Here is a 71,646-nt window from a genome sequence, read left to right on the forward strand (position 1 = left end):
TTTCCTTGAGTACATGGCAAAAGTATAAGTTTGGGGGGAGAGACGAGGGTGGCAACAAAGTGGTAAAAGGCACAAAAATGAAGAAAAGGAAAGGCAATGAAAAAGAAAGAAAAGCAAAAGACAAAAAAGAATGCTCAATGTGAAAAATAATAAAAAGGGATTCAAGAAAAGCAAAAGAATGAAAGGTAAGGAAAGTTGAAAAAGAGAAATGGCTTGAATTGCATAAGAAAGAGTGACAACGTGTCCCTCTAACCCCTTAGAAAGAGGTGAGATGACTCAAAGAGTCAAAAGAATGTATGCCGAATGAATTAAAAGAAGTGTTTAAGGGAAGATAGAACCCACTTAGATCAAAACATTCCCTGCGATGAACCAAAAGCCTTCACAATGACTCCACAAAAGCCCTATATGATCTTGAGTTGAACGATGCTTACATTAGTGGATACTCACATGAGGAGCAAACATATGGTACTTAGAGCCGGACTTATGACTTTTTCTTGATAGAGATGAGTGGATTTCCATTAACCTCAGTTTGTATGCCAATATTCAAAAAGGTGAGGTTTGCTTAAGGAGAGTTGAAGATGTGTGAGTTTGGGTTCCACAATAACCAAAGTAATTGAGAGAGTTCTTTGATGTGTTGAGTCAACTCTTGATACTTTCGTGTCGCACTTGATCCATGGTTTTTCAAAGGTTAAACGTTGTTAATGATTCATTTATATCGAGGGCAATTGTTAGTCACAATTGATGCTAGTTGAGGTTATTTTAGGACAGCTGAAAATTCTTGATTTTCCCTTTAGGGGTGGGTCCTATTTTGTTTGCTTGAGGACAAGCAAAAGCTTAAGTTTGGGGGAGTTGATAACTAGGGATTTTGCCGCATTTCATGCTCCTTCTTGCTTACGCTTTGATTATAAATTCATATAAAATAGTCCCAAAAGGCTCATAAGTTGTGCTTGATTGCAGGGTTGATCAACAAAGTGACGAGATGTCAAAGATCGGCTCAAAAGGAGTGAAAACTGCACAAGTACCAAAGACAAGACAAACTCAGGACAAACAGGCCTAGTGCGGCCGCAGTACACTTTATGCGGTCCGCACTAGGGAGATTCAGAGACCTGGATTTGAAGGCAACAAAGCAGTGCGACCGCAGTATATATTGTGCGACCTGCACTGAAGACACCGCGACCGCACCACCATTTCATGCGGTCCGCAGAAGCAATGTTCAGAGAGATGTCAAGTGCCAGGGTTCAAGCCTATGCGGTCCGCAGCCCATTCTGCGTGGACCGCATTGGAAGCCTCCGCGACCGCGGTCAATTCTGCGCGGTCCGCGGAGCCTAGGTTCAGAGAGTTGAAATTGTAGAGTCAAGAGCCTAGTGCGGCCGCACACCATTTTGTGCGGTCCGCACTGACCCCGTAGGGGCATTTTTGTCCAGTTTTTCCAGCTTAGTATAAATTGAACCTTTTTCCATTTTTAGGGTATCAGATATTATCAGACGTTAGCTGTGCTCGTGAGAAGACTTTTCTTAGCCATTTTTGTATTTACCTTAGCAATTAATTAATATGTCTTTATCTTCATCTATTTCTCTATTTTTCTCATCAAGCATGAGTAGCTAGACCCATTAGTTAGAGTTGTGACTCAACTCTAGTGTGGGTGATTGATGAGTATTGTGATTTAGGGCTAGATTGACTATGGGTGTTTGTTATTTGGGTCAACTTTATGGTTTAGTTGATGAATTGGTGGTTGCAAACACTGGTTTGTGCTAAGTTGACTTGGGTTCTTCTTGAGAAAGAGAGCCTAAGTCTCCGAAATGGACCCAACAAGGACTTGGGATGGACTCAAGAGAATTAATAGTCCCAATTAAAGGGTTAAACCTCGAGAGAGTAATACCCGACTTGAACCCCAGTTGCTTGAGCAAATTTGCCTACCCTATTGGTCTTGAGAAAGCCAATTGGGCAAAATCACTCTCTCTACCGAGAGGTGTGAGAGTGGGTAAAATTGTGCAACATTTATAGAATATTCCCCAATCATGTCAATCGTGCCTTAGGTTCAATTACCCGTCAATTGGCCACCTAGGAGGATGCCACTACCCTAGTGCCTTTTTATCTATTAAATACAACTTATAGCAATTCTCGCTTAGCATAATCTAGTTGCAATTATAATTAGTAGTTGATAATAGTAGATTATTAAAGAAAAATCCAAAATTGATTGGAAGTGATATTTGGAACAATTACACAATCCCAATCTAAATAGATACTCGACTCCATTCCTATCTCCCTGTGGAAATCGATCCCGACCCACAAATCGAGTAAAAGCTATTGCAGCCCTCTCTTCCTACTTTTTAGTAGTGCGGAGTAGGCTGCGATCACCACTTTGTTTTAGAGTGCATACAATATTGTAGTGAGACTGTTGTTACAAGATCATTTCCTTTTTAGGTCACTATGATTATGTTAAAGCCTTCTTCCTTATTTCCTCAGCTAGTCTTTCGTTGTAGAACTTAGGGAAGACCCTCTGACTCATGTAAATCTGGGAGTGTTTGGTAAGGAGCCCTAAGGCGTGAATATTTATCCACCCATATGGTAAAAGAAACTAGAGAATCAGAAAGTAGATACAAGTTTCAATAAGTAAAAGAAGCAAGGTGGAGAAGGGTACGAGGTACCAGTTAGTGAAGGTTATCAGTATCTAAAATTCAAGCAGAGAAATATAAGTATTTGAGTTACCGTCAACAATAATAGAGGCATGTACAATTGGCCACACCCATCTTAGTTATGTCTGATCATGCCCAACTATGCCTTATAAAAAGGATAAAGTGGTCGCTGCAAATATATTCCAGTTAACAGGTTCAGAGTCGAGTCCCATATGGAATTAACCTATCAATTACAGCTATCAGACCCACACAATTCCATGTAATCAACTTCCCAAGATATTTAGATAACAGAATGGTTGTTTTCTAACTAACTATTACTTAACGTGAATGCTGTAAATAAGAACTAATTAAGAACGAGTTGTAAACAATAATGGGAATGATCTAAGGTTATGATTTTCCCTATTGTCGAAATCCTTTCCGCTATGTTTGTTATAAATTTGCCTAAGTCTTCTCTATCGATCATGAGCACTCTAACTGTCGTAACTCTTTCCCGGATAATTATAACAATATACTAGACATATTCTCCTAAATTACGCTAGATAGCTTTAATTACGGCTCACTTAGATTGCACCCAAGGTTTCGTTATCCCTAATCCCATATTTAAACCCTTCGTATTGATCCTTCATATACATCAGGAGTGATGTTATTCAACAACTACCTAAATATGCACTCTCTCCCGAGTAATACACACTAAAAAGGAACAACTAATTGAGGGTGCTTAAATCAACAACAACAAGCATATAGTTGAACAAATAGAGATAAAACTATGGTAAAATTATATTAACATAAACAAGAAATTCATCCTTCAATAGGTTCCATTAAAACCCTAGATTAGAAATTTAACTACTCATACTAATGCAAAACATAGCACTAATATGATTCATAATTCACAATTAGAAGTAAGAAGAAGATAGAAACTCTAAGAATTGCTTGATCTTCTCTCCCAAGTTCTTGCCTCCAATATTGTCTAAAACAAGCCTAATTTGACTTCTGGGCGATTTTGGGCTCTTATAGGTTTAGATTAGTTGCCCAAGAAATTACACAAAAGCCCATGCGTTCTTTCGAGTTTAAAAACCCGTCCGCGGTCACGGATTCAATCACGGATCCGGCTGCGGACTTTAGCCTCTGCACTAACTTCACTCCGCGAGTGGTTCGCGCCCAGGTCCGCGGTCGCGGACCTGCCTTTTGCATTTTTTCTTGCTTTCCTCGCTCCGTTTTGCCCGAGCTAACCTTTGATTGGCCTTGCACATTCATAAATGACTCCAAAATGCTCTTTATCTCCCTCATAGATCGAAGTGGCTCCTGCAAAACATAAATTTCTCTATTAGAGCATTTTTTTATCTTTTAACATTCAATCATCAATAAAGTGCAGTTAAATTAGAGTGTAAATAGCATCTAAATTACATAATATAGGCTACTATCAACACCCTACACTTAAACCATTGGTCGTTCTCGAGCAATAAAACCACACTTTGCAGGCCCAAATTTACTAAGCAACTTCCCTACTCATCATACCAAGAATATTTTACAATGGTCAACTACATTAGCGTAACATCCACACCTCAAAAGTGGACTCTCCCTAGCCATGCAATGTTCTTAACCAGCTTACTTACTCTAAGTCAGAGGTCTAAACTTACCTTCCTTTCATGAATCAAGTGCCCACTCACTAAAAAAGAGACTTATTTCGTAACCAATACAATTCACGCACATTGAGGACTTCAAACAGATAAAATTTGCTCACCCTCAGAAAGAACATTCTTGTGCCACAAAAAATGCACCATAAGCTTGCCCGTAATGTACTACTCTACTAATTGAGCTTGTTTAGTCTAGGATCAATTAAGACTTGATTTGGATGTAATGTAGGCTGCAGGCCGGGTAGGATACATTTTGATATAATAGTGACTACACCTCCCTAAGCACTTTAACACATATATTTTAACGTTCAAACCCATACTTATGTCAAACCACAACTCCGCCTTCACATCAATATGTATTACCCCATACTTCTTTAAGCACAATTATATCAAAAGCCACCACCATCAAAGACTATTCTTCACACAATACAACTTTTTTTTTAAATTCAGGTGGCTTTTAGTATTACTTTTCAACACAGTGCACCTTTCTCCTTATTTCATCAGTTCCACTCAAAAGCCAAGATAACCACCCCACACTTTAACTTTTACATACGTCATCACAATTCAAGTGCTCATGAGAGGTGACAAGGTTCAAATAGATGAATAATTCAAAATTGGGTACGACTTATAATGTGGTTGCCAAAGAAACAGGATTACAGGCTCAAAGGGGTTAACTATGGTATATAGCAATTAGGTGGGTGGAATATGTATATATATAGTTCAACAAAGAAATGCCTATATCACTTCCTAGACCAAATAAGACTACCATTTCGCTTTGTAAACACGCGAGGCTAGTTCTAGGCGTTAAATGTCAGCATAGAATACACAAGCCTCACACACACATGGCACATGACTCAATCCAGATTAGATCATCAGATACTCCGCTCAAGGTACTTAAGCCAAATTAAGAACACACATTTTAAGGCCTTCTCAAGAGTCAACCAATGAGCCTAAACGTCACACTAAAGTAGTCTATATTCAAGGCATCATGGAGTTAAGGGATTCTATTTCAACTCTGCCCCTCGCCCATAAGTTCCTTACTAAAAAATGAAAAAACTAACTACACCTAGTTTAAATAAGACCGTTAAAAAAGAACCGCGGTTTAAAGAAAAACCAAGGTGGATTTGATACACTACTACAAAATAAAAATCTTTTTGGTTTTTTCTTGTTCGACTTTAGTCCCTCAAGAAACCACTCGAGTGGTATCCATCGTTGGGCCAAGACGAAGTTGATTTATCAAAAGAAACTACAAAACCAACTATATAAATATACAACAACATACAACAACATCCCCCACCCCACACTTAAAAAATTGGCATGTCCCCATATCAAATAAATTAAAGCAAGGTAAGGTAAGGGGACTTCCCTGGTGACTCAGTCCTGGTTGGAGACAGTGCAAAGGTCAAGGTGGTAAGCTCATCCTAGCGCCCGCAGCCAACCCATGATCTTCTTTTTGGACTTTGCACTTTGAGTAGCCAAAGCATCAACTCTAGTACCCAGGTCTGTGACTGAAGTGCGCAACCCTGCCATTTCCTACTCCAGAGATGTCAGGCGAGTACTTCGGCGGGACTAAGATAGACCTGCCTCATCTGGGACCTACACCTGTGGGGGTGAGGCATGCATAGCCTCCTCCTAACCATCATCATCATCCTATGACTCATCCGAGGCATCATTGTGATCAGCTCCAGGTGCCACCGGGTCCGTGGTCGTGGACCTAAGGTAGAAGACGTGCCAAAGTCCACGGTCAAGTCTGCGGTCCAGTCCACGGCTGCGGATCCACAATAGTGTTTCGTCCAATCTCCGCGTTCAGACACGCGGTCTAGTGCGCGGCCGCGGATCACCGTTCCGAATAATTTTTACCTTTTATTCAATTTTACCTCTTCTGGGGTTAACTTTTGACACTGCCTCCTTCCAATGTGCACAAATCTTTCCATGCACACTAGTAGTTTGGTTAGTATCGTTCACATCAAATACAACAACAAAATAAAAACAAAAGAAAAAGATCATGGGTTTCCTCCCAAGAAACGCCTGAGTTAATATCGCGGCACAACGTTACAACAATTCAATGGGTTGCCTCCATGCAGCGCCTGATTTAACGTTGCAGCACGATACAGATAAGCGCATTTAAGGTTCGCTCAACCTTTGAGGCTCGGTCAAATAGGTTACTGACACTTCCTTTGCTTCATCCATGCCCACATAATGTTTTAACCTATGCCCATTGACTCTAAACATGCAAGAGTCATTCTCAGCGGCAATCTCTACGGCACTAGTAGGGTGTACTTCAACCACACAAAATGGCCCTGGCCATTATAAATTTAGTTTACCCGAAAATAGCCTTAGTCTTGAGTTTTAAAGCAATACCGTATCTCCGGGTTTAAAATTCCACTCAATAATGTTCTTATCATGTAATATATTCATTCTCTCTTTGTACAATCTTGTGCTCTCAAAAGCAAGATAGCAGAACTTATCAAGTTCATGCAACTCCGTAACTCTACTTATTCCCGCAGCATCCATGTCGAGATTCAACTGTTTCAGTGCCCACCAAGCTCTATGCTCCAACTCCACCAGCAAGTGGCACACCTTCCCAAATACCAACTTGTATGGAGACATGCCAATTGATGTTTTGAAAGCGGTTCTATAAGCCCAGAGTGCATCATCTAACTTTCTTGCCCAGTTCGTTCTTATGGCATTCACGTTCTTAGTTAACACACTCTTTATTTCTCTATTTGACACTTACAATTGCTCACTTGTCTGCGGATGATATGGAGTGGCCACCTTGTGGCATACATCATACTTCTCTAGCAACTTCTCGAAGGCTCGATTATATAAATGATTGCCTCCGTCATTGATTATGGCCCTTGGGGTGCCAAACCGAGTAAATATGTTCTTTTTCAAAAACCCAATCACCACATTTGCATCATTGGTGGGGAGTGTTACAGCTTCCACCTAGTTGTACATGTAGTCTATAGCGACAAGTATGTACTTGTTGCCATATGAACTGACGAAGGGCCCCATGAAGTCGATTCCCCATACATCGAACACTTCGACCTCCTGAATTGGGTTCATAGGCATCTCATGGAGACGGGAAATATTCTCAATTCACTGGCATTCATCACAGCCTTTTACCCATAACTGTGCATCTTGAACACTGTTGACCAGTAAGAATCCTGCTTCCAGAACTTTCGCGGTTGTCCTGACTCCTCCGAAATGTCCACCATATGCTGATGTGTGACATGCCTGTAAAATAGAAGACTGGTCTATCTCAGGGATACATCTCTGGATCATGTTGTCAACACAAATCCTAAACAGATAAGGTTCATCCCAATAATACATGAAACAATCACGGAAGAACTTTTTCTTTTGCACAGGGGAAATGTCATAAGAAATTATACCGGTCGCTAGGTAGTTTCCAATGTCTGCATACCATGGCACTTCCTCAAGACTTGTGGCTAGTAGTTGCTCATCTGGAAAGGTTTCCAGAATCTCTTCTACCTCAACCGCTTTTTCAGCTCCTTCCAGTCTCGACAAATGGTCAGCTATTTGGTTTTCTGTTCCCTATCGATCACGAATTTCCAAGTCAAACTCTTGTAGCAGTAGCAGCCAACGAATCAGGCGCGGTTTTGACTCTTTCTTCTCGGTTATGTACCTGATAGCAGCACGATTAGTATAGACAATTACCTTCGAGCCTATCAGGTACGATTTGAACTTGTCAAATGCAAACATTACTGCCAGCATCTCCTTCTCAGTCACAGTGTAGTTCAGGTGGGCTCCACTCAATGTTATACTTGCGTAGTATATTGGGTGCATGATTTTATCTTTCCGCTGCCCAAGCACTGCTCCCACAACATAGTCACTTGCATCACACATTAGCTCAAAGGGTTGCTCCTAGTGGGGGCAACAATGATAGGTGTTGTGACCAGTCTCTTCTTCAATTCCTCAAATGCTACCCTACAATCATTAAAAACACAAAAGAGTGATCTTTTTCAAGCAATTTACACAAAGGATTAGCAATTTTGGAAAAGTCTTTTATAAATCTCCTATAGAAATCGGTATGCCCAAGGAAACTTTTGATTGCTTTTACGGAAGTTGGTGGTGGAAGCTTTGCTATCACGTCGACCTTTGCACGATCCACCTCAATGCCCTTACTTGACACCAAGTGTCCCAAGACTATACTTTCTTGTACCATAAAATGGCACTTCTTCCAGTTTAGTACCATATTAGTCTTTATACACCTCTTCAATACTCTTTTCAAGTTCTTAAGGCAATCATCGAATGAATTCCCCACCACTGAGAGATAATCCATGAAAACCTCCATTATTTCCTCTACCATGTTCGTGAAGATGACCATCATGCACCTTTGGAATGTGGCAGGTGCATTGCATAGGCCAAACGGTATTCTCCGAAAAGCATAAATCCCGTAAGTACAGATGAACGGGGTCTTTTCTCTGTCCTCTGGTGCAATAGAGATCTGATTGTACCCTGAGTACCCATCCAGAAAACAAAAATGGGACCTCCCTGCCAGTCTATCTAACATATGATCAATGAATGGAAGTGGGAAGTGGACTTTCCGAGTACCAAGTTCAACTTCCTATAATCTATACATATTTTCCAACCTATGACGGTTTGTGTAGAGATTAATTCATTTTTCTCATTTTTCACTACCGTCATTCCATCTTTCTTTGATACACACTGAATTAGTCTAACCTAGTTGCTGTCAAAGATAGGGAATATGATTCCCGCATCTAACCACTTAATAACTTCTTTCTTCACCACTTCCTTCATGTTGGGGTTCAACCTTCTTTGGTGTACTCTAGAAGGTTTGTGCCCATCTTCCAGTAGAATCTTATGCATACAAAAGGCCGGGCTAATCCCCTAGATGTCTACAATGGTCTACCCAATTGCAGTCTTGCACTCTATCAGTACCTGCAAAAGTTGTTCTGCCTGCACATCTAACAAAATAGATAAGATAATAACCAGTAATATTGAGTTAGGTCCTAAAATACCTGAGATGGGTGGGCAGTGGCTTCAGCTCCAACTTTGGGGGTCTCTATGGATGGATTAACAAGAGGAGTTTTTCTTTCCTCGAAGTGCAAAGGCTCAAATTCGAGCTCATTATTCCAAAAAACTTTGCCTTCAAGAGCAAGTACCCACTCTGCCAATTCTTCTCCATTAGCTTTATCTAGGTTCATGAGACAAGCTGCTAGAGGATCTTGAATGTTCAATGTCTCATCATCCTCTTTCAAAATTACATCCACGATATCTATTAGAGAGCAATTGGCGAATTCACTTGGCCGCCTCATAGATTTCTGCACGTTGAATGTTATCTCTTCATCAATAATCTCATCTTGAGCTCTCCAGTTTCACAGTCAATTAGAGCTCTCCCAGTGGCCAAGAATGGTCTTCCCAAAATTATGGGAATTTCCTCATCAACCCGACAATCAAAAATGACAAAATCTACTGGGAACACAAACTTCCCAACCTGCACCAACACATCATCTAGAATATCAGAGGGTCTCTTTACTGTCCTGTCAACCAGCTGCATTAACATGGACGTGGGTCTAGCTCTTCCAATCCTGAGTCTTTTATAGATAGCTAGGGGCATAAGATTTATGTTTGCCCCCAAATCACACAGTGCCTTAGCAAATACAAAGTTACCTATAGTGCAAGGAATTGTGAAACTCCCTGGGTCAGACAGCTTTTCAATAATGGGTCTCGTTACAACAACACTACAAGTCTGAGTTAGTGTAACTGTGGCCAAGTCTTGGAAGTCGAACTTATGGGACATCAAGTCCTTCATCATTTTCGCATATCCAGGCATCTTCTTTAAAACATCAATAGATGCAATGTTTACCTGAATTTGCTTCAACATCTCCAAGAATTTCTTGTATTGCTCATCTTTCTGATATTTGCCCAGTCTATGTGGGAATGGTGCTGGAGGTCGTTTCTTCCATGTGATCTGAATTTTTTCTTGTTCAAGCACTGCCTCCACTATCGGTTCCTGTGCTCTCTTAGTCTCTTTCACAACCTCTATTTTTTTTGTTAGAATCTTTTTGATCTTGTTGTACCGTCACCTCAGTCAACCCCTGCTGAATCATCTACCTCAATGGGCACAGGCACAAGTGTCTCGGTAGGTCTGCTTTCGCGAGCATCCCTCATATACATTAGGAGTGATGTTGTTCAACAACTACCTAAATATGCACTCTCTCCCGAGTAATACACACTAAAAAGGAACAGCTAATTGAGGGCCCTTTAATAAACAACAACAAGCATATAGTTGAATAAATAGAGATAAAACTATGGCAAAATTATACTAACATAACAAGAAATTCATCCTTCAATAGGTTCCATCATAACCGTAGATTAGAAGTTTAGCTACTCACACTAATGCAAAACATAACACTAATATGATTCATAATTCATAATCAGAAGTAAGAAGAAGATAGAAACTCTAAAGAATTGCTTGATCTTCTCTTCCAAGTTCTTGCCTCCAATATTGTCTAAAACAAGCCTAATCTGACTTCTGGGCGAGTTTGGGCTCTTATAGGTTTAGGTTAGTTGCCCAAGAAATTACACAAAAGCCCATGCGTTCTTTCGCGTTTAAAAACCCATTCGCGACCGCTGATTCAACCACGGATCCGGCCGCAGACTTTAGCCTCTACATTGCCTTCACTCCGCGAGTGGTTCGCACCGCGGACCTGCCTTTTGCATTTTTTCTTGCTTTCCTCGCTTCGTTTTGCCCAGGCTAACCTTTGAGTGGCCTTGTACATTCATAAATGACTCCCAAATGTTCTTTATATCCCTCCTAGCTCGGAGTGGCTCTTGCAAAACATAAATTTCTCAATTAGAGCATTTTGTTATCTTTTAATATTCAAACATCAATAAAGCGCGGTTAAATTAGAGTGTAAATAGCATCTAAATTATATAATATAGGCTACTATCAATGCCCCGTGGGAGTTAGCAAATATTGTTTAAGAGAATGATGGAATATCAGGATCCAGGTGGTGTTAGAGTAACCCAAAATGATGGAATGAGCCAAGAGAGCTAAAGTGAAACAAGGTTTTATTGAAGTTTTCAGAATAATGTGATATACATCAATATTAGCAGAAAAATAAGAAGAGCGTAAATGAAGCATTACGAGTAAGGTACGATAAATAGGTGATAAAGGTAAATCAAAATATGACAAGATGACAGAGTCCATAGTCAAGTGAAGGAAAATACAAGAGGTGACAAGCCTTGAGAAAATAAGAGAGTCTTAAAGCAAAGTTATACGACTTTGGTGAAAAAAATAATCATAGTTATATGATTTTTGTGTGAGAAAACAAAGTTATATGACTTTGGAGAAAAAAAGTAAAGTTAAGACCATATGTGAAATTTACCCTTTAATTATATCATACTCACACAAGTACCAGGCCAAGTTTTGCAAATTCCAATCAATTTTTTAGAAGAATTAACCTAAATAACTTTTTACTCAATCTCTTAGACTAAAAATAAAAATACTCGAAGGATGTATAATACATGTATATTCTTGTATGAAAAATGCATAATATATGCATATCGGCTAAAAAAAAGTAAACAGTGAATCCGGCTAGATATTTGTATAAGATCTTATTTCTTAGTGAAAATAGCATGGGCTAGCCAATTTTTGAACTGATAATCGAAAATAGCCAACGTTTGCAAAGTCATTTAAAAATAGCCGCTATTTTATGATAAGATAAATTATGGACAAATATACCGTAGCTGAAACACGAAAAGTCTAGCATAATATGATACATTATGGAGCTCTTGCGTATAAACTTCTAACACATTATGTTGGAACTCCAGCACATTATGAAATTCCAGAACATTATTTTGGAATCTCATATGTAAAGAATTCGAACTCTAGAATATTATGCTGAAATTTTTCCGAATTTTTAAGGTGCTTTTGTTCAGATTTTAATGTGGCTAAATTTCGATTACTTTTGAAACTGTGGCTATTTTTCAATTGCCAGCTGTAAATTAGGCTATCTGATATCTTCCCTATTTCTTAAAGGGAGAAATTCAAAAAATGCCAGATTTACACGTGATCATTCAAAAATAGCTACAGTTTCAAAAGTAATCAAGATTTGTCCACTTTTCATGTAAAGATAAATCTGAACGAAAACAACATTCAAAATCCAGAAAATACTTCAGCATAATATACTGGAATTCCAGTATAATATACTGGAACTCTAGTATAATATACTGGACTTCCAGTATAATATACTGGACTTCCAACATAATACACCGGTCCAACATAATATGCTTAAAATTCATATATGGGTGCTCCAATCTCCAGTATATTATGCTGGAACTTTCAGCGTATTGAAGTTCCAGCATAATATGTTGAAAGTTCATACACAAGTGCACCGATCGTGTTGCAGCAAAATAATGACCAATCCAAAAACTGATTAATCCGTGCTATTTTTACTTTCTTAAAGGGTCTAATCTGCTGGAAGCCCAGTGGACTTCATCGCAGTATTATGGGTCATTGAGAAAAGGCCCAAGAATAAGAAAGGGAACGCACCTTAACATGGAAAAAGGGAAGAGGGGCTATGCCATTTCCACAGTGAAAGCTTCAGGGTTTAAGGAGAGAAGAAGAGAGAGAGATGGGGCTTGGCCAACCGCAACCTCATGCATGTATCTATTTTCTATCTCTCATCTTCCTTCTACTAAATCCTACTCCCTCCGTTTCAATTTAGACTATGTAGTTTCACTTGTCACAAAGTTTAAGAAAAAAAGAGAAAGACTTTTGAAACATGTAATTCTAAAACCTTTACGGGGCACAATTGCGAGTGTGGCTATAAGAGAGCTTCTCATTAAGGTAAAGTGGGTAAAATGAAAAGTTTAAAGTTAAATTGTTTCTAAATATGGAAATGTATTATTCTTTTTGAAACAGACTAATAAAGAAAGTGCGTCGTAAGGGAGTACTACTTATTCCTTTTCAAAGTTTGGGTATTTTTGTCCCTTTTGGAGCTTTTAGGGAGCTTTGTAGACTATATTGATTATTCATTTTCTGTAAAATCATGTTCCTTGTACCTTTTTGAAATGATTATGGTGGTTAAGTTAAACTGTCCAAAGACAGTGCTGCATTTGCTACTTATTTACTGAGGGTCTAGCAAGAATAAGTAGAACCTTAAGGAACCATCCTAAAGTTGCATCTATTGATCATGCATGTATTAACATATGCTTTCTGTTAGCGAATGCAATAGAAATTTTATTTTACCGTATGACATACTCTTGCTAGCACATGGCAAAGACAATGCAGTTACTTATCTCTTTGGCATTTTATGTTTTCTCTAACAGTGCTCTAGTTGTACTAAGAATCTCAAAGCTGTGTAGTCTAAGTATGCTAGCATCTGTGGTGTTACTAGTTAGTTCTTTCAATTGTATTGTCACTAACATTAAATATATCGACAATCGCTATTAAAATTTGACATTATTTTTTTATATCGACTTCAAAAGTTTGGCTTCTTTGAGGGAATACTTCTTGGAAATTATATGAACCTAAAACTACTTGCTGCTGGCTTTTCAAATTTTATTTTCAGGTCAAAGGAAATTCTTACATTACATTCTTCAAGAGAATATTCTATTGACAGTTTATGGTAATTCTAACCATTAGGAATTATCCAATGAGTCGGTTCAATGATCATATCTTTATATGCATCATCTATCTATGTGATTTAGTTAATGAGATCAACTAATCTTTATCCCATAAAGCCGATCACATAAATATTGATCTAACTAGATTACTAATGTCCAAATTAATAATCATATGATCAAGAACAAATTTAGATTAAACTATAAGAAACTTTACTCTCATTATCATGATCTCCATCACAATGTCAAGTCTCAAAATTTAATCAAGGACCTTATCAAGTTAATCAAACAATTAACAATAACTATGATAAAAGAATATCAAATACCATATATTTTTATATCAAATAGCGTTCACAAAAATATGTTCAAATCATCAAATATGATAGTGAATCTAAGGCATATCTACTATATCCCTAACAGTTGGGTCGAAGTTGTCAATAATAGATTACCTAGAGAAATAGGTAAAAGAAATTTCCACCCAAGATTAAATAGTTGGTCCATTCTCAGCCTCGGTAAAGTCTATCTTGTTGCAATATGAATGAACAAAAACAAATAAGTTTTGGCTAATGTGATAAAGATACCAATTAGTGTTCCAACCTCCTAAGTAAAGAATTGTTACAAATAATGAAGAAACTAGTAGATTCAGATATGAAGCAATGTAAAATAAACCAAATTTGATACCTGAATATTTGGTTTGATACCTTACTACTAATTCTTCTTCTGCTTCTGGTAAATCAAAAGGTAATCTTTCACACTCGGCTAGAGAAGAAATTAGAAAAACGATAAACCCGATGGGTTGACGCCACAAATTCCACCCCCAAAAGCCATATTTTGACTGCGCTTCCACTATATCAACTGTACTTAAACTGTTAGATAATCATAGTCGATGATAACATCACTGTGCCCATCGCTATTACAGAACCGTACGTGTACAAGTTCCAAAGTTATGAGTTCAGAGGTTAGTGTTTCGAAGTTTACGGGTTCAAAATTTCGCGGTTTCGAAAGTTTTGCGGTTCATAAGCTTATGAAATTTGTGGGTTCGGAAGGTTGTTGGTTCGAAAGTTTGTGGCTTCATGTTTATTGTATCAAAATTATTTATGAATACACTTGAGAAAATATTTTCCTTAATTTGCGTACCAAACACAGAAAAATAAATTAAATTACTACTTATTTTCCAAGAAAATATTTTTCATTATACCAAAAACACCCTACGTTGTATAATTTTTTGGAAAAATAAAATAGTTAAGAGCAATAAAAATAATTAATAAAGAAACAAAGCATGAGAAATTATGCATAAAAACACTCTGAAGTAAATGTTGGAAACTAAGAAATAAGAAAATAAAAGATAAATAATGTAAAAAGAATAATATTTGGATAAATTCAAAAAGTTATAAGAAAAAACATATTAAAAAGAATAAATAATAAAAATAAATCAAAAACAAAAGAAAAGAGATTCAAAAAAATAACCTTGTAAGTACACCAGGTAATTATCAGCAATTTTCAACTCCCCCTTCTCCCGCCCCTCCCTCCTGAAAAATAGAGAGTGTAATTACCCCCCCCCCCCCCAAATACAACTAATTATATGATGATCTAGTAATTACTTGATCAGACAAACACATTAAAAATGTATAATTACAACTAATTACACTCAAATTCAATTATAGGGTGGCTTTCCAATGCCCTAAAGGAAATACAATTCGTACCCTAAATTTGGAGAAACAAGCAAACAAAAGTGGTACGTTCCCATTAATGAAATGAATGATTTTTGTAATTATTTTAATAAAAGTTTATTACATAAAATTAATTTAAGAAGTCATACTACAGCTTTTCCTTGTTAATATTACGAGTGATTATGCACAATCATTGTATGTATGACTCATGTAATTATTACAAATCAAAAAAGATATAATATTATGACAAATATGTCACATTGGAAAAAGAATTATTTATTTTTAATAAAGCAATTATCTTGTAGTATTGGAGTGTAAGTAAGGGTGAATTATATATATAAAAAAAAGATAGATTAGTTTTGGATGTTGACGCAAATTCACAAGAGAAGTTTTCTATATAAAAGTAAAGATGGCTTATTTGCTATCCGGAACTAAAATGATGGGATTTTTACCTATATATACCATATATCAAACCTTATTACCAGAAATGTTCATAATTTGTTATTTACCCGTGTAGTCCACACTTTTACTACAAATTATATACCAATCCAAAAATAGGTAGATTTTGCCATAAAAAACGCGCTAAAATGAAGGCACCAGATCTGCGTGTGATTCTGTCAACATTAAATTCGAATTTTGAAACGGAAGGAGATCTCATTGTTGCGTAATTCTCTCCTTCCTCAACGGAAAGAGATCTCTCTTCTCTCACTCAACTACAATTCTCAAAAAACGCAAGCTACTGAAGCTCCAGTAATCAAACGGAAAGGAGATTTCTGTTCTTCATCTTCATCTTCATCTTCATCTGTTCTTCCATATATTTTCCACCATTGATAGCCATTAAAAAGCTTGAAAGCTTTGAATTCAAATTTGGGTTTTCAAAAATCATTATTTGTTTGGATTGGGTGTTGTTGTAAATAATTCGGAATATGTTTAGGAGTTTATATCTCAATTTTGAGGGGTTTTGGTGAAGATTAGACTTGGTTTTGACTGAATTTTAGATTGAAACTCGAAGAAGAAGAAGAAGACGTATTTCCAGAAATTGTAGATAAATTGTAGTTAAATTGTAGAATTGTAGATATATTGTAGATAAATTGTAGATGAATTGTAGATTGGGAAGACTAAAACTTCTACAAATCTTCTACAATTATGTCGAAAATGCCAATTATGCTACAATTGAAATGAGAATTTGGATATTAAAATTCAATGTATCTATTTTGTAGATATCTTGTAGATAAATTGTAGATTATTTGTATTCTGATTGTAGATGCATTATTTTCTGTTTTCACAAATCCAAAACGGCTAAAGCTTCTACAAAATCTTCTGCAAAAAATAGTCTACAATTTATCTACAATTTTTCTAATTTGACTACAATTTGACTACAAAATATCTACAAATTCTGGAAATATGTCTTCTTCTTCTTCTTCTTCTTCTTCTTCTTCTTCTTCTCCGAGTTTCAATCGACTGTGTTAACCAGTAACCTTCAACCACTGCCCAAAAAAAAAAAAGAGGTCAAAGATGGAAATGAATTCAAATCGTGGGGGATACAACTGTAGGTAATTAAGTGGAGAAGAAAGTGATGGTAACTGTGGGTGAGAAGAGATTGTACGAGAATGGGGGAAAAACTGAAGGTAAATCGTGGGGGTGGGGGGAATTAACTGAAGGTAAATCGTAGGGGGTGGGAGGAGAGAGAGGCGGGTAAACGAAATAAAGTGAAAATACGGTCCTAAAATCACGCCTAAAATAAATGAAGAAATAATTATACCCTTAATTTGAATTATGGTATATAAATGGTAATTTGGTATGCTTAAATGTAATTAACACAATCCTTAAACAATGAAGGTAATAAAGTTTGGTATATGGTATAGGTATGTAAAAATTCCTAAAATGATCGATGATTACAACTGTTAATATGGGCTGTCCAGCCCACCCTAACCAACCCATACGGGTTAAGCAATGTTAATTACTTAAACATAAGGGTGGACATAAAATTCGAAAAATCGAATTTTGAATCGACCCAAATTAATTTGGTATAATTCGGTATGAATTTTTTGGTATTTCGGTATAACGGTATGGTCCTCGGTATTAAGAGTTTGATACTTCGGTATACCGAAATACCGAAGTTATAAAATAGTTCCCTAGTCCAGTAGTCCTACACTGCCTCTAGCCCAACCCAATATTTTAGGTTTATTTCTGGCCCAGTAACTCAAGACTAAGCCCAAGTCCATCTCTTTCCCTTGTTTCTAAGGATTGAAATTATAATTAGGTTTCTCTCCATTAAGTGAAGAACAGAATACAGATCGGCTGTGTGAGCTTGTGGCTGCGACTGCGACTGCGATAGAGACTCTCAAACGTGACTTCTTGTTTCCTCATTATTTACCTTCATTCTTCAATCTTCAGTGTGTAACTCTGTATTTTTTAACAAATAGCTTATTTTCTTGTGTTGATCCTTTTAGATAAGCCTAAAAGCTAAGATATGTGATAAACAAGTGTGTATCTTAAATGGTTGTACCTCGTGATTTACAGATTATTGATTTATTAAGTCGGCTAAGGCTGAAGTTGGCCTAAACATACCTTAATAATTTTTGCCTTTTTGGTGCACTTTTCTGGTGTATAAAGTTGAAATTGAGAGATGATAATGGTTAAGTTTGTCTCTTGAAAGCATTTTACATGGAAACTACTTCTTCGCAGTAATGTATTTTGAAAACAATGACAAGGAAACACGATGAGTCATCGTCACAAGTTACAAGACGTAGAATGGTGCATTTGGATTCTGAAGTATTGGATTGGTACGGTATTTGGTATATACAATTGATAAATCGAATATAGAAATATCGAACCGAAATTCTTAATATCGAACAGAAATACTGAATGCCTATCCCTAACTTAAACATTAAACATAACTAAAATTTTAAGAACAAAAAGTTATTTATACTCACATAAAAAATATTACCAAATTGAGGTTAGACTACTATTTCTTTCTCTATTTTTTATATTTTAATTAACTATATTATCAAGCCTACGGGCCGGCCCAATCCAGCATGAGCCAAACCTATGAGTCACGGGCTTACTTGGGCCGGGATTAATAGCTTCGTTTTTAAATGAGCTCAAATTTTTTTAGCCCAAGTCTATTTAATCACGGATTGGGTTGGACTGCCCCAGCAGGCCAAACCCATATAGATAGTTGAGTAAAAATAGCACGAGCTAGTTAGTTTCAAACTGATCATTCAAAAATAGACATCGTTTGCAAAGTTATTGAAAAATAACCACTATTTTGCTGCAACACGGAAAGTTTCAGCATAATATAATGGAGATCGGTGCACCTTCTAAGAACTTCCAGCATATTATGTTGGAACTCCAACACGCGAAAAGTTTCAGCATAATATATTGTAGATTGGAGCACCTGCATATGAACTTCCGGCATATTATGCTGGACCGGTATATTATACTAGAACTCCAGTATATTATACTAGAATTCCCGTATATTATGCTAGAGTATTTTACGGATTTTGAACAATAATTTCGTTCATATTTATTATTACATGAAAAATGCCTAAGTTTCGATTACTTTTAAAATTGAGCTATTTTGAATGACCACTTGTAAATCTGGCTCTTTTTAAATTTCTACCTCATTTTCAAGAAGAAATTAATTTTGTTCAAAGTCAAAAAAGGAAACATTTCTAAAGTTCCTAACGCAAATAAAATGAAAAGGTAAAAAGGGGAGAAATTCAAAAATAACCAGATTTACAACTGGTCGTTAAATAGCCCAATTTCAAAAGTGATCGAAATTTAGCCACTTTTCATGTAAAAATAAATCTGAACGAAAATACTGTTCAAACCCCGAAAAATACGTCAGTATATTATACCGGAGTTCCAGCATATTATACTGGAGTTCCAGGATAAGTACACTCGAACTCCAACATAATATACTGGAGTTCCAACAAGTATAATTGTCCAGTATAATACACTGGAGTTTGGAGCACCGGTGCTCCAGTTTCCAGTATATTATACTGGAGTTAGCAAAGTATACTGGTCCAGCATAATATGCTGGTGTTCATACACAAGTGCACCGAACTCCAGTATATTATGTTGGACCGGTCTCTGTTGCAGCAAAATAGTGGTTATTTTTCATTGACTTCGTAAACGCTGACTATTTTTGAATGACTAGTCTGAAAACTGGCTATACCGTGCTATTTTTAAGGTAAAAAGATCCGAAGAATCCATGTGCACTTGAAGATGCAATAATTCTTGATTTCTATAGTCGAATTATTTTGTGTCTTTATTTACGTAACCACTCGTATTTGCATTTTGCTTTTCTTTGCATTTTCTGGTGCTTATTTTATTCTTTGGTACGAATGAAAATATTTTTCGGAAAATATTTTTTTATATTTTCATGTTTGATTGGCTTAAAATATTTTCTTCATAAATTTATTTTCCATCAATTGGAGGAAAATGTTTTCCTTATCAAAAAAGGAAAACAATTTTCAAAACTCTTTTTCAACCTTATTTGCCTATTCCACATCCCATCAACCCCACCAACTCATTCCAACAAAAGGAGTACTTTCTTTTCGTGATGTAGAAAAAATATTTTCTTTTATTTCAATAAACTTAATATTTTCTTTTTCCTAATGCAGAAAAAGCTTTTTTTTAAATTTTTAAAAAAACGAGTATTCTCTTTTCATATTGTAGAAAAACCATTTTCTTTTATTTTCAACAAAACAAACATTTTCTTTCCATGACATAAAAAAAAGTATTTTCTTTCATTTTAACAAAACGAACACTTTCTTTACATTCTTTACATGATGTAGCAAAAGTATTTTCTTACATTTGAACAAAACGTATACTTTACTTTCATGACGTAGGAAAAATATTTTTTCTCATTTCGACAAACAGGGTATTTTATTTTCATGATGTAGGAAAAATATTTTCTTTCATTTAATTAAATGAGTAAGTTATTTTCATGTTGTAAAAGATACTTTCTTTTCAACAAAAAAAAGTATTTTTTAGTTAACGAGCTCAAATCAGAGCGTTATACTTGTTGAAAAAAGTAAAGTAACACATTAGTTCTTTTGGATTTATGTGAATTTTGAAAAAAAATAATTAAATTTTTAAAGAAAATAGAGTCTCGAGGGGGGGGGGGGAGGGGGAGAGCGCAGGAAACGTGAGAATTTTGGGGAAGATGGGTTGAGAAGATTAGCATAAAAATTTATAATTATGTACATCATCAACAACAACCATCCAGTGAGTTCCTACGAGTGGGGTATCGGGAGGGTAGAATGTACACATACTTTACCCTAATCCAGAGAGTAGCGACGCTGTTTCCGAAAGACTCTCAACTCAACGCTGATCATGTACATAAAATTTTAATATACACCAGAGGCTAGGTTAACACTTCGAACTTCAAAAATTGTACAACCGTAGACTTTCCTTCACATATTTGGTTTCTTTCATTCGACAATCTGATCAAATGTAAGGTGGCTATAGTCTTCCAAATCCCTAGCTCTTTGTGCACTTGCAGCCCTCCTAGAAGCAGAACACGTCCTTTGTAGATCTACGCATCAATCCAACTCAAACAAATGTGTTACTTGTTGCACTAAGATACACGCCTATTCTGGAGATTCTTCTGAGTGAAATAAGCATCATGAGACATCTGTGAAGTAATAAATTGGATAATCATATTTACAGAAGTCGGAATGATCATGTCTTAACAAGTAAACTCACACCTTGACAGAGAGACTTCAGTAATGAAAGGTGATGATACAGACCACATGTTAACCAGGTGCTAATAGCATGTGTATACCAGGTTTTAAAAGCGCGAAAGTCAAAAGTTCCAGCACGATACCCGAACCAGAGTTATGTGAATAGAAAATACCCAATCCGTTAACAGCAGAAAACAGTCAAATCTATGACCACACAAACAGTTTTAAACATTTTCAATTTGCCGTATATACCAAACTCTAATGGAATAAGAAAATAACATACATGTACTATTTTTTTTAAGACCGATAAATCTCAGGGGCAACATACATGTATTCTTTGTAACGTTACTTGAGAATCACAAGCTTTACCTTAACAGTTATATAATAAGAGCAATTCCCTTTATGATGAATACATCTAACATACCATTCAAAGTTAATATGGGATCTCTGAATCACTATTCTACTCTATATAGAACACTTTAGAAACCAATATTAGAAAATGACAGCAACTCGTTTGAATTGGCATAGTTCTTAAGCAGATTTTGACAGTATCAGTTTCAAGTCTCAATAGTTTACCTCGTCTCAAATGCGGGATCTAGCATGGGATTGTCTTGGATGGATCTACAATTAGTTCGTTACTCACCCTGTATATATTAAGCAAAGTGAAGTTTAATCAGGTGTATTTTGGGCATTATTTGTGGGTTCTAAATTTGAATGAAGGTTAAACACAATGGCACTGAAGCTGGAAAGAAATGTGGTGTCCTGGTGCCTGGACGGAGGTATAGTTGCAGGGTATTTCGCTTACCAGAAAACTGTTTTGAGAAATTAATTAAAGAATACTACTTTCTCAATCAAATAAAAATGTCCAAATGCAGTGATCTTCTAAATGAAACAGAAATGCTAGAAATAGTGCAGATTCCTTCCTAAACGCATAAACAAATTGAGAAAACCGAAGTGAAAGCTGGAAGCTAACTAAAACATAAGCACAAACCTATAAGCATAGAAAGTGATATGCTGTAGCCAATCTTAAAGTTCAAATCTCCTGTAGAAAGACACGAATACATTATTAAATTCTCTATTGTGCTATATGAACAAAATAAGCTCTAACAATAACTAAGTCGCACTACTTTGTCCGAGAAGCTTTTGCAATAGTTCCAAAACCAAAATAGATTATCAAACTGGTTCACAGTTCTCACCAATCATTTTCTTAGACTGTGGTCTCACCAGAAACTACGATCATTTTGTTTTTCCAGGTGACACATGGATTTTACTAATAACAGATGTGGTAGGCTATTTGCTTAGCCAAACCAACAAAACAACCTTAAAGAGTCCTTATGAAGCAGTTTAATCATAAAAGTACTGAAATTAGAATCTAGAACACTTTAAAAACCAAGCAGTTCTTAGAGAGAAAAGTACCTCTTGTAACAGGTATGCACCACTGAAGAGTGAAGAGAGAGATTGCAAATGTCTCTTGATCTTGCACCCAGAAAGCATAAAGCTCATGAAATTACAACAGGCTTTCTTCTTTTTCACCTGGAACCTGATGGATAGAGCAAGGGAGGTGAAAATGACATTCAAAACACAAAAACAACAAAAAAATCTAGTCAAATGCGGTTAGTAGCACATTGGCTAATAAGAATATCTTGCTTTGTACTTAGTCACTAAGTTAACAGTACCATCAGAAGGTCTATCACTGCAATAGAAGAGAAATATTCATAACAATATAAATCAGATTTTCCTAGTCTCTAGGCTATCAAACATGTGCTATGTACGTACATAATGAGCTATCACTTGTAGCTTCTAGCCTTCTAAACATGCAATTACTGTAGCCTGGGCAGGAGCTTATATTCCAAATGAAACGGTTTTCCAACTTCAAAAATTTCAGTCTCGTACCATAGTCCAGTTGTTATTGCAAAGAGTAACACTAGTTACATCATACAACTTTACACTTCTAAGAGCAATAGGGTCTTCAGAAGTTTCACAAAGAAGCGAGCTGCAAGCAATGTGTAAGTTACCCCAGTTGGAGCAGGGGCTCAGATAATGGTATGTGCCATGACTAGGGTTGACTATTTGTGTGCTGGATAAGTAAAAAGACAAACATGAATCAATACTTTTCTTGTAGACATAACCAGGTAACCAGAGAGCAAAATGTCATTTTGAGAAGTAGATTGATAGTTTTAACACCATTTGATAACAAGTAATGAAACTTCTTTAGATTACACAGTGCTGAAATATGAGATGAAACATAGAACCCCATTTCCCAAAATTCTTAAAATAAACAAGCAGAGTTTATACTTAAAAGTTAAAATCCATAATCTAAAATCAAGAAACAAACAATTACAGGAGAGAATTGCAAACAGATTTGTACGTCTTCAAAGGGCATCCCTTTCCTCCATCTTCTATATATTTTAGTTGACAATAACAATATGAACTACAACCATTTTGAAATCTGATGATTATTAGTCCAATGACTAATAAAGTTAATTACTCTTCACATAATTATTGTTCTATTATTTTAGATCAGAGAAAAACCTCCGAAAACATAACTTAATAATTTAGATACAGTTCCGTAATAATATGCTCTGTCAGGTTTTAACAAGTTATGTGTCAATTGCAGGAAAATCACAAATATACATACCATATGGTTCAGGGATACAAGTTTGGTTTTGATCTTGTTAGCTCTGGTGTTCCATTTATGGTTGATGTTACCAAGACCTAATATATTGTAGAAAACATTGTTTCTACAGCAATTTCTAAGTTACAGAGAGTAATTATTGATTCTAAAAAGATAGAAAGTGATAGTATCTCGAGATAACTTAATACCACTTAAACTGATATTCCTAGACTTATAACGCGTGCAAATAAGGAAACTCAAATTATTTCTGATATAGTGTGCAACAACATCTGATTTCCAAGATAAAGAAAAGCGGGAAAACAATCAAACTAATGTACCTCCCTCAATGAGCTTGCCCGGAGAGCTCAACCAATGTTCTAATTGTCATTTTCTCAGTTTCTGCAATTCCATTGGATGTGATTTCGTTTTCAAAGGTGAAAGGAAATTGCATAACATGAGAGCATAGACGAATAAACCAAGTGAAAATAAATTCACTTCTTATTTTCCGAGGGAAACTCAGGTATCATGTCAAGCAAAGAAGGATCCTCCGCATCAAATGAGAAGCTCTTCCCCGTCATTTCCCTTAAAAATGCCTTCATTTCACTAATTTTTTTAATTCGGAGAAATCCGTGCATAATTACATTATAAGTTGCGTTGTTTGGCAAACAACCATTGTCCTCCATTTTTCTTAGCATATCTTTAGCTTCATCTAACAATCCTTCTCGGCAAAATCCATTAATCATTGTAGTGTATGTTATCATGTTAGGATGTAGACCTATTAAGGAAAGCTTCTCAAAATAGCCAGAGCTTTGTCGAGCTTACGATTTTTGCACAAACCATCCATGACAACGTTGCATATTTGAATATTTGTATCTTGTCTCCTTCTTTCCAACGTATGAAAATGTGACATAGCTTCTTCAACAAGTCCATTCTTAAAATAACCAATAAGTAAAGTGCAATGAGTGTACGAATCCGGTATGTGCCCCGCGGATAGCATGTCAACAAAGAACTTTTGTGCAGAGATAGTTCTTCCAAGTTCAAAAAGACCATGCAAGACAATATTGCAAGTAAAGATATTAGGTTTCAATCCCTTTTGAGAAATTTCAAGAAATAATTGCATGGCCTCGTCCACTTTTTTGTTCCTACAATATCCATTTATTAGAATGCATAGCTAATAATACTAGGCTCAATGCCCTTATCTACCATGAAATCAAAAAAATTCCTTGCTCTATCCATTTGACCACATAAACAATATCCATCCATTATCGCATTATAGGTGATCTCATCAGTATTTGCCCTTTTGCAAAGCCCATTCATGATTGTTTCATACGTGAATCTGTTAGGCTCACAAATATTCTCTCTCACCAACTTTTTGAACAAATTAACTCCATCTTTTAACTTATTTTCAGCAAAGAGTCCCTTTAGTAAGGTATTAAAGATGACAACATTAAATGGAATGCCGTTCTTCAAGTGAATGGCTAATATAGAAAACCCGAGATCAGTACGATGCATCAGGCAACAACTGTTAATCACAGTACCTAATATGAATACATCAGCTGGAATACCTAATTTCTGCATTTCTCCAAAAAGAGAAACAACAGCAGAGTAATGCTTCATATTTACAACAGTCTTCAACAATCTCGAGAAGGCGACGAGAGAGGGAAGAGGCTTTGTTTCGACCATTTGACGGAACAGACTCAGAGCATCATCTAAACACTTGACGTTCTCAAATCCTTTAGGAATCCAAGGTTTCCCCTTTGTCGAAATGGAGGAAGAATAATCTCTGGGTGTAATTGCCGAAGCAGAATGAGTAATCACAGCATTGAAACGAGAAATAGCAAATAATGAGACAAAGGGATTGCCATTGAAGGAGTAACGCACTGCACCTCTCATCATCTTCATCTTCGCTCGCTCTCCAATTGGGAATTGGGTACTGGCAACCTGTGTTTTTTAAAATGCATAATAATTGAGACTCTCCGGGCTCGCGTGGGGCGGAGCACCGCTTAGTTGCGTGAGAGTTAGGCCTCAACCGTCGCGGCTTAGGCCCCCGACACGTTGATGCATGGCTCGCCTAATATAACTTTATGCAATTGTATATAACTAACCTAGTAAATTCTTAAATTTTTTTAATAAATAGTTGACTAATCAAAATTATTTTTTTCTTAATCAATAATCATTACGTTAATAGTATTTTATGTCATTATTAAATTAAAAAATATTGCATATTATCCACTAAAACTGATATGATAGTAAATTTTAAATAAATCTTTCATTTAAAAATATTTATTCATTAACTTTTGCTATGTATTTATTATATAATAGTCCATAATTTTTTTATAACTATTTTTCAAAATATTATTTTTTCACGTTTACGAGATACCATACTTATTAATTTAATAGCCCAGTACTAGCTAGTAACTATTTACAAATAATTAGTTATCACGGTATAGTAAAGTGAATTATGTGTCATTTTATTAACTTATTGAAACTTAAAAATAAATGATGCTTGATAATCATATTTAAATTGTGAATTATGTTTTTTTAATAAATTCTCTCTCAAATAGAAAGCATATTAAATAAAAGGAGTATTTAAAAAGAATATCAAATTACTTTTGATTATATTATTCCTTAAGATATACATATAACATTTCGCATAGAATACATTACTTTTGATTTTTGAGTTGTAATCACGTTGCAACTAATTTGTATATTATGATATAGGTCATACTTTTCGTATTATTCATAGTTGAATTATATTTTATAAATATTTCAATAGATTATTTGTTATAATTTTGTGATTTTAATGTATTTTTTATAATTATTTTTTATTTTATACTATCTTAAAATTTTTGAAATTAGTAAAAATTAAAGATCCTTGGACTTACGCCCCATGTCTCAGGGCTTACGCCTAGCCTCGTTAGAGGTAAAACGCCTCGCCTCACGACCCCGCCTTTTAAAACATTGCTGACAACTATTAACATTTGTATTTTCTACCTAACACTCTGTTTGGATCAGTGTTCCCGTCGTTTTCTACCTAACACTCTGTTTGGAATTGAGATGAATCAAGCATGACTGAGGCAGCAGTAGGATCTGCAACCTGAGTTACTTATCGCTCTGATACCATATGGGAAAAGATAATGTAAAGAACAAAATTTAGAAAATTTTCTGTGTATTGAATGAAATCTCTTCTGTACAGAACGTTTCTTTATACAATTTAGAAAGGAATCTATGTATTACAACCTATGACAACTGTCCCTATACTATTGGTAAAGGAATAACCAACTTTGATATAAATATAAGAATAAGGAAAATCTACTTACAATTAAATATAAAAGAATCTTCTAGTATAACTCAGAAAGGGCCAAGTGAAATTCTGGGCCCAAGTGATAATCCAAAGCCAGTCCACTTCGTTATAGGCCCAAAAACAAATGCCCATCTTAGACCATTATATTGTATCCTTGTTCAGACATATCCTCGAAGAATCCGACAAAGCTTGTGCCTTGTCTTTGAACCTTAGTGTCCTTAGGTCATCTTTTTTTACCCAACTTTCTCTTCTGCAAATCACCATTATCATCTGAGAAAGTCGAAATCCGTGGTCCAACAAGATACAAAGTTTCGACCAAGATTTGTGGGTGGCGTACCACCCCAAACCTACTGAATAGATCCGCCCCTGATTGGAATCGACTCTCTATCTCCTCAGGATAAGGGCTAGGTCTGCATACATATAGTCCTCTTCAGACTCTACTTGTAAGATTATACTCAAAAGTGAATCTAGGATTTTAATTCTATGGGTTCAACATTTAAAGTTATGGGTTCATATCTATTATTTATTACTACAATTTTAGTGATTTTTTACACATAAATTTATACTTCGCGTCAAAAGTGCCAAGTTCAGTTGAATCCGATAGTTATATGGTGCATCCACCCCTGATTATACTGGACATGTTGTTACTGTATAAGCCATCTTTTAAGGTCAAAAGTTGAGCTCAAAATAAAATTTATTTTCCTAGTTGTGCAAGTGTCAAGTTTCATTTTATGGTCAGTCTTACTATCCATCATATCCAGTTCGATTAGTACATCCATCACCTCGAAATTGTTGGAATGACACTCACAATGAAGAAATTAAATGAGATCATTAATGAAAGCCAACATCTCAGGTCCTTGAAATGTGTATCACATACATTGAAATTTACTGCCTTCTTCAATTCAAGGTGATCAGTTAATGATTCTACGTGAAATGAAATGACACGTATAAGAAAATTTCTCCTCCCTTTATCTCAAATGCTCATACCGAGGTACTTGCGTTGCATGGGAAAATCAAGTAAAATGATATTTCACAGCAAACCCTCATGCAATTTCACCCTATAAATAAACCCCATTTAACCCTAAAACTTCAAACCACAACAAAAACCAATATATCGGACAATCCTCTTTTTGCCTTTAATTTAACAAGCAGCTTAAAAATGCCAAGCACAATGGAAGATGTCACTACAAAGACTGAAGTTGAACCAAAGAGTGCTAACACTGAAACAGAAAAGGAGAGTTCTGTTTGTGAAAAATCTGAAAAGGAAAAGAAGGAGAAATGTGACCAAGTTGAACTCATAAAAGAGGAGGAAATTCCAGTTGAAACTGAACCAAAAACTGGAGTTACTTTTCCTGTCAAACTACAAGATGGGAAGTTATTGAAAGCTGTTGGTTTAAGGAAGAAAAGCATGCTTGGCATAGGCCTCAAGATATATGGCTTTGGTAATTAATTATCTTCTAATTAAATCTATATCTTTCATAATGTTAGCAGCATAACTTCACTTTTGGTTCTGTCTTAATTTCTATTAGTTTTATTTAGGTATGATCACTAAACTGTATCCTCTAAAGTCTAGAATAAATTTTGGTCATATTAAAGTAACTAAACTCATAAACTATAAGAGTAAAGCTACAAAATTATTTTTTCGTCACATTAATATAGTTGAACTTTAAACTTTATCCAATATATATATATATATATATATATAACGGCAATATCACTAAACTTTATCCACTATATATATATGTATAACGACAAAATATATTCATCAAGTTGACTTTACTGCTATAGTGGATAAATTTTTTATAACTTTCTGTTATATATAGTGGTTAAATTAAGTTTAGTTACTTTAAGTTGGCAAAAGTATTTTGGTGATATTTTCGATAATTATTACAATGAAATAAAAAGTAGTTTTCTGACTTTACTTTTACAGTAACTAAAATTCAGTATACATGAAATTAACCCTCTATTTTGCATGCATTATCAGTTCGTTTTTTAATTTTTCATTCGGTGTCTGGTACTCGTATTATGGCTCGACTAAATCTGTATTCGTGCCAGAAAGTCCTACGTTGGGTGGGGGTAAAGCGCTTCCTAACAAAGGCAACTTCATACCCATAGCTCGAACCGAGACCTAACCCTTATTGGTCATGCATTACCGGTTTTAAACACATTCTGATAGGGATATTAGAAACAAATACTGCTGTATTCATCCAAATTAACCATTTCTTCTTCTTTGAAAATCCAGGAATATATGCAGACAATGAGAAAATGAAGGAATTAATGCAGTCAAAAATTGGGAACAAAGCACCATCAAAACCAACAAAGGAAATGTATCAAATGGTGATTGATAGTGATTTTGGGATGATGGTGCGATTGGTGATAGTGTTTTCTGGGCTATCAATGAGTATGGTCAGAAAGAATTTTGATGAAGGCCTTGGTGCAGCCATAAAAAAACTCACTGGTGGCAAGAATGAAGATCTAACCAAAAAGTACTAGTACTACTTAATTATAACAACTTTAAATACTTAGCTAATTAATTGTAATTAACCATATATATTTTCAAAACTCTAATATTGTGTTGTTATATTAGGATCATGGGTGAAGCATCTGATGACATAAAGCTCACTTCTGGATCAGTGATTGAGATTTCTAGGCTTCCTGGATATGTTCTTCAGACTAAAGGTAAAACTCTGATGTTTGGACAACAAAAGTGATTTTTCATATTTTCGAAAAAAAATGTATTTTGAAAAAAATATACATTAAAGATCAACTGTAATAGCAAATTGGAGAGTATTTTATGAGAAAATTACTAAATATCATGTCTAAGTTACAAGGAAAATGACTTTTGCAAATAAGTGAAAAAAGTCATTTTTCCCCCTCTAGATAGACTTTTTCTTGAAAAATAATATTTGGTAACGAAACATCAGAAAATAATTTTTTTATGGATAACCTTTTTCTGAAAAAATTCTGTGATACTAAATGTACACCCCTAATTAGGGACGGAGCTAGAGTGTTGATTGCCGATTCGGTTGAATCCAGTAGTTTTGGTTCAATCCCGACTCCGCCGCTGCTCCTAGTTCTCATCATCCATTTCATGCTATCGAATACTCAAGCCAATTTAACTTTATAAACCTTAAATAAATGCAGTGATGGGTGAGATAGTGAGCAAGGTGGAAAGTGAACTACTGTGCAGGGCATACATTTACATGTATTTAGGTGAGGATCCTTTTGACAAGGAAGCCAAGGACAAGTTTGGGACATCCATGCTCTCAATGTTCTAATTAAGTTGAGAAATTTCAGCAATTTTTAGAAAATGTTAGGAAATAAGTTGGTGTTTTGTTCGTGGAGAAAAAAACGCTGGGAAATTAAAGTGGGGTTCTTTCACCTGTGGTCACTTTGTCTCTAGTTCAGCTATATAATGTTAGCTTGATAATTTCAATAAAAGAATTACTTAGGAGATACTAATTGCTTTTGAATTAATTAAATGCAGAATGTGTTAGTTCAAATGCGCAAAGCTTCAATACTCATATCCCCTAACCCTCAGGATCCCTCTCTCAAATCACGCAGAGAGAGAGGTACATATATATTATGTTGGGAAGCGTGTCAAGATAATAAAAAGAAAACGTATTTAAGAGAAAAAAATAATAAATTGCACAAGACAAGACAAGATTTACGTGGTTCGGTAATTTTTGTCTACTCCACGGTCACACAAAAAATAACTCTTTATTAATTGAAGAGAGAAAGAAGAAGTTTTGGTATGATCTATAAATGAAAATATAGACCCCTATTTATAAGCATTTGAATGCCCTGCCGAGGTAAGCGCTTACATCATAAGAATGCCGAGGTAAGCGCTTACGTCATAAGAATGTCGAGGTAAGCGCTTACATCACAAGAATGTCGATGTAAGCGCTTACATCATATTTTCATCTCTTTTTGATTTTTTTTTTATTTTGTTTACTTTCATATACAACAATAAGTTTGGTCCTATCATATTACATATACAAGCTTCAATTGGATTAAAAAAAAAAAGAAATATCTACGGCTAAAATGTTATATATATAGAGATAATAAACAATACTTTTTACTTTGATGTCTGGCTCTTTAATTAAGTATTACTCCCTTCGGTCCATAATAAGTGATCAATTTATTTTTTTATTTTGTTCCAAAATAAGTGTTTATTTATATAATCAAGGAAAAATTCAATTTGTTTTTTCAAAATTACCCTTATGTACGTATTCCTAAAAGGCGAAAAATATAAACGACCCCTTTAAGTTGTCCCCAACAATCAAACAGACATCTCCACTGACCCCTTTATCATTTTAACACTTCAAGTGGCTATTAAGTGTACCACGTGAACATCTGAGTCCGGCAAATTATATGCGTGAATTACACTCACTAATGACATGTAAAATGAACCAATTTAAAGAATGACAAATGTATATTGCAATAAAAAAAATTGACAAATATAATTAACAAAAAAAATTAAAGCAAAAAACCTTTTTTTTTTTACCAATAAACATACACTGCCGCCCCTCTTATTTCATCTTCTTCCTTTACCTCCCCCCACCCCCCAATCCCCCTCCCAAAATAAAGAGGTCACAGCATGTAGAGCACCCATTTCACCATCTCTCTCTTTCTCTTTTCTTCCATTTTTAACCAACTGAAACTCCACCTTAATACCATGGAAGAGATCACTAAAAACAGTCATCCTAGCATCTATTTTTCTCCGACGAACTAAAGCTGCGAAGACCCAGCAGCTCTAACCATGAGTAAAATGGGATGGAACTTTTGTGGGTGGTCAGTAAAATTGTTATGGTGGAGTGGTTGTTATTAATTGTTACATTATTTTCAAGATTGAAGAAGAGGAGGTGGATTAATGGCGGAAGGTGGAGGAGCTAGTGATTTGGCGAAGATGAAATATTTTGGGAAGAAAGTAAAATTAAATGTGTGAAAAACTAAAAAATGTAGTGGGACCCACATAAAAATATGGTGCTCCACATAAAATAAAGCTGAATTTTAAATTTAAAAAAAAGGAAAAAAACTTAATTTTTAGAGTTTCACGTGCTTAGAATTAAATATAAAGCACACACTTTGCCATGTCAGCGTGAAACGTTTACGAGGTCGCACTTTAGTGGAGAAGAAGTGTTAAAATGGTAAATAGGTCAGTTAAGGTATCTGTCTGATCGTTGATGACAACTTAAAGGGGTTGTTTATGTATTTCGCTTTCCTAAAAAGTCATTTACTCATCACATTTGAGAAGACAAGTAAGTGCTATTGTAACTATGGTGCAACATGTAATGAAGGGTAGTTTAGTCACACCAACTATTTTCGAATAGAATTTAATATTTTCTTAATAAGTGTCCCCAAATCAAATTTGTCACTTATTGTGGACCGGAGAATATTTACTTTGGTGCCTAGCTCTCAAATAGTGAATGTCTCGTAAGTCAATTTCTGATTTAGAGACCAACGTGCTTAACATAGTTAGAACATTGCTTATAGGTTCTTTTTGGTGATTTTCCATATATAGGTTTGTACAATTAGTGCTCCACTCTAATTATTATTTATCGAATTTCGAAGAAGTGGGTATGTTGATTACGTACACGGTATATCTTCGAACCAAATTCATATTTTTAGCCCAGTTAAAGATTAATACATATGGTTTAATTTCTAATAGTTCTTTAATTTTTAATTCAGTTCAACTAAGTGATTGGTCATTGAATTGAACATTATTGTTCTGATAACAAACAAATTAAAGGAGAGGTGCAGTACCAAGAGAAATACTTAAATCCGAAAACCACATTGAGAGAAATTAGCGATGAATACAACCCAAACTGCTGAACTTTCTACCGTGAGGTAGAGAGACTGTTTCCAAATAGACTCTCGGCATCCTTCCCTCCAAGAACTTCTCACCTTGCTCTTGGGGAGACTCGAACTCACAACCTCTCGGTTGGAAGTGGAGGTTGCTTACCATCAGAGCAACCCCTCTTGTCGTACCAGACATCAAACCCGAAATTAAAAAATTGTACCATACATATGATCAAATAATCCCGAGATTATAATCTCTTATTTCACCACCCGAATGATCCTTTAAGGAATTAAATTACACAAGCCAATGCCCACTCTCCAAAGGGAGGATGCATTTGAGTTAATTTACATGCGTTACAAATCCAACCATCATCGCAATCACTATCAATCTTGCAATTCTTTCCACAAGTTACTATATGGGGTCGTTTGGTAAGATGCATTAGATAAAATAATGCATGCATTAGTTTTATGTATTAATAATATCATGTTTGGTAGATATTTTGAACATATACATTAGTTATGCAAGCATTACTTATATATCCTATTTGGTATTATCCTATGCATAACTAATGTATAGAAAACCATGGTATCATCACCTTTTTGAAAGCCATCACTTGTAATATTCTTGGAGACCAAGAATTTTCAACTGCATATCATATACTATAATTTTAGACAAAATCAAATCATTAGGAGTAAAATTATAAGACTTGATAAAGAGTGATATAGTAACATACCAGAAATTGCTATAAAGAGAATGGTGAAAATTATGCCAAATTTTGAGCATTTCTTTTCCACTAGCCATATTAACAAAACTTTGGATTACTGATAGAGAATGAAAGAGTGTATATATAGTTATTTGAGTAAAACTAAGATCTAATACCCTCTCTTAAGATATTAATTTGGAGCTCATTTCGATTTTTTAAATAATTTAGCTATCTATTATCATGATTCATGAACATGTCACCCTAATAAACGGTTATATCTCTAGTAAGCATCCAATAAGTCGTTAAATCATGTCAATATTTAAATGATTAATTAACTTTTACTTAATTTTTTTTATTAATGTCAAGACTTTTTCAAGAATCTTGCACGCTGAAGGCACCTCTATGTTTTTTCTTTTACGGAAAAAAATGTCAAAAGCATTTGAAGTTTTTATTCAACTTTTATTTGCCAAGTTTGGTTTTTGGGGATCTCACTTGATCAAATTTTCCACAAAATAAATTATGATTACTTCTTAATCTCATTTCTTGACTGTTACCAAAGTTTGGGGTGTAATTAGAAGTAATTCTTTTTCACGTATTTCCCATTGATAAGTATCATGATTACTTTCCAATGATTACAAGTTATTCTTCTTAAATAATTTCCCACCGAGAAGTAATCATGATTACTTTCTAATTAATCTCTTCTCTTGACTTGGGAGAGCAGTTGAGTACTGTTATTTCAAGTCTTTCTTCGAGAAAAAAATATATTTCAACTCATTCTTTTTTATATCACTTAATTAAGAAAAGAATTACTTGCTACGTCTTCTTTCTTTAATCTAACAAAGAAAGACTTCTTATTATACGACTACTCTCTAAAGTCAGGAAATTAAATGACAACTTGTGTCTTGTGGAAGGATGACACAGTGCATGTGCATTTCAATAGCAGTAGAATTATGGAACAAATCCATATTACACATTTTTTATAGACTAATATTATCTTACACACTCGACATTTTCAGAGTGTATCTACGACAACACATAATTTTTTACAGCTGGCGCGCATGTTTTACACACTCTATTTTTCTCTTACCACTAAACCATTATCATGCCATCTCCCACCCTAGAATCCCTAGTTTTCCGGCCAAAGTCCTTCGGCAATTCCCAATATTTATTCTGCAAATTTGAACAAACCTTTTATCTCTACAATATACGTTCACAAGATCTCAAACTGGAGTAATTACAAAAATTCAATTAAAAGCTGAAAAAATAGTCAATGATAAGGCGAAGTGAAGGTTCGGCAAAACACTAATTAAAATTTTCCGGTGTTCTCTCTAGTTCAGGCGAAATTTTTTCAAGTAGTTGTCTATTGGGATAGTATTGGGAAAAATTGAGTTTACATATTACAGTGATTGGAAGATGACGTGTCATGACACGTAGACTGGTCAATGAGTTATGATTGGCAAAGAGGCACGAGTTGCAACAGATACGAGCAGAGGCACATGAAGAGGCACGAGCAGTTATTCAGAAGACTCAACGCTCGTACCTATTTAATCCAAAAATCAAGGAGAATGAATCTGATAGCACAAGAGAGTACAAATACAGATTTAATAAGCATTAAATACTAAAAACGTTAGGGAATCTGTATTAAATCCTAATGATTATGTAACGTAGCATTTAATGCCTTTAATTGTCTATAAAGGTGTCTAACGGATCGGGTTGACCCATAACCGGACCGGCCCGGTACATAGGGGGCTGGGTGGGGCTGGGTAGGAGGGGTAGAGGGGTTGGTCCGTTTAAATTTTGGTAACGGTTAACCGGACCGGTCAAACCCGGTCCACGTGAACAGTATCGTGTACCGGTTAAACCGGCCCGGCCCGGTACAACCTTTTTTTCTGTTTTATTTTTTATTTTTTTGAATTAAGTGGGGCCCACTAACCGTTGGCAATGGTCAGACCTGGCAGGGATCCGTTGCCCAACAGGTTAATTGCATTAATAGCCTCTTTTTTCTTTAAAATTTAACCTTTTTTCAACTTACAAAATTAACCTTCTCTAAAACTATAAATACACCCCCCTCTTCTTCATTTCTTCACTCAACTCTCATTTCTCAATCTCAGTTTCTCTCATTCTCTCATTCTCCAATTTTCAAGATTTCAAGTCTCAATCTCAAATTCTCAAATCTCAATTCAATTTAAATCATGCCTCGTACTTCTAGAGTGCGCTCATATGTTTGGCTAACACTTTGAGGTGGTAGAAGAAAATGAAGAAGGTCAGAAAGTAAAGTGCAAGAACTATGGTCAAGTTTTAAATTTTCGTTCAGAGTCTGGCACAAGCAGTTTAAGGAGGCATATAAAGTATTGTCTTGAGCGTCCTCCGGAAATTCGTATTTAAGATTTTAAGACAATTTGTGTTATTTTAAAATTATTGGACGTATTTACGCTTAATGTTTTAGTTTGTTAGATTAATTTAAAGTATTGTTAATTTATTATGCATGAAAATTTAGTTTTACTATTTTTTGTTAATTTACTTTTTAAATGCAAACTTTAATTTTGAATTTTGAAATAAATGTAGCACTTGCAATTTATATTAATACTTTTGTATTAATATAACTTGTAATCTTTAAATTAATACAAATTATTAATATAACTTACAATAGTTATACAAAATACAAAAAAATTAAAAAATACACTAAACCCGGCCCGATCCCCTTAACCCGTAACCCTTACGGTTCAATTTTTACCCGGATGAACCCGAACCCGTTAAGCCCCAACCCGTAACCGGCCTGGACCGTAACCCGTACGGGTCCAAAAAATAGCAAGCCGGCCCGGCCCGACCCACCCGTTTAACACCTATAATTGTCTATAATAGCCTTATTATGACAAAGGCATAACGTATAACTTGGAGATAGCTATAAAAGGAAGAGAATGGATCATTTGTAAAGACACGAAATACTATCTGAATACATTGGTTTACTTTGTTTAGAAAAGTCAAAAAATTGAAATTTTAAGCCCGAAACGAAGAAACCACAACAATAGAAGGCTTAGGTTGGATGCGGGACCTACAATCTTATCTTTTTGTGTAACGGGTGGAGTCCACTCGTTTTTTGTGGGAGAAAGAGAGGGTGGGGTGGGTGGGTGGGGGGGGGGGGTTGGAGAAGCTTTTGTTTCTGTCGTGGGAAGAAGAAGGGTTTTTTTATTTAACAGGCATAGTGCGGTATAATAACGCGTTATATATAGCGCGGTATTATACAACGCTATATATAACGCGTTATTATACCACGTTATACTTTAACGGCAGAAACAACATTAAAGTATAACACGGTATAATACCGCGTTAGATATAGAAAAGTAACCTTTTTTCTGGGCAGTAGAAAGGTATTTTGAGTCCAAAAAGTTGGCATTTAGGTTTCGTACTCTTTTTGGTGCACCTCGCCCCAGGGTTTGCCTCGAAATCGCCTTTTAAAACACTAGTATCTACAAGGCAGAATGGCCTAAATGACACCTATACTTGTGCCACTTTGTCATGCCGGTCCCCAAACTTAACAATTTGCTAATTGAATACTTACACTCCTTCAAACCATATATAATAAACGCTTATGACAGGAGGCTGTCAGTGCGTGTAATACAATCTCCTCCACGTTGGCTGCCACGTCAGAAAATAACAATTTGTAGATGTCATATCACATGATAGATTAAAAATAATTAAAATCAAAAATAAAAATAAAATTCAAACATAAAAATCATCATGCTTTTCCGGTTTCCTCCGACCACCGGGAATTCTCGCCGGTGAGTTCTTTCTTATCTCCAATTACCCTGTGCCTTCTCTCACCTGTGTATGCCCCCATCTAAAAATTGATTACAAAGAGAGAAACAAAATAGAATTTTGATTACAATTACATAGGGAACAAAAACTAGAAATTTGGGTTTGGGGAATTCGCGGAGTGAAATTTAAGGAGTGATTATCCAAATCTGTGTTATATATATACATAGAGAAATAAAATCGAATTTTGACCTAATATTACTCAGAGAAGGGGGCTATACCATTCCATACCTTAGCCTTTCTCTCACCTTCCCCTCTTTTCTTCATTTTCTGCCGCATCTCTTCTTCTTCTTCCCTTTTCCTCTTTCTTTGTTTCTTTGCATACAAAATTCTTCTTCCTCTTTCTAATTTTCTGCTCATAATTGCTCTGAGAAAAACAAAACAATGAAAAAAAAAAAAGATCAAATGGGTCATGGCAAGAACTAGGCTTCCTAAGTGGTTTCTTATAAGTTATTGTTAGTGATCAAAGTGATATGTTGGTCCTGTTGGATGTTAGTTGTGGGAATTACATCAATGATTTGCCCTAAGGAATTTGATTTAAATCTCATATCAGTGTTAAATCAAATTCATTGTTTACACTCGCTTTATACGCGTGTATTTCATACATTTTGTCCAACTCAGCTGATTTAATGCCACATAAGCTTGGTCAATGGTTATAAACGGTTATTATATACGGTTTGAAGGAGTGTAAGTGTTCAATTGGCAAATTGTTAAGTTTGAGGACCTGCATGACAAAGTGTCACAAGTATAGGTGCCATTTAGGCCATTTTGCCTAGGGGTGGGCATAAAATCCGAAAAATCGAATTCCGAATCGAACCGAATTAATTTGGTATTTCGATTTTTCAGTATTTCGGTTTATTTCGGTACATAAATTACGGTATTTCGGTAATTCAGTACAGTATATGGTATTGGATTATTGATATTTCGGTATTTCGGTATAGTTTAATGAAGTGAGATCAAAAGCAAATCTCACTACTGTCAACTTGTTTCTAAAATTTCTCGGACTTCTCAGAGTTTGTAATTTGAGATTAAACACTACACACCAGAGTTTCTTGAGCCTTTTAGGAATATCAATAGCTCTAATGTCATTTGTTGAGCATAAAAGCTGTGCGACAAAAAACCTGAAGGCATATGCATGTCTTAAAGTATTCTCAAGCTTGTCTCTCAGTCATTTAAACATGAGAGAGGAAGTAGAATAAGTTAAACTTGTCACGGGAAGTTTTCAAGTTAATATTTTCATTTATTTGAGAAAGTCTCTCTATTTCGGTTCAAGCTTTCATTTGAGAATGGTAATTCACAATTTGGCATATATTTTATTCATGAAATTATGCCATTTTCTTGTATAAAGTTCTTATATAAGTTTCATTTATTTACAGTGAACCCCCCAGAGGAGAAATGCATCCGGAAAGCAGAATTGGCAACTGGAAAAGGAGGCTGGTTTACCATCATTGTAATTTTCGGACCTCAAAATACATAGTGGTGTAGTAGAACGATCACTTTTTCAGCATTGGCCTTAATACAAAGTTCTTAATCTGGTGTGTAGTGCTTAATCTCAAATTAAATTGGCTACCAGCATTGGCCTTAATGTAAAAAGTCGATGTAACTTTTGAAATACTCTGGATCTTATAGGCTCAAACACATAAATGTAGGTATCAAACGAATGGCAAAAGATTCCGTGAACAACTTTAGAGGATCAAGAAAAAGAAAGCACAATATTAGAGTAATTGAAGGTAAAATAATGTTGGCGCCATGTTTGCTAGTTAATGGAGGGGGAGACAACGAAGATTTGGTTTAAATCGAAACCGTACCAAAATAGTACCGAACCAAAATAAGAAATACCGAATCGTACTAAAATATTATGGTACGGTATTTGGTATATACAATTGATAAACCGAATACCGAAATGCCGAACCGAAATACTGAACGTCGACCCCTAATTCTGCCTATCTACAATGATAAAGCTACAGCACATTCCTTCAAACAGAATTCTGTTATTCTAACTACCTCAACTAACTGTAACTAAATCTCCCTCTCTGTAACTAGCTTTTGACTTTGCACTACTTTGTCTTCTGTACTTGAGCTGCTCGAGCTAATCCTATATATTTGTAAATCAGAACGGTTATCCTTTTGCTACTTATGAGATCACGGGAAATTGTCTTGAAGCTTGTCGGAGTATGTACAACAGCCAAATTGCTGACCCAATTGCATTCTCTAATCATAAGAACTGGACTAAATCAAGACATTCAACTCGCCGCTAAACTGACAGAGCTATATTTCGAATTGTTACCTGTTCAAACTGCCCGTAAAGTGTTTGATGAAATTCCTCACCCAAGTGCATACACCTACAATCGCATTCTACAACGCTTTTTTGGAATAAAACGATATGGGGAAGTACTGTCTCTCTTTTCATCTATGTTGTCATTCGAAAAGCCTGATCATTTCACATTACTTTTTGCATTAAAGTCGTGTTCTGCATTAAAAGCACTAAATTTTGGCAAAACGATTCACGGCTTCGGGATAAAACATGGTAACATTCATTCAAACATGTTTCTAGGCTCGACCCTCATTCAGTTTTACTCAAAATGTGGAGATATGGACGACGCTTTACGCGTCTTTGAGGAATATACAAAGCCTGATCTTGTTTTGTGGACAACATTGGTTACTGGTTATGAGCAAAGTTTTAAGCCTGATGAAGCATTAGCTGTTTTTACTGGAATGATGATGACACGTGGCGTTAGTCCAGATCCAGTAACCCTTGCCACTGTTGTTTCTGCTTGTACTCAGTTGCTGAATCTAAAAGCTGGGGAAAGCGTTCATGGGCTTGTAATTAGAATGAATAATAAAAGTCCCCTACCTGTATCCAACGCTTTGTTGAATTTATATGCAAAGACTGGGTCCATAGAGTATGGGGTAAATTTGTTTAGGATGATGGAAGAAAAAGATGTAATTTCATGGAGTTGTATAATTTCTTGTTGTGCTCATAATGGTGCTACTGATAGAGCAATAAGTCTTGTTGATGAGATGATACATAAAGGTGTTGAACCCAATTTGGTTTGTGTGATCAGTGCTTTGCAAGCATGTGAAGCTTCTTGTAACTTGGACAAAGGTAGGAAAATACATGAACTAGCTTTCCAGAAAGGTCTTGAACTAGATATATTGGTTTCCACGGCTTTAATTGATATGTACATGAGCTGCTGTTCACCTAAGGAAGCGATTATGGTATTTGATAGAATGCTGAACAAAGATGATATTTCGTGGTTTTCTCTGTTATGTGGTTGTGTTCAAAATGGAATGTTATACAAGTCGATGCAAATCTTTTGTGATATGACGTCTAGTGATATCCAGCCTGATGCTACTGTGATGGTTAAAATTCTTGGAGCTTGTTCTGAGTTGGGGATTATTCAATTGACTTCTTGTCTTCATGGTTATGTAATTAGAGGAGGATTCACCAGCAATTCTTTCGTCGGGGCTTCACTTATTGAATGCTATGCAAAATGTGGTAGCTTGGAGGAGGCTGTTAAGGTTTTTGAAGGATTAACAGATGATAAAGATATTGTTGTCTGGAGCTCCATGTTTGCAGGCTATGGAATTCATGGACAAGCTAAGGAATCGATTAAGTTATTTCATCGTATGGTTAGAGATTCCTCAGTTAGGCCTAACAAAGTTACGTTCCTTTCAATTTTAGCAGCTTGTAGTCATGCAGGTCTTGTTGAGGAAGGAATTGAATTATTCAATATGATGTTAAATGAGTACCAACTGATGCCAGAATCAAAGCATTATGCAATCATTGTTGATTTACTCGGACGAACTGGAGAACTGGACAAGGCTATGTGCTTTATTAATCAAATGCACTCACGGGCTGGAGCACACGTGTGGGGGGCCTTGCTTGGTGCCTGTGGGATTCATCAGAATACAGAGATTGGAGAAGTCGCTGCCAGGAAGCTTCTCCAATTAGATCCAGATCATGCAGGGTACTATATCTTGTTATCAAATGTGTATGCTGTTGATGGAAAGTGGGATGGTGCAGCTGAACTTAGAGGTTCAATTAAAGAGAAACAGTTGAAAACGATAACTGGCCAAAGTGTTGTGAGACTTTAGGAATTAAGTCCATGTCTTTTTAGCCATTAAGTGATATCACTGGGACTTAAGAGCACATCTATAGATTCCTAAGAAATTTTGAGGCGAAATGAGAGAGGCAGGCAATGATCCTAATTGAAACGTTCTGCGGAATTGTGCTGAAAGAGTTTCATATTTTCAGAAGTTTGAGACAAACGACATCTGCTCAAGTGTGTTATCCGCATTTAGATATGGTTTAAGTATTTCTGGATGTCGGTATCAGGTACATAGCTTACTAGTCAATGACTGCTATAGCATCAACAGATCCAGGATATTCATACAGATTGCACAGGAAACAAGCGGGAAGGTCAGAAATGAGTTGCTCAACTGTCCTGCATCTTTGTAGCTTCAATATATAACAATCATATGTCAACAAGTATTTGCTCAAATCAAAGGTTGAGCTAGTGGACGAGATCCTTCCACCTTAACTGAAGGTTCTCAGGGTTTGAGCCCTTGGAATCGAGAAATTCCCCGTAGGAAGCAGCACCCTTTTTAGTGGACTTAACGCTACATGAATGCAGATTAATAGGTCTAGCGAATTGTGGTAAGTATTTGCTGAAAGTCCATAAGATTAACCTCTCTTTTCAGTAATGATAATTCTTTTTGATTCTTTAGGTGATGTTTATGGAAGGGTTGTGGTTGTGGAATTTTTGCCGGATGGTGAGCTTGTAAAGCACATACTGGACAAGTAGATTAAATTGTGCATGTTTGCGTAGTTTTCATTTCGGTTTACATAAGTTGAAACTACGGTGGCAAAATCCACATGTTGCCATATATTGAACAAAGATTCTTTCTTTATTTGTCAAATCTTCCATCAATTATTTAACCAGAAATGCATACGAAGAGGAAGAATTCTGTCATTTCAAATTCCCAAAGGTGGGCAGTTGAGATGAAAAAGATGCCTAAAGTTTACTATATCTACCAAGCCTCGTATAAACGCACTTGTAAGTTGTAACATTCAGTAACTGTTAACAAAACAACTCTGTCAACAATTTCTTAGACCAGACATATCACTACTGTTTGCTAGCTATTCATCAAGAAGTATTCTGAGTCGTTTCCAAAGTGGTCAAAGGGCGTAGGCTGAAGAAACTATCACCCTGTTTCACAAGAAGAAGAAAAAAAGCAAAAGTTGCCCATAACGACTCAGAAGCTGCACTCCAGCCCAGCCTCCAGAGAATTAGTGAATCTACCAACTTAAGATAGAGAACCTAACAAAACCATATTGATCTCATTCACCCTTGAATCCAAGCAAGGAGAAACAAAAACCAGCAAGGCATCTGGAGTTTAAAGAATTTCTGTATGGTGTTACTTAAGGGTACCTGTAGCTATCAGTTGGCACTTTATATTTAACAGCCTTTCTAGGTTCTTGTTGGGAATGAGCAAAGGAACTCATCTCCATAGTGGAATTACACTTTGCATTACATTTCCACTCTTAGATTAACGTATACCAATATGTATGCAATATCGTGGTTCGAGATTATAACGAACATTATTACCTTTCTACAAGAACTAGATGCCTGAAGACTCTTGAGCGCCAAGTTTATGCCAAGTTAACAATGAGACGATGACATTTCACCGAGCCTTCTTATAAAAGCCATAAGCCACAGCAACAACAGCCACTGCTCCAACCACGCCCACGACTGTGAGAACCTCACGCTGCTCCCATTTGCCGAACCAGTTTGAAACTCTTCCCTGCCCCTTCTTACTCTCTTTCTGCTCAGCACTTGCATCTCTACAACAAGAAACTCCTGCAGCACCTTGGCAACAGCTGAAATCAGTTACACTCTCCTGGCTTCCATTTTCTAGAGGCTTCGTTTCTTCATTGGTTACTTCCGGAACCCTCTGTTCATTCACTTTCTCAGTAACCTTATCATATTGTCCCATTTGGCCCCTACAGAAGAGCAGAGTAGAATGTATCAGATCTGTGATTACAGCAATTAGAATAAAAGCAAAGCAAATTCAGCTTCGCAAGTGTGCTAAAGAATTTCCTCCATCCGAAACTTAAGAGACGATTAAATTTAGAGGTCCAAGAAGCATGATGTAGGTCAACCAAACCATCAGATTTTGCAAATATTATGACCGCACTGAAGCAATTAGGCCTAATAAAGGGGTGTGGCTCCCCCCCCCCCCCAAGAAGTCCTCGTAGAAACTGGTCCAATCATATTGGAGGCACATCCAGCATATGGAACTAAGACAATATGGCCTCATAGTAGGACTATTTGACTGTTTAAACAAGAATAACTCTTATTAACTGAAAAATATTTAAGAAGTAACATGTCTCCCTCCTGACCACATAATGATCAAGAGATGCAGAGAAAGGAATAAGCTGCGCGTTTCTGAAATTAGGTGGCCTATTGTATGGGATATACTTATATAATACCATCAACAAACAATGTCCAAGTGATTTTTTTTTTTATAATGCAAATAATTTTATTGATAATGGGAAAATCTTCCGTTTACACAATGTCTAAGTGATAACACTCTTAACCCAAGAATATCCCCTTTCTGCAATTGAAACGGATCACCTTACCACTAGTCCAAAACTAGTATTGAAAGGAATAAGTTTTGCCACACTATGACCTAATTAGATAGCAAAAGTAAACAAGTTTTCCGAACAGTCGACCACCAAAACCTTTCCAGTCTTAAAATCGACACTAAGCATGGCACCTCACACCAATCAAATAAGTAGGAACAGACAAACACAGATCCCGATAACTTGGGATTCATCATCTTCTGATACCCTTTATGCTCTACTAACAACCATTTCTTCTTCCTAATTTGATAAGAGACAACCTTTTGTTAATTCATGAAACTTTTCTTTTATGGAAGCAATCATTAAATGATCTATATTGTCTTGCGATAGGCGTATCTCCAATAATTGTCTTATGATAGCCTTTTATGCAAAAGTCAGCAATAGGAGCAAATGAGGTTATGAGGCAACTATGCATCTTAAGCTCACTACTTAGTGCTGTGAAATTTGCTTAGGGAAAATAGAAGATGTGGAGGTATGGCGCAAATAACACTTCAGTTTGGGGGAAGTTTAACTGTAATAATGGAAAGAATCATGGTGACTGGTTTCATGCGGAAACTGCAAAGCAAATTGGAACAGGTGGGTTCTTAAAATCCATTTCTATAGACAACATCTAGAATAATGACAAGAGCTTAAGTGATCAATTTAGTAGTAGAGGACTGAGTAAGTGAGTGACGCTGAGAAAGTACTAACATTGTTCCCCTGCTCCACCTCAAAGGAAAAGGAAGCAACTGCTGCTCCCTCAAAAATTGATATAGGTATGAGCAAATCGCATAGTTAAAGAGTACATTGAGTCACAAGCTCACAGTTGAAAAACAAGATTTATCTTGCTAGGGTCTTAAACCATGGAAAACATCATGATATTTCCTCAAGCAGCCAAGGGCCAATCTTCCAAAAGCCAAACAGAAAAGTTGCAACTTGCACCATGTGGCAAAACAACAGCAAAGCATGCAAAAGTGAAACAAAGGAAAGGACAACCAATACAAACCTCCAAAGTCGTTCAATGACTTTTCCCTCTCCAATATGCTCATCAAGCAAAACAGGTACATCATCTGGTGCAACATAGCCATACCTACATTAAGGCAGCACATATAACATGTCTGTAATGGACAGTCTAATGCAAAGCTTCTTTATTTGACCCTTAAGGTGCTGCTTAGAAACTAGAAAGTGTATTTTTCTTTATGAAATCATTTTCCACGTTGGCTTAAATTGTTCAAAATCTTTTCACAACGGAAATGTTTTGAACTGAATGGAAAAATTGACCATTCCTCTAAAGTATCACAACTCGTAATTTATTTCACTTGCTTCAACCAATATGTAAATAACAGTGTCAATTTAGCGTTCAAAATATGCCCAGAACACCATCCCCCTTGCCCCCTCTCTCACCTTCTACAATTATCATATGTGAAATACCTTTACATCCAACCAAATACAAAAAACTTAGCTATAGTAATAGTTATCCAAGGTAAAAGATTTTCAAAAATGCATGAAGAACTACCCTTATTAGAGTACAAAGTGATCTGGAGTCTAGTGCTAAAACAACATCCAGGTCTTCCTTTATAAGAGAAGAATAGGACTTACCAGTGGCCAACAATTTTCCCATCTTTGTCCGGACTGAAGATTATGACATTACCAGCATACTTGTGGCCACCAATATGGGAACAAGCTGTCACATAAACTTTGTCTTTCAAGCCCTTGGACTCAATCGCCTTGCCAAACTCCTCAATCAGAATTGGTCCACAAACACCACATCTTTTATCTCGATTATTATGGGCACAGACAAACACATAAGAACCACTCAGCGACTCCTGCGATCCAGAGCTCCAAGGATTGCCATTGACAAGCACATCATCAACAAATGCATCCACATCCGACTCCTTCAAATCCCTTCACCATAGACAAAAGACGTGGATATCGACCATGAGACAGAATTGATTGGGACGAAGCATACAAGTTGAGATCGACATATTGAAGCAACCAAAGAAAAAGCATGTAAAGCAAAAAGTAACTTCAGTGCAGAATCTTTTGTTTTTTGATGGCCGAGGAATCTGTCTGGGGCCAACCCTTAAGACCCAGCAGCCTCCAAAACTTGGGGAAAATTGGCCAACCCCTCTACCCGTCCCCACTTAAATACCAGGCTTAGCTCGCATGATGCAGGACCGAACCAGTAATCTAAGTCACAACTCCCTCAACCTTTGCCACTTGAACGAAGCCATGCGGGCAACTTCAATGCGGTATCTACCTACATCAAAACTGTTTTCTTCTGATATAAAAAAGCTGGGATCCAGCTAATAGAATCAAGTCAAATTCATGAATGCTTATTTCTCATTTCTTGTTTTAAAATTAGGTAATGTTTCATTCATCCCATAATACATGGAATATCAAGGAATATCAGCTTTCTGCTGCTCAATGCCAAATTTGAAAATAAATGAATTTAAAATGAACAAACAAATAAACTACCTGTATTTGATCATTTCAGGAAAAATCAAAACATCTCCATCTGATACTTCCATGTCATCACGTACTTCGCAAATCGTCAACATAGTCTACAAGAAACAATCACGAAAATAAACAATCGATCAATATCAATCAATCAACTACACCTCAATCTCCAATTAATTGAATTCGTTCTATGAATCCCGCTCTAAAAATGATTATAGAACACAAAATAATTAAAAGCATTATTCCAGTGACACACTTAGAAAGTTGATAGAGTATCAAATCCACCGATTACGTGGCATTTCAATTAGGCGAACGGCATCCACCTCCCTTTTAATTCGAGTCTAGAAGTTTCTCGTAGAGCCGTTAACTAAAGTAATCAGTTTAGGTTAAAACTAACCTTAATTTTGATATCATCCTTACGAGCTTTAAGAGCATCAGAGAGTAACTTCGGAAGCAGATCGGAATCAGAGGCTTCAACGCGAGAAGGCCAAGTCTCATGAGATTTGTAGCAGAGGAACAGATGACGATCGTAGGAAGTAGCAGTACCCGCAAGTTTACTCTGGTACATCTCCGCACGCTGAAACCCAAACTTAACATCGTCGGCTTCGGCGTCGGTGACGACGGTAGTAGTAGCGTCGGTGGAGAAGTTTTCCGGTGTTGCCGCCATCACGTGAGATAGGATTACGGCAGAGAAGCGAGTGAAGAAGGGTTTTGGAGAGATTGTTGGAGAGAAGTGCAAGTAAAATGTGATTGAGGAAAGAGAATGCCGTAGATGTTTAAAAGGCATAAGCCTTGCTAGGCAGAGACTGAGTTGGGATTTAAGAGGAAATGAAATGATATCGTTGACAACGACCGGTGGATCGTGAGTCTCACGCTCCATTTTCGTATTTAAAATTAACAAAAAGTGCTCATTCTAGTCCCATAAGTTTGGAGTTAGTTATTTTTGTTTCTGTATAACAAAAAGTGCTCATTTTTCGTTGTTCCTCTTTTGGACTGATCAAATATAGTCTTTTGTTTTCGTTACTATACAGTACATTGGAAGAAAATAAATTTAACAATACCTTTTACAACAACTACACCAACACGGCCTTGTAAAATCTCACAAGCGGGGTCCGGAGAGGCTAGTGTGTACACCTACCCGATGGGACAGAAATGTTGTTTCCGATAGACTCTCGGCTCATAAAGACGAAAAGAAAACGAGAAGAAACAATATATCAATATCTAATATTATCTTTTACAATTTCAATAAAAGAAAATTACGCGGCAAAAGACCTCATATATTTTACTTTTAAATCTTTTATGTAAAAAAATAAAGATCTCTTGGAAAATGTGACATAAAACTAAAATATGTAATTGATCATAAATCAATTGACCATAGGGAGAAAATTATAATAGAAGGTAAAAATAAATTTTCCTATTTATATATAAATTTTTGGATCCTCTTAACATAAGAAAATTAAAGATTCAAAATCATGAATTTTTGCGGCCGTGATTGTCGAAAGTAATGGTGGAATAGCTCATTCTACATACAACTGAATAAACCATTCATCATTCTTTATTCTACTAGATTGTGTTTCTTTTCTATTCATAGTATTTGTTTATTGTCCTTTTTCATATTTAGAGCAAAGTTGTTCTTTTCTTTAACGTATTTGTGTTATCATGTATGAGTATGACCAGTCCATTTCCTTTGAAACAAAATCCATTTAAGTTTTGTTAGATTTGACCAAAAGTGCCTTTATTTGTATATTAATGGGCTATATTTGTTCAGTGTTGAACAATTAAAGACTGAAATGGTTAATTAAAAAGAGCGACTAAAATTGTCACTTCTCCAGATGGGCAATCTTGCTCCTAGCTGATTCGCTGAATTAAGACTATACAATTATCAGAGTTGGATCCAGAGTTTTAAGTTTATGGGTTTTCATATGACTTCAAATTAGTATATTATAATGACCGGACTAAGGAATTGTGTTCCTAACTAAATATTCTTATACATTGAATGATTTTCTTAATACAAATACATAATCTAGCCAAAAGCTATTGGGTTCCTGGGAACCCATACTCATACCTTTAGATCTACCCCTTACAATTACCCAAGATTTTCACAGTTTTGCCAATTTAAACAAGTATTTACTGTCCCTTTCATCGACTGAATCGTTGTTGTGATACTCTCGAATCCCACATCAACAAAACACGGGAGAGATATTGGGTTTACTCTAGTGACGTGTTTTAAAGCCGTGTGGACCTAAGCCCAAAGCGAACGATAGTACTAGTGGACTAGGCTGTTACAATTGCACATCTATTGGTTCTTCAGTTGTAAACTTTGAAACATCACATAATGCCTAGTTTTATAGCCACATTATTTTTCACATCAAGTCCTACTTCATTAATATTAACAACATACTTAACCTTGGACAGAAAGCAATTGTTCCAAGTTGTATAAGTTCGAATTCTGAAAAATTGTGCAAGGAAAAATGGCCTTCAACATCCAATTTGCATTTCAACAGAGTCTGCACTTTACATTTGCATAATCAAATGAACACAAAAAACAGGTGTTTCTTCAACGTGGCTCTTCGTATAACTGCAGGGGGACATAGCTGCCAAGGAAAAGAATTACTCAGAAGAAATCAATCTCGAAATAATTACCTGAAGGTTTCACATCAACACCTGCCACCTTTCCTGCTGGTAGTGTTCGGGGCATATCATATGTCATGCACGGTCTGGGTACGTCTGGAGGACTAGCACATCGTATAAGTGCCCAGTTTACGTTCTGAAAGAAAGGATGTTGTTTTATTTCAGTAGCCCCGCGCCTATATGCAAGGCGATGCTGTGGCTCCTTCACAAGTAAACCTCTTATCAAATCCCTTGCAGCAAAACTAACAGTAGGTGTTTCAGGAAATCTCAAGGGCTGACCAACAACGTTAAACAATGTTGCCCTATTGCCCGCTCCCTTGAACGGAGTTTGTCCAAACAAGAGCTCGTAGAGAAAGATCCCGAATGTCCACCAATCTACAGCACTTCCATGTCCTTCACCTTTAATAATTTCAGGAGCCAGGTACTCGTGTGTCCCCACGAAAGACATAGATCGAGCACTCGTTGGTTCCGCAAGGAGTTCCGGAAGAGGGTGGTTCATTTGGTTGTATATTTCAGTCTTTGGTTTGGACTTCTTTTCTTTCTTGGGTTTGCTTAGAAAACGCGGTGTAAAACATGAAGGTTGGATACATGCGGGCTGTACGACACAAGATGGCTGGATACAGTAGGATGAGCTCTTGGACTCTAAGCTTGAATTTGAGGATCTAACTAAAGTTGGGCTAACAGCACACCTCAAGGAAAGGTCAAAATCAGAAAGCATTATATGACCATCTTCTCGTACCAAAACGTTCTCTGGTTTAAGGTCTCTGTAAATGATTCCAAGCATGTGCAGGTACTCTAGTGCAAGAAGAACTTCAGCCACATAAAACCTATACTCCAAAAGAGAAATTAACTGTAAAAACCATAACTAATCTTAAATTTAGTATTATTCTTTGAAGCATAAATGCAGTACTCTTACTCAGCAGAAAAGCTAGGAATTTCCTCAAGGGTATTCAAATTTAAAAGAAGTGAAAAAAATTCCCGACAACAGGTGTTCAATATGTGTTATATACCTCAACAACAACAACAACATACCCGGTATAATCTCACATGTGTTATATACCTCTAAAATGTAATATTTTATTTATATGCACGGTGTAATTTTTCGACGAAGCTGGTCAATTGATCACCCTTACGGCCATGTGCCTTCGTCCCTGCTCTTACTGATCAAAGAGGATGCAATGTCTGTGAATATTGTGCATGCTAGGCGACCAAAAAGCATACAATTGTACTATTTATAATCATTAAAGACTAAATATCTCAATCTTTCATCCGAATGAACTTATCTTTGACTAAGTGAAACTACATAGTTATAATCAACTATGTCAGCACCAGAAAAAAATTACCTTATACCAGTCAGTTTCCTTTTCAAATCAAATGACACCGAAAAAAAAATGAGAACATGTAACAGGAAAAGAATGAAGTGAACATAGCAGGAAGGTTCTGAGGTCTGAGTTCAATGTCGAAAAAAATAAGAATAGCTTGGGTGAGATGCAAACGTTTAAGTGAGGAGACAACAAGGCAAACAAACATATATGGTCTAGAATACAATTGGAAGAAACTTAGTCATCGGCAAATTTAGCACAGTGCAGAATATCACTGATCATTGTAGAACAGCAAGGCCGATAGAGGTGAGAAAATTATCAGAAGAAAGATATCATAGAGGGCCTTACTTCACTTTCTGAAGGATCTTCCTTATGTAATAGATCAAAAGTACTCCCATTTCAACCAATTTTTAGGACACTTAAAGCGTAATAATGATAGCAGGTTTTTTGAAAGAATACTTATGCCAGCTTTGCCAATAGCATAACATATGGTAACATATTGGTTTATCCAGGCAGCAACGTCAAATATTTTTTTATCATTAAAATTGCAGTAATAGTTGGAGATCTTAAACACAGAACAAAACGTGAATAAGATACAAAAAACACATATAAAACACTGACCTGGCAGCATGCTCGGGAAAAAATTTCCCGGGCTGTTTTTGCCTAAGTGCATGCAAATCACCCCCAGGGCAAAATTCCATAACCAAGCAGGAAAATTTATCTGTTTCGAAGTGTGAATACAGTGTTGGTAGAAATGGATGGTCCAAAGACTGCAATATCTCTCTTTCAGTCTGAGCTCTTACAAGTTTCTTGCGACTTTCTAGAGCTGCCTTGTCCATCACTTTCATCGCAAAGAAACTTGTTGTTCCAATCAACTCTGCTAGAAAAACACTTCCTATATCACCACATCCCAATTGCTTCAAAAGTCTGAAGTGGTTGAAGCCCAACGTTCCCTCACGGGTTCTAATGGCTTGAATTGCATCCCACCTTGTATCATTTGCCTTATGCGGTTTATATGTTGCGCTATTGAGACTACTAGAGCTGCTTTCTTCACTAACGTCACTACCCGTGCTGCCTCTGTTGAAGCTTGTCTTTCTGCTCTCAACGAAATCGCATGAGTTACTAACATCACCACTTTCACCAGACTTGTCCACAGTGCTGCTAATGCATTCACTGACTTCTGTGTTGGAGAAACTTTGTTTGGCTTCTGTGTATTGTGTAGCGGAATAAAAGCTGTTTTGTGGACTAGGACAAAAGCTGATTCCTGATTGAGGTGGCAACTCGATTTTTAAATGATTGCCAGCTGCTTTGGCAGCAGCATTTGAAGTAAAACCATTATGTAAATCCTTGGTAGATGATTTAGTTTCAAAGGTTAAAACCTGCTCTCCTGAACAACCGTCTGCCATTTGATTGCCGGTATCTTCTGTTCCCTTTAATTCCTTTTTCCCTTCATCTGCTTCAGAATGGTGTCTCGTTGATTCAGAGACATCATCACTTTTTATATTATCACGGGATGTGAGGGTTGCAGAAGACATATTGCACTCAACAGCAGTGAAAGCATTGTGATCGTGTGGCAAGGAACTGATTCCATCAACAAGTGCCTCCATTGTGTTCTTTGGTATTAGACACTGCCATCACACAATTAAAACTGAAGAAATTTAGCTACCAATGTCATTTTAACTAAATTTTACTACTTCTTTTCAAACAAGACTTGATGTCATGATCGCATAATGCAGCAAAAAGCCAATGAACAAATTGAGGAAGTAGCTCAGAATAAAATGATCAGACAACACGTCCTAACCGGTCATGAGCACAGACTTGTTCGAAAGGGGCGGAGCTAGCCTTTAGCTTACAAGGTTGGTCTGAACCCAGTAGCTTTGGTCGAAATCATGTATTATTTGTCTTAAAAAAATCATTGAATAATTACAAATTATTAATTTAGAACTTAGTAACTTAAAAGTATAAAATTTTTGAACCCATAAACTTCAAATTCTGACTCCACCTCTAATCGTTCGAGGTATTAAACCACAACTCACTCTCTGGCGGAGCCATGAATTCTAACAAGAGGATTCAAAAAAATGTTAAACACACACTTGAGATTCAAACCTACAATCTACCGCAATTGTGGGCCACATTTTACAACTACACTTGAAGTTTTCACAAGGAGAATCAATAATTTATGTAATACATAGAAATTTACTTTTACCTCCATACACAATATAATTTTCAGGTGAAGGGAATTCAATTGAACTCCTTCAAACTATGTAGCTCAGCCTCTGAGTCAGTGATTACATTTCAACTATCCGATCACATAACACCAGAAATCGAAGATTTTGAGCAATAGGAAGTACTGTAAAAATCAGCACAGAGAAAGAATGAAAGTAAAAAAAGAGAGTCAGAGATTGTTGATTTCACCTGATTACAATATGCAGAAGAATGAATGATCTGTCATAATTATTGACGAAAAGTGAACTCGCTCAAAAAGAGTCACAGCTTTGCATTGGGAACTGCTTTTTCTTTGTATTGTTTTCTGAGTTCCTTTTTCAGATCCGATCGAAACAACGACGAGTGATGAGTTAGTAACTGTAATAATTTCGGCTAAACGATTTAAAAAAATGGATAATGGGCTGGAATAGTAATTAATTTGGGAGAAAAAGAGAGCCAATGAATCAAAACGAAGCTCCCAACAAGCAAGCAAAAGGCAAATGAAACAGAGCAAAGCTTAAGTAACTCTCTCTCTCTGTTTCTGTTTTCTTCTTCATCTTCACCTTTTTCTTGTTTTTGTAAACGCTTATATCGTAATCCTATACAAATGCTTCTTTCTTTTTTTCGTAAAATACGAAAAGACAAAAACAAATACTATTACTGTAACTTTCGGCACAGAGTGTGGAAGAGAGGACTGAAAAAATAATTTATTTATTATTGTTACTGATGACTTTTTTACTGAGAGCCACTGGTAGTTTACTGCTGTCTGCTGAATGATTCAGTGTTTTTGACTGTCACCAAGGTAAAAAAAAAGAAGTCTAAATTTCATGCAAGTGGGAAAGCATGTTTTCGGATTGTTATTTAAGATGTTTCGGTTTTTAAAATTTTAAATTTTAAATTTGAAATAAGAAATTCCAGTTTCAAATGATGGGATATTAAATGAACGAGAACGGAATAATGTACAAACATAAATATCATTAAAGAAATGGTAAGAAAATTCTGGTGAATGAAGCAACTATCTTCAAATTGAAACTATGTAATATACTAATATTCATTGTTATGGAAGGCATAACAAATTTCACTCTATTTCGGGTTCGAGCTTGAAAATATAAAAAAAATATTATAGGAAGCGTTTTTCTTTTTAATGGGTTTGTATAGTGCAAATTCAAATTCACCTAGACCTTAATACGGGTACAGAATACTTAATACTCCCTCCGTTTCAATTTATGTGAACCTATTTTTTTTTAGTCCGTGCCAAAAAGAATGACCTCTTTCCCTATTTGGAAACAATTTACCTTTATGCAATGATTTATAGCCACACAAAATATATGTTCTTTATTTTACACTACAAATTTAAAATTCTTCTCTCTTTTTTTAAATTTTGTGCTCAGTCAAATGGGTTCACATAAATTGAAACGGACGGAGTAGAAAAAAGAGAGTAAAAACTTCTCTTCTCAAATATCAATGTAAGTCAAGTCATGTTTGACATGTGATGCTCAAGGTCAAAATAATTTAAAGGAAGCTACTAGGTTGTGCATATGCTGAAGCGACGAATGACGTGTGGAATGAAGCTAAGATTGATTAGCTTTTTTATTTTTATACTTTTCAACTTTAATTATCTTCCTTTCTCAAGCTAATATAAGTTTCAGTGTATTTCAAGGAATACTTTTATTATTGTATAGATTATGGTTGCTACAATCGATATGATTGGAAGGTCCAAATTGCAGTTTAAAATTTGTGATAATCTGACGGCGCAAATAGCTTTTACGTTTACTACTATTAGTTGCTACGCTATTATGTGAGAATTGAAATCCAAGTTTAATGTATTAAGCACAAGTGTTTTATTCCCTTTGTTCACTTTTACTTGTTCATTATTAACTTTACACGCCTCTTAAGAAATAATAAATAAAGTTCATAATTTATCGTGATTTGGAATGAGTAATTAATATTAAGGACAAAATAGAAAAAAATAAATTATTGATAAGCGAAAAGTGACAAGTAAAAATAAAAATTTATTTTTAGAATATTTGACAATTAAAAGTGAACAGAGGTAGTATGTTTACTAAAATTACTTGCTAAAGATGGCAAAACAAAAGTAGAGAGTTCTTATCTCACCAAAGGTTCATTTCTCTCCCTCCCCCCACCCCACCCCCCACCCCCAACCCAAACACACACAAGAAAAAACTGAAAGGCTAATTGTTACTTGTACATTTTGTCAAGACTCAAGATTCGGTATTTTCCATCGGAATAATCATTCCAAAAATTGGTTGAAATAGCAATGGGATTAATTTGCTGGTTATAATTTACTTATCTTTGACATTCGACATTCTTGCCTTGTCATCTAATTAAGCTCAATAATAACTTCATAATATTTGGAAACTTTTTTTGTGTGTGTGCGTTGTGGTGTGTGTGGTGGGGGGGTGGGGGGGAGGTTAAATATTTATGCCGAAGCAAGGTAACATTTAATCGGAAGATAAAGGAATTTATCACTTTTATTAGTCCTCCTCTTGATTGGTAAATTGGGAAAGGTATAAGTTAAGGGAAAAGTTAAAATTTAACATATACTAATACTCAGTGGCGGAGGCAGGATCTCCACGAAGATGGTTCAAAAAAAAATTATAGTTAGTGGGAATTGAACCCATGACCTTATGTAGATTTTGAACCCCCTTGATCACTAAACTACACTTTTGGATTATGTTAAGAGTATTCAAAACTTAATTTTACCTTATATATACAGTATAATTTTTCGGCGAAGGGTGTTCGGGTGAACACCTTTGCGCCCCTAAATCCTCCCCTGCTAATACTACTACGAATAGTACGTAATAAAACTCCACTTAATTTAGTAGAGTAATAATAAAAGTAAGTAAATCACATGATGAGAAGCACCAAAGTTGAATACATGCATAATAACTACAATTACGGGACAGGGAAAGGACTTTCACATGCACGCACGTGAACCGGAACCATAGCATGTGGACCGTCCCTCTGTCGTGTTCCTTTGATTTATAAAAAGATAACCATTAATGATTAAACTAACCTCTGTATACGCCAAAGTTGATGAATAAATTACTTCCACAAAAACAAGAATATTGTCCAAATAAATTGTTTATATTTAGAAAATTCACTAATTAATATATAACAGCAGAGGTCAATGGCAGTGCGTCCTTTACTTGTGGAATAATCATTAAAAAGTCTTCTGATCCAGAAACTCTCAAGACTGCATAATTGTTTCTCTTTCTCTTTTTCTTTGTTTTTCCTCTTTAAGCTACACTAATAAGGGTTTTAGGGTTCAGGATTCATGTGCGTAAAAGGAGCAAAATTTGGGTCGATTATTCCACCAAACTCCGCCAAACTAGCATTGTATCAGACAGAGGCGAATCCAAGATTTTAAATTTACGGTTCCTGTCGCAATTTCAAATTAATATACAATAATAACTGGGTTCATAAATAGATATTTAATAAATTCTTTAACAAAAATATAAGGTCTACGCAAAAGTTACTGGGTTCCCGAGAACCCATATATCATACTCTAGATCCGCCCCTGGTATCAGATAGCGCTCACCTATTAAGATTTGGAAACAGAAGAATAAACTACCAAGTATTTTTTTGTTTTTGTTAGATTGTAAATCTTAATTTTTCATGATTTTCGCTCAATTCATTGATCGTTAGTCTACGCATTAAGTAGCAACGTAATTACGAAATAGTAATAGGTATCATCACACGATGGCTACCGAATTGAAATCTTACCTCCGTCAAAATTTTCGATGATTTTGAATCATATTAACACGCAACTAACAGAAATGTAATGGAAGTTCTGGAATCTCTTAACTCTTAATTTAAGGTCGTAAGAATTGTTTTCACTTTTTTTTTGAATTTTTTTTTTTTTTTTTTGTAATCAGTTTTTAGCCATAAAATTCTCATTTTTCACTTGAAGATGAATTTTGGAATTTTTTGAAAATTTAAAAAACTCCAAAAAGCTGTTTTTCAAAATTTTCACTCATATCACTCACAAAACTTCAAAAACAACCCAAAATTATATTCATGTTCAAACACAACTCTAATTTTCAAATACTATTTTGACTTGAAATTTTTTTTTACTTTTTTTGGAATTTTATAAAATTCTTATGTCCAAACGCCCACTTAGTTAGTCCGGTCAGTGAAATTAGGACCAATGATTAAACAAACAAAATCTGCACGTAGATCCTTGGATTTTATGGACCTCAAAGCAGGGGCGGACCCAAGTGGTGAGAAGTGGGTTCAATTGAACCCGCTTTGTCAAAAAATAATACTGTGTATATGTATAAATTATGGCTAAAACAAGGTAAATTTTGTATAGAAATTATTTTTGAACCCGCTTATGTTAGTTATGGACTTCTCCGACTAAACCCGCTTGCACAAAATTCTGAATTCGCCACTGTTTCAAAAGATATACTAATAGTTTTAATGGAGTATGGAGGGATGATTACATGCAACCTAAACATCCCATCCCCTCCAGAACAGTTTTCTTGGACAAGTATGAAGTATGTAAACTATATTCGTGGCTTTAAATCCAAAAGCAGTCACTCAGTAGGCTACTAATAAGATATATGAGTTAGTGAACCATAAGGTCTCAGATTTAAATTTTAATGGACATAAAAATATTACGCAATTTGTTTCTATTTATTCAAGCTTTATTAGACAGAATTATTATGTACTTGTGTTGGTAGAAGACAATAAGTATCCTTAGTATTAGTCGAAGTACGCACAAATTAATTTAAACACTAAGATTATTAAAAAAAAAAAAAGATACAGGTTCATATAAAATAGTATTTGCTTGAATACATGGTGTCCTAACACGTGGTAGAAAAGATAGTGAGACACATTGGGTGGGTGTGAAGTGTACTGAGGTTAAGCTTTCTTTCTTCCATTCCACTCTTGCTCCAATTCACTCGTGTGTTATTTATGATCGCCTAAGTGGTCTCCGGTTAATCACTTATTACTTATTACGAGAATCTTTTATTATAAAGTGGAAAATCTTGGTGAATTCATAAATCGTCTATGTGTTATCTAGTAACCGCCTACGTATTATTTATAATCGCCTACCAAGAAATAGATAAGCAATATATATAGGCGATTATATCCATTCTTATGCGATTTTGTGAAACACATCTTAGACGATTCAATGTCATAGTATGAAAATCAAAAGAATTTCATCGTTAACAACAAATAATCTCAATAGGCGATTTGTTATATATAATTGGTGATTTCAGATATAGCATTGACAATGATGTTCATCTTAAAGTAATCTTATTATTTCGTGTATTTTAATAATTTAAAATATTTACTTATTTATAAATTTTTTAAAATCATAGATTACAAATAACTACATCATATTCCGAAAAGAATATTACATAAATGACTTAACATTATACACTATATAGTTAGATTACGTACATGAATAACTTTATCATTATACTTCACAACTTTTAAATTGTTTGACAAACTTAAATATTTTAAAGAAAAAAGAACTTGTTTAAGTATGTTGAGACCACAACCTCTAAAATATTTTTCAATTTGAAGATCGTTTTTTGTTATAACACAAGAGATTATATTCATTTTTAAGCGGTTTTGTGAAACACAATTTAAGCGATTCAACTTTATACATGTGAATCAAAAGAATTTCTTTCTTTATAACATCAAATATTAGTAATTAAATAGGAGATTGCTCATATACTTAGGTGATTCTCGATATATAAATAGGCAATTCAGACATAAGATAAGCGATTAAATTTATTCTTAGAGGGCATCTTATTATTTCATCTTTTTTAATTGTTTTGAAACATTTACTTCTTTTCTTATACATAATTCATAGTTGGAGGGGAAGTTTGATTTTTAAAGTAAAGTTGACGGGTGCAAATAATTTTCATCATTTTAAATATTAAGAAATTGATGTTCAAATTTCCATGGACTCTCGTATGAATCTCGCCGTTCTTTCAGGACGCATGAAATAAAACTTTTAAATTTTCAGCCAAGCTTAGTACAACCACAACAAAAACAGCAAATTACAACAACAAAAAACTCAGTAAAATCCCACAATTACAAATCAAGCATGTAAAATTTCTCTCTTAAACACTTCAAAATTTTTGTTTGCCAAAGTATTCTATTCAAAAGATGCAATTCATCCTTTTGAAAATCCTATAACAATGCAACTCGTCTCCAAAACATAAGGAGGTATTAGAAGTTACTCCTATAAAATAATACTATTGTGGTATATTATGCAACTTTCCTAATGCAAAATGAACATCAATCTTCTAAATTTTATATAGTTCTTTTCCTCAGCGCCAATAATTGGAGAGTTGTGTTATAGTAAAATTGTTAAATCTTCTACGCCCCTTAGGGGTCGTTTGATAGAATGTATTAGTAAAAATATATCAGCTTTGATAATAATTAATTCCTTTTTTCATACGTAGTGTTTTTCAATCAATGTACTAATACTTGTATTAGTTATACAGCATATTCAGTATTATTCTTATACATAGCAAACTATGACATTAGCAATACCATAGCTTTTAATACATGGATAAATATGTATAAAGACCTCCATGTGTTTAATACACCAAACGAAATAGTCAATAATAAATAATCTCAACATAACTAATACACCTTGTTCATTACTATTCTTATACACCCTACCAAAGGACCCCTTAATGTGATATAAAGTAGAGACCTAAAGTTATTTATCGACTTGAGATCAAACAAGCCATTCATAGAACATACTAATAATATCCAATGACGGGGATGATCAAGAAGAGAGAGTGTCTTCCACAAAAGAAATGGATATTGCACTAAACCAGAGTCAAGAAAAGACCTACAAAGGTCAAGCTTGTTTCACAACTCTAATAGCCTGTTTGGCCAAGCTGCAAAAATCAACTTATTTTGAGAAGTGCTTTTCTCAAAAGTACTTTTGGTGAAAAGCAGTTTGTGTTTGACTAATTAATTTGAAAAACACTTCTGAGCAACAATTAGTGTTTGACCAAACTTTAAAAAACTGCTTCTAAGTGTATTTTTCTCAAAAGTGCTTCTCAGAAAATTGCTTTTGGGAGAGAAGCTACTTTTTTCTGCTTCTCCAAAACTGTTTTTGCTTCTCCTCAAAACACTAGCTTGGCCAAACAGGCTATAAACCAGAGTTTGCTGGCTGTGAAACGAAAAACTACGGCATCTCAAGCAGATGATTGATGCTTTATTATGTTGCAACAATCAGTTGCAGCTATATCAGTTAAAAGGATATTCACATACAACTTTCATAATTTACAAGTCAGAATCACAATGAATGTTGAAGAAATCATACATTTTGCCCAATGCATATATATGAATGAATGATAACGAACTTAACAAGTAAATCCTATTCACAGCTGTCCTTTTTCTCTCTTATATAAACCATTGTGAAAGCTTCAGTTGCAAAGAACATGTCTGCAGATTGTATATGTAAAGGGCATTCATTCAATGGCCGTGCGGCTATCCCTGTGTATGGATCATGTTAAATAAGGAATGACATCACTAAGACAAACGGCAAATTTTTATTTTATTTTATTTATTCATTGAGAAAATACAATATCTGACTTTTTATTTAGCAACTTTTTTACTGCTCTAAACTCACATTTTAGCTTGCAAGTACTGATCGACAGTAAGAGGTTTGGGACCGCCAAACCAGTTGATCATAAATATCTCTTCAATCTCTAATTTGAAGATCTGGAAATTGTGACCCTTGGGCCAACCTGCCGTTGGTTCAAAATAGTGACCGATGAATAGTGTTGTTCACAAAAGCAAGCATAGGAAGATGGTAGTACTATAGAATGGGAGATAAAGTCAAGAAGACGGCGTTTACCTTTCATCTCAGGGTGTTTTGTGAATAAAGCAGTTTGAGCAAAGCTAGTTTCCTTTGGATCTCCATTAAGCAATTTCAACTAAAACAACACAAAGACAAAGTATGATAATGCTACCAAGAATGTAGATGATATTTTGATAGTTCAGAACAAAGAAACTACAAAAGGGACAAGCAACTTCTAGCTTTTTTGTCATTCAAGCCATAATTTTGCATATCAGCAGCTTGTTCAAATGCTTACCAAGTGCATCCCATCCACATCGTATTGCTTCAATTAGCACAACATAGAACAATAGCGACCATAGTGAAACCAGATTCCAAGTATACATATTATGACATTTTCTAGCATTAATTAACAAGTAGATAAAAAACATAGTATTATTTTTTCACTCCCCTCTTATCTCTTTCAACATTGATGCCAACCAACTACAGTGCCTAAATGCAAAATTTGCACGCAAATGATTACTACGGATCACCGGTTATTTGAAAGTTCAAACTAGCAGTCTGTTTCAGAATTAAAATGTGTGCAGTGATGTGCAAGTATACTTTCAAAATTCTTGGAGCAAACATAATATTGAGATGTTAGGAAGACTCAAATTAAACAAAATTGTAAATACATGGTAAAAATTGCCACTGCATCTTCAGTCTAGCATAAGGTTCAGTAATTTTTAACTGTCCAGCTGGAAATTTGGTCACAGAAGAGCATTATCATGTTGTACCATCCACAAATGCAAAAACTATTTCTTACTGCTAAAGGGCATAGCAACTAAATGTAGAGCTAAGGGAATATTTACGGGATGCGCTGAACTTTGGAGTGAAGAAAATGGCCTGAAAGAGTGGGATACAGAATATTCATCCAGCTGCAAAGAACTCTTGTTTAAAAGAGAGGAGTTGTTAGTGAAACTACCTTCCCTATGAGGGTAATTTTGGCGCAAGATGGGTTCTCAGGATCTGTCTTGCCACAAGTTCCAATGGCGTACTCACTGATTGTAAGTGATGATCTCTGGTCTTTTAATGCATTTCTAGCAGTGGGATCAAGAGTTGTTAAGTAGAAGTACGGTATGCCACGACCTTTGTCCGGTAACCCATCACTAAATGAGACAACATTCCTGCACAACACAATGTACTTCACGAGATTCAAGACTACTAAAACAAGTTATGACTGGTAACAAAAATAAGATTAAACAGCTTCATATCCATAAAGGATCACATTCGACAAATCCTTCATCTCTAGTCCTAAAGTTACTTGGGGTTCAAGAAACATAAAGTTCTACGCTGAGAGCTTTTAAAGATTTCAAAGCCCCAATCCCTTCAAAATTGAACAAAGAACTATTTCCTCAATTAAGATTATCACCTTTCAACTTTTTCTATGTAGTGTTGAGTTGTGTCCCACATCGGTGGATTATGGGTATCTTGGTCTCCTTATATGGTCTTGGGCAATCCTCACCTCATAAGCTAGCTTTTGGTGTTGAGTTAGGCCCAAGGTCCATTCTTATCATGTAGACCTTTCCTTTTCCTAGAGTGATACTTGATATACGATCGTGCTATCTAGAAGATGGTATAAGAAATAGGATAAATTATATGCTAAGAATAATTCTGAAACAAAATACATTTTTAATACCAATTAACATTACGACAATCTGCTTGACCATTCCCCTTCTGAACATCAAACAAAGGACACTCAGAACTTTTTCTTTTTTGTATTGGTATGAGATTTCTGAACAACAAGATACTCTTACTGCTAAAATGCATTTTAAACATATTCCACTTTTAGAATTTAAGACGGTAAGATAATCAGAATCTATACATAGGCAGAAGTTAAATGTGCAAGAAACAAATGAAAGAGTTTCCCAAACAAAGTCCAAAGATGTCTAACATACCCGAACGGTGCTCCTCCCATATCACTTGCTATAGTACTGCAAAAGAAAGGTCACTAAATCAGCTGTCAGTTTAAATTACCAGGGCTTTTAATCAGCAATTTGGTAGTGTCATTCATTTTTCCATTGTTAACAACAATCTTTAAGCCAGTACTGTTATAGCCAATCAGTTGACTTTAGCTGCCACAAATAGACAACAAAGCAGCTGTAATTCAGATTTTAACATGTTAAAATCGACAAGGGGGTAGGAAAATGAAACTGTATCTGATCAAGCAAGAAATAAAAATCAAGAAAAACCAATCAATCAACACCCCAAGATCCCAAACTAGTTGGGGTTGGCTAAGAATCATAGACCACAGTAAAAGATTCGATCTTTCTGACAAAAAGATACCAATTCGATAATTTCACGCAATTAAGTAAGAAAATTAAAGCTATGGTCTACGAGACAGAAGAAAAATACTTACTTAAGAACACCCCAAGAACTCTGAGAAACAAGCCATCGAGCAAAGAGGGCAGCATCATCTGGCTTGGGTCTGGTCAGTGAGAGTATAAGAGGGCGCCCATTAACAAATTCTTGGGATAAAGCCAAGAAAAACACCAAAGGAAGTAAAAATGAAGCTGCCTTGTTGATACTCATGCTGTTTACTGTATTCTAAAGTAAAGACTGGAGAGGAGAAGGAAATGTAAGAGTATTGCAATTTATAGATAAGAGAGTTTCTGGTATTTATATACTTGCTTAGTACAAAGTAAGAATTACTCTTATATTTTATGGATTTTGCAATTTTGACTGATAATAGAAAAGTAAAAAAGCCAAATGGAAAGTGCAGTTTTTTACTTTGTAACAGAAGAGAACAGATCAAGAAGTTTCCAAGGGGATCAGCATGATGCGTACACGAGAAAAACTATAGTATATTAAAACAAGCATAGACACAAAAATGTGAAGGCTAACGGGGGCCTGGGGTATAAAAAAGAGCTAATTCTGGTGTACTTTATTTGGGAGGAAAAGCTGTAGGTATACATATGTGACATTTTTCTTTCCCTTTCTTTAGGCATCTGTAATGCGAAAACTCATTGTCCTAATCAATACGAATTTGCGCTAAGTAAACTCATTAGGAGGTGAAAATTATATACCTTGTGGCTTTTTCCTTCATTAAAGAATATTAAGGATAATATATACATTAGAATCACAAGTATAAGGGGAGAGAAGGCAAAGTGGGAAGACTAGTATAACACATCAGTATATGATCAATATGTACATCGCTGTGAGTTTTTAATTTCCTAATTTATATTACATGTATTTTTATCATTATTAATGGAAAGGCATGAGTATCCTGTTGAACTATAGACTAATTTTCAACTACACACCTTATATTTGCGGGTCTGATTACCACCTTGGACTATCTCAAAATGAAAAAAAATATCACCCTAATATTAGATAACCAGATTCATGACAGATACACGCGCTGCCACGTGTTATTTCATAATATTTTCTTCTTTCTTCTTTTTCTTTACTTCTTTCCTTATTTCTCACTCTATCACATTTCCTTTCGTTTTTTCTTTTTCATTCTCTTGCTTTTTCTTCTCTCGTTATTTTCTTTCTTATTTTTCAGTTTTTTCTAGCCTTGGTTGTCGATGCCGTGGTAGTAAAGCTAAATCTTGATCCTTCTTCAACAGGTCAATGTTCTATTTGGTTGGGGGGAATGCTAAAAATTTAAGAATGTTGATGTTAGATTCTGTACGAATAAGTATATTTATCATTAATCAACTCTTGCAAGAAAAAGAGTCCAACCAAAACACCACTCTATTCTTCCAAATTGTACTACACTATGTCCCAAAATCCCAACCATAACACAATTCCTCCCAGACTATCGGACATAAATTCCCAACAAGAAACTGACTCCTCTTCTTTCAAGGACAAACTAATGGCAAATGAACCCAATAATAATATATCTATTCAATCACTACTGCCACATCAAAACCCCATGGAAACTAACTTAACTCTTGGTAACGAGGATATTCAATCACATGCTCAACATAGTGATACATACACTGTGCCAATTACAAAGGAAGACAACAAAGAATTTACTACCCGTAAAGATTCTCCCTCATAATTAAACTACAAGGAAAAAGAATCCTTCATGATGTTTTGAAAAGAAAATTAATTGAACTTTAGAAACCTTCAGAACCGTTTCTACTAATCGATCTGTGAGAAGACTACTATATTGTGCGCTTCAACAAAGAGGAGAACATGATAAACTCACTACAAATTGGACCATGATTTATATTTGAACACTTCCTCTCTGTGCAATGCTGGAAACCAAACTTTGTGGTAGCACAAGCAAAACAATCCTTCACTGCTATCTGGATCAGGCTCCCTCAATTTCCTACAGAATTTTGCGATGGGGAAATACTACAAAAAGTGGGAAGCACAATAGGTAGACTTCTAAACATAGATGCTTGCACCTCAGCAGACATATGAGGTCGTTATGCACGATTATGTGTTGAACTACCTCTTAACAAGCGGGTGAAATCATTCGTCTTCATAAGTTCTCATAAACAACAAATTCTCTACGAAGGTAAGAATTTACTTTGCAAGAACTGTGGTCGCCTAGGCCATTCTACAAGACAGTGCAAATTGATGAGGCACAATATTACAGAAGAAGCAACACTAAGGAACAACAACAGTCAATCAACTCCAGTACACGAAGACAAAGTAGAAGAATGGAAGACAGTTTCTTTCCACAAGGGGAAAAAGAAAGATACAACAAAAGCTTCAACAAAGATAATAGAGAGCATTCCAGTAACAGGTATAAACGTCAATATTTTTATGCCAACACTGGTAAGTACTTGACCTCTCAAAAAATTTCTTACAGAAATAAACAATCCTTAAACACGTTCACAACTCTGTTAAATTCTAAAGAACTTTCCAATCAGAAAGTAAAAACAAAAAACCATTTTTCTCCACTAGAAGAAGCAGACACGGTTTTGGAAAAAACCCCCAACAACCCTAATAAATCTTTTAATAAGGAAAATATTTTTAATAATAAAGTAATATACTCGCCACCACAAACAGACACACTAGACCCCACCCCCTACTCAGGAGCCCACCTCATCTCCCCACCTATCACCTTGCATGCAATCCCCTAATGATATGCTTATTACCAATAATCTCTCCAATAATAGTTCTAATAAATCACATTTTCCTTCACAAAACACGGAACAATCATTTGCTCTATAAAATGACTCTCTACGTGCATTCACTAACTTAAAACACATGGCAACAAGGTAGAATACTTCTCAACAAATGGCCAACTTAATTTTACACGTAACCCAGAACCAATTTCTTCTACTGCCTATTAAAACGGGTACTCTAACCCACTCTAATGACATGCAAATAGAGCTCATAATCATTGAAAACCTAGAAGTTGCTTTGCAAGATTCTAAGAGTAACATTTCATCCACTATAAAACTTCCCATATCCAGCAATAATGTCAAGGATCCCAATCTCAGTGAGAAGGCGCTACCGCCTGATACAGCTACAGAGAATAAACCACTCACAGGACATGGCAAATACACCACCACTACAAAATCAAATTCCAAACCCACGAAGGATCCTTATCCAACCCCCACTACCATAAAATCACCAACCCATATCATGGGTGGAAATGGGTCTGGTGGGACATGCCATCTCTTTCAACATCATGTTGGACGGCAGAAAAACTGTGATTGTGCTACAAAATACTCACTATCTGGCCCCACTAATTTCGGAGGGTGTTCGTCTAGCAATGAACAATTACATGAATCAAGTTTGGATAAACAATGTACTACAACCAATTGCTCCAAATATGTCTGCCAATCTCACTCAAGTAATGAGGGGGGAATAGAATCTTCCACCTCATTTTGTCCCAATCCAGAGCACATCTCCAATAATGGAATTACGATTGTGTCACGACCCAAATTTATGGGCCGCGAGGGGTACCCAATACCTTACCCAATTGAGTACCAACATAACATATCATTCGTATAGTACTTTTATTAGAAAATGAGCCAAATGGGCCATCATGGGCTAACTAGAATAAACATAGAGGAATACTCAATATAGGACGGCCCAACCTGATATAAAAACTCATACATGTGACATACAGGCCTATAAGGCCAATGTGATCCATTATACTTAAAATATAGGCCGACAAGGCCATACAAGTATCTGTATATATGACATCTGTCTACAAGCCTCTAAGAGTACATACTTATCACAAAGGTCGGGACAGGGCCTCGCTATACCAAACAATACACGTCTAAATCATACTGACCAAACAAGAAACTCCCAAGCAAATGGAGCGCACTAACATCTTTCGCTGATCTAATGGCCTACTTGGAGGATGCTCGACCTGTCTATCGGAACCCGCGGGCATGAAACGCAGCATCCCCAGGCAAAAGGGACGTCAGTATAAATAATGTACCGAGTATGTAAGGAATAAAAATTAGTAAATAATAGACATGAGAGAAACATGGAGTAAAAGACTCGACATGTAAGTCTGAATAACTCTGTGAATCATTAATATGTATCATGTCAAGCATATGCATATAAATTACATGTCGTGCATAGGTACATGTGTTATAACATCATCAAGCCTTTGAGGGCATCCCATCATATTATCTCGACCACTGTGGGCAAAATCATCAACGTATACCAGCTGATCAGGTGGTGATGTGTATATAACGTCGTAAACTTTTTCCCATATACCATATATATATATATACGCGTATATAACGTCAACTGGTCATGGGTCAATGTAAATGAATGCAATGCATGAGAAGTACGTCAATAAAATCCGTCGGAGTGTCATAAGACCATTTTGCCTTTGATTAATATCATGAAGTAAACTTTTTTCAACTTATGTATTTTTTTGAAACACATGAATAGATGATAGAATAACAAGGTATATGGGAATTCAAGAACATAGACACTTCTAATACTTCTATGAATAAAGTCTTTTATGAAAGTTGTGCATTTTCTCATTTCGTTTGTATTGTGTGGATCATGCCAAAAGGAAAGAAGGGATAGCCTTAATCTACCTGAGCCGGTTCTCTTGACAATACCTCTAACACACATTAATTATGACAAAATACATGACGGCAAAATCGAAGTAGGGAAAATTCATATGATATTCTTGAGAAAGATTGTACCGGGCTTTCTTTGAACTAGCCATTCACGTTGGATCTTGTAAGATTTCAGAGAAAATTCACGTTGGATCATTGTCATTTTCTCTTTTAATGGTATAGGAATGTTATCTTAACTTTGAAAAGTCCTATACTTTTCCAATAAAGAGGCCAAAAACCCTTTACGTGTAAATGAGTTGTCACTTTGTCTAGTGACTCATTTGTATAATTATTTGCCATATAATATAATGGCTTAAAGAGTCATTCTTGGGGTTTATGGGGTGCTTTCACGTGAGTGCCCCTCACTTATCTAATTATCCACCCCTTTTCTGAATCAATCCATTAATTTCCCCACTAGCTCAATAATTAACCAATTACCCACATAATTAAGAATTATCTCAAATTACTTAAAATACTATTCCTTCTTAATACACTTTATATATCATACTATCATGTCCATACAGTATCTTATATGGCACTAATCCATAAATACCGTGTATTATAGCTCGGACCGTATTTTATCCCAAATTGTCAAACTTCGAGGAATTTCATTTTCTTCGATTTGCTTACCCTCTCTCCTTCATGAATATTCTCATCACTTGTTTGGAATAACATAATACTTATAATCCCAAAATAATCCCATTCCCGAGCTTACGTCGATTAACTTACGACGAAACATTAACGTACAAAAAAATATGGGATGTAACATTTCATTTTCGAGCTCTCATCAATTTATTTATGGCATACTTTCATATACGAAAATGTGGGGTGTAACATCATTTCCCCCCCCCCCCTTATGAACATTTGTCCTCGAATGTTGGCTGATGTACTTGTTATTCTCATAACCAACAACTCTTGCGAATACTTTAGTACTCCTCTTGCCATTTAGGCAACTGTTTTGTAAATGAATCCCAAAGGCCATGGCATTCCCCCCTTTAGGCATCTTTCTTGCACCACGACTTGTAGTTAGAATCCTTCCAATCTCGTAATTGTTGTTACCTTCTATCAAGTAGCATGTACGACTCTAACTTTGTAAGTGTGCATATGCGACTCTTCCTTCCTTTTACCTCCAATTTTTAGCCAATCTCTAGGCCTCACTTTATATACAGAGCTTGACAAGATGTCCCTCTGGGCATCTATATGTATACTGAAGTTCTTCATTTAGTACTTTTGTTGAACTTACGAATATTGCTATATCTTGTTTCATAGACCCAGTTATCTATCCATATGAATTTACTGCATCTAGATGGGTCATACTATACCATAAATCTTACTTTGATTTATCGCTGCAGAAGTCTTCTACCAAACTCCAGGTTACTCTTGTTGCTTATCCTATATGTATGAATCTAAGTCCTTTAACGTTTCTTCATTACTGTTCATCTTAAGACTGATAGCCTAATCTCATCTCGTACCGTACAAATTTTACCCATCCATTGTTGATTCACCTCAATATTGATCTGCATCGTTCCATTGATGATTTGAAACTTCTTACCTAATATATTACCACTAGGGCTTACGTTGCATCATAGAACATTTGAAGTGATTTTCCTGATCCACTTTAGGGGCGATATTGTACTTCAGTAATTGTATTTTACAGCATCCCAATACGATTCACCTTACATGGGTATTTTAATTCCATACAATTCATAAAATCTTCTTCAAATCATTACTCAATTGAAGGCCCAAACGTCATCCTTTATCTATCACAATTACACCCTTATTCTACTACCAGGGCAGCATTTCATCTCTTCTAAATGTTGTTAGTCTCAGACTCCTTTGAGTTCATTCAGACTATACTAAACTTTTCATAACATAGAGAAACCAGTAACTTTCTTATTTTCATGGGCTTAATCTTGAGGACTTATCCATTTTGTCACCTTCTCACTTGCCCTTTTCTTATCCTTACTCATATATTCTTAAAACTTTATCGCTTTACCCAACTTTAGCTTGCAACCTACACATATCTATTTATTATTCGCCACCTTCCTTCAACTTGCTTGCACCATAAATTTTCTTGTGTTATTCTGGAACATCAAGCGAGATGTCGCATCATCTCTAACTCTCCTTTACTCTCTTAGCTAGACCTCTCGATACTTAGAAACCATAAGTTGGAAGATCTATCACTGACGATGTTGCTATCATTCCTGGATACTAAATCCCAATGCTTCTAGCCTTTTGTCTGAAGTATGGACAATTCACAACCTTCTGCATTTGAATATCTCGTACATTGTTCACCTTTACCTTACTTACCTTAATATCTTGCATCACATCTTCTATCTCTTTCATGACCTCCCTTCCACATAGGTATAATTCACATTCACAACTCGAAGCTCTATTATAATATTTGCACCTCTGGTGCATACACAATCCGGTGGGAGCTTCATATTGACTTCTTATGAGGATGGTGCTATTCTGACTGGCTTTATCGTAGAGCCGTTATAGAATATGGCTGTTGTACTATCTCTCCTGTATCTATGATATTAAGAGTGATTCTGCAATGTTCTCGATCATGATGTCTATAATTTTCCGGATCTAATAATCAGACTCCTGATTTACTTGGTTGATGTAACTCTTTAGTTTCCTCTTCCCTCTGATCAACCTTTATGTAGGCTTAAGCTATATTTTGATCTGCAACTCATGATATTAGTTATTACTTTAGCCTTTGGATGGACGCTATGGAATATTATGATACCATCATCTAACAATTCAATTCTTGGTTTATGACTTGGACTCAACTCTTTCCTTTTAACTTATACCGGAGTCTTCTACGGCTGTATGATTGTCAACATATACGCTACATGGAAAATACTCCAAAATCTAAAATGCATTCATAGTGTAACTAACTCTGGATCATTGATTGAATAATTTCTTTCATTCCTTCTCAGCTTTTTAAACGTAAGCTATTACTTTCCCTGGTCTTTCCGCCTCCTTGTTGCGTGCCTACTTAGCTTGTCTTAGTTCCCACGTATGCTGGAATTTTCATGCAACTTCATATGATCTCGAGTATTACTTTTGATTTTACTTCCCGTCTATTAGCCATAGTAGGTGTCACTTTCTCATGGAGTGTATACGGTGTTGTTGTGAGACTGTTGTTACAAGACCATTTCCTTTTTAGGTCAATGTGCTTAGGTTGCAGCCTTCTTCCTTATTTCCTCAGCTAGTCTTTCATTGTAGTACTTAGGGAGGACCTTCTGACTTTTTTAAAGCTACGAGCTTATTACATCGTATACTTGACGGAATTTTTGATGTCCTTCCTCGCATATAATTATCTGTGGTTACTTACCTCCACGCCCTTGTGCTTGTAGGGTTGCTTCTAAACTTGATATTTTGACTATCTTCCTAGTGACATTCTCTTTAATTTCTGTAATACTCATATGATACCTCTAACTACCTCAACTTCTATCTGAATATTTCTCAAGGATTATGATGTCATATCTACGACAATGAATTCCCCATGTTGGGGTTCACTATGTTTATCTTGTATGATTTGTTGATTTATTTGTACCCTCTTGTCTAGCCATAACGAGGCTCTTCCTGAATCAACAACTAACTACTCGTTGTCCCATTCTCATGTCAATATTCCGCGTAATCTTTCTTGGGTCATTTCCTTTGTCTTAACCTACATCCCGCACTGGCTCATTATCTATCAATAACATCTCGGGAAGGAACCCTTGCTTTCTCTCCTTGACGTCGTGTTTGCATAATGTTCTGGAATCGTAGCATATAAGTAGGATTTGAGTAAGGGAAATCTCATCCCTTTCTCATTTTTATCGCATTCTTCCTTTACCATTCCATAGTTACTAGAACCACTTAATTCTGACCTAATGCCATATCACTTCATATTCCCTCCTTTAGAGGAGTACTAAGATTTAGTACTACGATGATCTACGTATAGATGATTTACCTCTTCATCTTTGGCATCTTTTCACATCATCGATGACCCTTACTCGTCTCGTAGTAATCTTTATATACCAAGGATAATAAATTTCCTTACTCGCAAGGGTGACACTT

General features: G+C 35.7%; 7 protein-coding genes, 1 long non-coding RNA gene and 1 pseudogene across 8 annotated transcripts; 2 read left to right on the forward strand and 7 right to left on the reverse strand.

Moving 5' to 3' along the window:
• Window positions 1-7,369: 7,369 nt before the first annotated feature.
• On the reverse strand, window positions 7,370-8,137 carry LOC138882277 (uncharacterized). Its single transcript, XM_070162808.1, has 2 exons — window positions 7,949-8,137; window positions 7,370-7,825 (listed from the first exon to the last, which is right to left on the reverse strand). The coding sequence occupies exons 1-2, from the start codon at window positions 8,135-8,137 to the stop codon at window positions 7,370-7,372; spliced, it is 645 nt and encodes a 214-aa protein (XP_070018909.1).
• Window positions 8,138-9,590: 1,453 nt separating this feature from the next.
• LOC138882278 (uncharacterized) lies at window positions 9,591-10,139 on the reverse strand. Its single transcript, XM_070162811.1, has one exon. It carries the CDS (start codon window positions 10,137-10,139, stop codon window positions 9,591-9,593), a length of 549 nt encoding a protein of 182 aa, XP_070018912.1.
• Window positions 10,140-20,772: 10,633 nt separating this feature from the next.
• On the reverse strand, window positions 20,773-25,893 carry LOC104240616 (putative pentatricopeptide repeat-containing protein At1g12700, mitochondrial; annotated as a pseudogene).
• Window positions 25,894-27,578: 1,685 nt separating this feature from the next.
• Window positions 27,579-30,877, forward strand: LOC104240617 (chalcone isomerase-like protein 1). Its single transcript, XM_009795481.2, has 4 exons — window positions 27,579-28,611; window positions 29,412-29,655; window positions 29,757-29,848; window positions 30,314-30,877. Exons 1-4 carry the CDS (start codon window positions 28,215-28,217, stop codon window positions 30,445-30,447), a joined length of 867 nt encoding a protein of 288 aa, XP_009793783.1. The 5' UTR covers window positions 27,579-28,214; the 3' UTR covers window positions 30,448-30,877.
• Window positions 30,878-32,957: 2,080 nt separating this feature from the next.
• Window positions 32,958-33,780, reverse strand: LOC104240618 (uncharacterized). Its single transcript, XR_714492.1, has 2 exons — window positions 33,706-33,780; window positions 32,958-33,617 (listed from the first exon to the last, which is right to left on the reverse strand). It is a non-coding gene; the product is annotated as an uncharacterized lncRNA (long non-coding RNA).
• Window positions 33,781-39,531: 5,751 nt separating this feature from the next.
• Window positions 39,532-41,710, forward strand: LOC104240622 (putative pentatricopeptide repeat-containing protein At3g01580). Its single transcript, XM_009795486.2, has one exon. It carries the CDS (start codon window positions 39,625-39,627, stop codon window positions 41,584-41,586), a length of 1,962 nt encoding a protein of 653 aa, XP_009793788.1. The 5' UTR covers window positions 39,532-39,624; the 3' UTR covers window positions 41,587-41,710.
• A 1,103-nt stretch (window positions 41,711-42,813) lies between these two features.
• Window positions 42,814-47,379, reverse strand: LOC104240619 (altered inheritance of mitochondria protein 32-like). The gene is made up of 5 exons (XM_009795483.2): window positions 46,974-47,379; window positions 46,595-46,680; window positions 45,716-46,021; window positions 45,123-45,206; window positions 42,814-43,495 (listed from the first exon to the last, which is right to left on the reverse strand). Exons 1-5 carry the CDS (start codon window positions 47,361-47,363, stop codon window positions 43,177-43,179), a joined length of 1,185 nt encoding a protein of 394 aa, XP_009793785.1. The 5' UTR covers window positions 47,364-47,379; the 3' UTR covers window positions 42,814-43,176.
• A 1,477-nt stretch (window positions 47,380-48,856) lies between these two features.
• On the reverse strand, window positions 48,857-53,295 carry LOC104240620 (serine/threonine-protein kinase D6PK-like). The gene is made up of 3 exons (XM_009795484.2): window positions 52,945-53,295; window positions 51,151-52,157; window positions 48,857-50,034 (listed from the first exon to the last, which is right to left on the reverse strand). The coding sequence occupies exons 2-3, from the start codon at window positions 52,134-52,136 to the stop codon at window positions 49,191-49,193; spliced, it is 1,830 nt and encodes a 609-aa protein (XP_009793786.1). The 5' UTR covers window positions 52,137-52,157; window positions 52,945-53,295; the 3' UTR covers window positions 48,857-49,190.
• Window positions 53,296-59,933: 6,638 nt separating this feature from the next.
• Window positions 59,934-63,411, reverse strand: LOC104240621 (uncharacterized). Its single transcript, XM_009795485.2, has 6 exons — window positions 62,937-63,411; window positions 62,476-62,511; window positions 61,503-61,704; window positions 60,599-60,677; window positions 60,371-60,488; window positions 59,934-60,234 (listed from the first exon to the last, which is right to left on the reverse strand). The coding sequence occupies exons 1-6, from the start codon at window positions 63,107-63,109 to the stop codon at window positions 60,210-60,212; spliced, it is 633 nt and encodes a 210-aa protein (XP_009793787.1). The 5' UTR covers window positions 63,110-63,411; the 3' UTR covers window positions 59,934-60,209.
• Between the last annotated feature and the right edge of the window lie 8,235 nt (window positions 63,412-71,646).

This window comes from Nicotiana sylvestris, chromosome 2 (genome assembly GCF_000393655.2).
Source record: "Nicotiana sylvestris chromosome 2, ASM39365v2, whole genome shotgun sequence".
Classification (NCBI taxonomy): Eukaryota; Viridiplantae; Streptophyta; class Magnoliopsida; order Solanales; family Solanaceae; genus Nicotiana; species Nicotiana sylvestris.

What these genes read in the sequence shown, in the direction of transcription:
- LOC138882277 (XM_070162808.1), bottom strand. Translation starts at nt 8,137, where the DNA reads ATGTGTGATGCAAGTGACTATGTTGTGGGAGCAGTGCTTGGGCAGCGG. An exon ending in CGTACCTGATAGGCTCGAAG is followed by an intron (nt 7,826 to 7,948) that starts GTAATTGTCTAT and finishes CGTGATCGATAG; the next exon opens with GGAACAGAAAACCAAATAGC.
- LOC138882278 (XM_070162811.1), bottom strand. Translation starts at nt 10,139, where the DNA reads ATGTTGAAGCAAATTCAGGTAAACATTGCATCTATTGATGTTTTAAAG.
- LOC104240617 (XM_009795481.2), top strand. Translation starts at nt 28,215, where the DNA reads ATGCAATTTCACCCTATAAATAAACCCCATTTAACCCTAAAACTTCAA. An exon ending in CCTCAAGATATATGGCTTTG is followed by an intron (nt 28,612 to 29,411) that starts GTAATTAATTAT and finishes TTGAAAATCCAG; the next exon opens with GAATATATGCAGACAATGAG. An exon ending in AATGAAGATCTAACCAAAAA is followed by an intron (nt 29,656 to 29,756) that starts GTACTAGTACTA and finishes TTGTTATATTAG; the next exon opens with GATCATGGGTGAAGCATCTG.
- LOC104240622 (XM_009795486.2), top strand. Translation starts at nt 39,625, where the DNA reads ATGAGATCACGGGAAATTGTCTTGAAGCTTGTCGGAGTATGTACAACA.
- LOC104240619 (XM_009795483.2), bottom strand. Translation starts at nt 47,363, where the DNA reads ATGCCTTTTAAACATCTACGGCATTCTCTTTCCTCAATCACATTTTAC. An exon ending in AGGATGATATCAAAATTAAG is followed by an intron (nt 46,681 to 46,973) that starts GTTAGTTTTAAC and finishes TGTTTCTTGTAG; the next exon opens with ACTATGTTGACGATTTGCGA. An exon ending in CCTGAAATGATCAAATACAG is followed by an intron (nt 46,022 to 46,594) that starts GTAGTTTATTTG and finishes TCTATGGTGAAG; the next exon opens with GGATTTGAAGGAGTCGGATG.
- LOC104240620 (XM_009795484.2), bottom strand. Translation starts at nt 52,136, where the DNA reads ATGGAGGCACTTGTTGATGGAATCAGTTCCTTGCCACACGATCACAAT. An exon ending in TTTCCCGAGCATGCTGCCAG is followed by an intron (nt 50,035 to 51,150) that starts GTCAGTGTTTTA and finishes TTTGGAGTATAG; the next exon opens with GTTTTATGTGGCTGAAGTTC.
- LOC104240621 (XM_009795485.2), bottom strand. Translation starts at nt 63,109, where the DNA reads ATGAGTATCAACAAGGCAGCTTCATTTTTACTTCCTTTGGTGTTTTTC. An exon ending in ATGGGAGGAGCACCGTTCGG is followed by an intron (nt 61,705 to 62,475) that starts GTATGTTAGACA and finishes TGTGTTGTGCAG; the next exon opens with GAATGTTGTCTCATTTAGTG. An exon ending in CAGTACTTGCAAGCTAAAAT is followed by an intron (nt 60,235 to 60,370) that starts GTGAGTTTAGAG and finishes ATCCATACACAG; the next exon opens with GGATAGCCGCACGGCCATTG.